The sequence below is a fragment of the Benincasa hispida genome, chromosome 9, assembly GCF_027475165.1.
Source record: "Benincasa hispida cultivar pf3 chromosome 9, pf3_genome.v1.1, whole genome shotgun sequence".
NCBI lineage: Eukaryota > Viridiplantae > Streptophyta > Magnoliopsida > Cucurbitales > Cucurbitaceae > Benincasa > Benincasa hispida.
In genome coordinates, this window is record NC_143486.1 from 19,862,142 (window position 1) to 19,934,230 (window position 72,089).

Genomic DNA, 72,089 nt, shown 5'->3' on the forward strand with positions numbered 1-72,089 from the left:
TTTTGGATTTTCCATCGGCCAAACATCTTTTGATTAGGGCAACTAATGATTCACCATATTAATTTTTAAGGTGTATCCTTGCAATGGATAAAAATTTTCTCCCATTTTAAAATTGTTGTATTTTTACTTAGGAAATAGTCAAAAATAACACTATTAAGTTTTCACTTTTCAAAACAAGCACTCTTTGAAGAACTCGTTAAACTAGATTTTCTCAGTTCATCTCGAGCAAGATCGACCACCAAGATTTAGTGAAAATTTAACTTTTTCTAATTTATCAATTGTTTTAGGCTATCATGGTGAAATGTTAGAAAGTATTAACAACGAAATTCTAATGATTTTTTCAAATATTATATAATCTTTCCAAATCTTATATATTTCAAAATTTCTCCAAATTCGATTATTTCTACCAAATCTTATATCAAATTTTTATATAATTTTTCAAATCTTTACCCTGATTTATGTTTCCATAATTATATGAATTTTCAAATTTTCAGGTAGATTTACCGATTATGATTTTTCATATGGATCTGAAGTGCGCAGTGATTTTTAAATTTTGTAAACGATCAAACTTTGCAAATAAAAAATTAAGATTTGGGAAAATATAAAGATTCTCTTGTTAATCCGCAACAAGATTTCATCAAGAAAACCCAAATATATAGAATCTGAGTGTTAATTTTATCTGAGATATACCAAGATTCTTTATATCTCCCAAATCTTACTTATTATTATTGTTTTTTAGGCGAAGTTTGATCTTTGTGCTGAAAGATTGAAAAATTAAGTAAGATTTGATATAAAATATGGAAAGATTACATTATATTTAGAAAAATTGATAGAATCTCGGTGTTAATTGGTTAGGATTTCACCAAGAAAGCCTAAAACAATAGATAAGTTAAAAAAAATTAAATTTTTATGTAAATCTTAGTGGTCAATCTCGAGCGAGAGTAGACCAAGAAAAACTATTGTAACAAGTTTTTAAAAAAGTGCTAGTTTTGAAAGATGAAAACTTGAGGAGGTTATTTCTAAAAACCCTTTTACTTTTCAAGATTTCAAGTTAGAAGCAATATTTTGGTTAGTTTATATCCAAGTGGTGGTGAACGGTTAGGGACGACGGCGGGACAAGACTGGCAACAAGGAGCGATTAGAGCTTCTTCAACAACGAGGAGCTATTTTTTACAGCGGAGATGAATGGTTAGAAATGATATTTTACCGCGGAGGAGAGATTTTTTTCACGATGTCATGTAGATGAGCTCATCCATCTTCTTATGTCCTAAATCATTTTCAAGTAAACATAACCAACGATGTTTGGTGAATGGACCAAATAGACATTAACCTCAAACTTTAAAGACTAAAAACAGATTTTTCAATTTTGAGTTTAGTTTTCACGTAAGCGTTGTAGGTTTCAAAATGTTATATTTTTACCATTGAGTTTTGAGTTTTATTTTCATTTGGTCCTTAAATTTCAAGGTTACATTATCTTTGATTTTTTTCATTAATGGTATGTTTGGTGTAGAAAGTTTGATTAAGTTGAGTTGGTAAAAATTATCTGTGGGTAATAATTGTGGCATGTAGAATTGAGCTAAATTGGTAATAATTGTATGTGTTTGTGGGGCTGAGTTGAATTAGTTTAGAAAGTTTGTATTTTGTGTGAGAGAGTTGTGTCGAGTTATGAATATCGAGTGTAGTTTTTTGTTACTTAAAAAATATGCATTTATTATGTGTTATTTTTGGCATCATCATCATCATGTTTTTGTTCTTTGTTTTTTGTTTCCATTATCAATTTTTTGCATAACTTTTTACTCTGCGAATGTACTTTTCCAAACTCTTAACACTCATTTGAGATGCGAACTCAATAAATAAATAAATAAAATATTTTACAATGTTCTACATGTAATTCTTGCATTTAATGCAAACAAAATACTATTATTTATACAATCAAACACCTTACAACATTCTTTAACGGTTGTGGAACATATGGATTAAACATGCACAAAAATAGGGTTGCCATTAAGGGCATATTTACGTGTTCACAATAAATAAATACACACTCTCAAAACTTAATAACTCAACTCATGCTCTAAACACTCTCTAAGTAATTCTTTATGAACAAAAAAAATTCATAATTTGAATATATAGATATAATAGATACTATGAGAGTACTAGAAATTTTTTTAACTTACTCTTGAACACAGAAATATATATTCAACCATTAATATTATAAGCCATTACTTGTCTAGACTCAATATCACGAGGATCTATGGCCAAATTTTGTTAAAAAGAAACATAATATTGTATAAATTAAATTAGTTTTGATTTCATATTTTCAAATTAGCCCAGAATCTTTTTAGCTAGCATCTAATTATCATGGAAATAAACAATAAAATTAATCGAAAAATAAACTGCTAATTATATTGTTTTCTTTTTTTTTTTTCAATATTGAAAACTTTAAATCGGAATTGTTGGAATTTTCTTTATTGAAATTGAAACACATTGTCCAAAATTAAAAGGGAAAGGGATATGATAAGTTTTCCTTTTTAATTTAGAAAAAGGATATGATAAGTTAAAATGTTTAAATTTATTTTCCTAATAGGAGGTTGATTCTCTCTACTTATAAAAATAACTCCACGCCTTATTCTAAAATTTGTGTTCATCTGAATTAAAAATTTTGGTGGCTATTCTCTCTCAACCATTATTTTTCTTTGCCGTAATCGCTTTTTTCTTTTTCTTTCTGCCGGCGAACTCGGTGAAGCACTCAGTTGAAGGTATAAACACTTATAACCCATACATTATATTTTCTTATCGCTTTCTTTAATTTCCAGATTTGTTAATCATTTTTTTTCCTTTTGGTTTTGATCATTTTGCAGACATTATTCTATAATAAAAGGAATGGAGAAATTACTTCTTGATTTTGGAGATGTCTAATTGGAATCAAGTGAAGGTTTTAGGTAAAGGTTCTCATGGTACAGTGTTCTTAGCAGTGCCAACTAGTGCACCTCTTGATTTTGTTGCTCTTAAAGTAGTTTTGGTAGAATATGCTTATTCACTCATGATAGAAGAAACTATTTTGCTCAATTTTAATGGATGTCCTGAAATTATTCAATGCGTTGGGGGTGGTATCTATTTTGAAGGGGACTCTCTTGATACTGTTACTTACAGCCTTGCACTGGAGTATGCTGCTAGAGGTAGTTTAACTGACTTGATTAGGCGACGGGAGAAATTGCCAGAGGTTGAGGTCAAAAAGTATCTCAAAATGATTTTAAGAGGTCTTTGTTGTATTCATGAGCGAGGGTATGTACATGGCGATATCAAAGTAGATAATATTCTTGTGTTCCCCGATGATACTGGCAAGGTGAAGTTGAAGATAGCTAACTTTGGGCTTTCCAAGAAATGCGATGAGTTTGAGGAAGTGATGATATCCACCAATGTCAAACCAAGATTTAGAGGAACACCAAAATACATGTCACCAGAATCCATTCTTTTCAGTAAGATCAACACTTCATGTAGCAACCCAAATTTGTGTCAAATGTTAAGCAAGACAAAATTTTATTTAAGAGGGTGGTAAATGTAATACCTTAACCCTAATTTAGAAAGCAAGAAAACAAATAAAAGATATAATCAAGAATGAAAAATATATAAATTTAATAGGAAAATCAGGTGGAAATTTAGAATTGGAAAAAAATAAGAAATTTATTAATTATCAAAAAATAATGAATAAGTGGGTAGAATCAGGGAGGATTAATTAGAAGTTGAACGCTAGCTAATTCGGGAGACAAAGGGTAGTAGATAACTTTTTGGGCACTGCTCATTAGAAGAATTGGAGGTGAATTAATTGCCCATATATGGTTAAAATTTGAAAGAGTTAAAAAGGAGAAGTGGAATCCACGTGTCACAAGTGGTGAAGGCAACCCACACGTGAAAACTAGCGAGATTGGTGGAGAGAAACCTAGAGAGAGCGAGATTTAAGAGAAATATTGGAGAGAAAACTGGGAGAGAGCAAAGTTGGAGAGAAAAGATGGAGAGAAAGAAGGAGAGAGCCACACTGACGAGATTGGAGAGAAATATTGGAGAGAAAACTGGGAGAGAGCAAAGTTGGAGAGAAAAGATTGAGAGAAAGAAGGAGAGAGCCATACTGGTGAGATTGGAGAGAGCGAGATTGGAGAGAAAATTGGAGAGAGTGAGAGTGGAGAGAGCGAGATTCTCAGCGAGAAAATGGGAGAGAGCGAGAGTCACGAGAGTAAAACCAGCGAGAAAGCTGGAGAGAGCGAGAGCCACGAGATCCCCGAGAACCAAACCAGCGAGAAAGGTGGAGAGAGCGAGATTCTGAGAATAGAGAGAGCGAGATTTGGACCGAAGCGTGGATTATGCGTTGAATTTGGCCACGATCTTATAGATTATACATGGAGAATTCTAAAATTGAATACAAATAAAGGTTGATGACGTAAGGGCAAACGTTAGCCAAAATTAGGTGTCTTATTAAGAGAAATTCTTAAATCTAAGTAATTTTAAAGAAGCCATTTGTAGAATGAGTTGTCACACAAATAAGAGCTGGAAACGGCTATAAATAGGAGGCTTTAGGCTGAAAGTTAAACTCATTATAAAACAAAACTCAATAGTAAAAATCGTGTGAAAATGGTGAAGTAATTCTATTAGTTAGAAGGAGGAAACGCGAGGGAAGTGCTGCCCAAATTTCCTTCATGTTTAAGAGGGAAAGCTCTACTGATTAAACCATAGGAAATAATAAGGAATAACTAGGATCGCAGTCAAGGTAAGTAGTTTATCTCACTCTCTCTTTAAGTGTTTCATGGTAGTGTACCTTTAATATGTTGTATAATTATGTTATTGTTATGTTGCATTACATGTTTAAAATACGTTTATCGACAAGAGACCCCATACATTATGTTTGTTCACAATGATGAAATAAGATTACATTTTAAAGGTTATGCTTCTAGGGCTAACAGGGCATGTATGGTTGCACCCCTCTAGACCCAATTCTATGTCAAGTTTATGCTAGGGACTAACAAGGTATGTATGGTTGCACTCCTCTAGTCCAATCTTACGTTTATGCTAATGGTTAATGTTGGATGTGACTCTGGCCCTACTGACTGCATGATCCGCTAATCATTAGATGGGTTAGTTTCCGCTTAAGTCCTCATCTTCCTACCAGGGCGGAGAAATTTACGTTAGAAGCATAACCGACCACCACATGTTATTATATGTTTTCAGGACATGTTGCATGTGATTGTGCATTTGGTCACTACCCTATATGAGAACTACTTACTGGGTATATTATATACTCATCCTATTTTACAGACTTTGTAGGTAAGGACACAGCGTAGGTGGCAGAACTGGACGTCGCTTAAATGGCTAACCATCAAGCTCACTATTATAGGCATATGCATTTTTGTATCACTACGCTAATGTTTTATGGATCCTGGTGTTTTGTAAAATAAACTTTTTTTATATAGTTTTCTACCTAATTAATAAAATCTTAGATATGTTCTTTTGATATTTTTACCAAAACTCATCTCATGAGAGAAAAGCCTAAGTATGCATGTCGTAGCGGTTGGACCATAATATGTAAGGATCCGGTCGTTACACTTCACTTGATAGTTGGTCTTTGAGTTGTGTTTTAATTGAAATGATTTCTGGAAAGCCGGTGTGGAGTGATTGTAAAACTCTGGGATAACTAGCGAAAAAGATTGTGAATCAAATGGATCTACCAGCAGACATTCTAGAAGAATTATCTAGAGAAGGAAGAGATTTTCTTTCAAAATGTATCGATCAAAAGTCTAAACAAAGATGGACGGCTAATATGCTACTCAAACATCCTTATCTTAAAGAAGAATATGAAGTTGATGAGTTGCTCCTGACTCAGAGTTTACCTGATTTATCAGATATAGAATGGTTTGAAGAAAGAGGATTTTTATAGAAGTTATTTTGAGCTAAAGTCTCAAGATAAATAGATAAGTGACTTTGACTTACTTCAAGATCTCTATTGTAGCTAAGAAAAGAAAACCGTAAAGAAAGATGGTGACATAACCTTAGCTCTAACATCATATGATCAATTGTATTATTAGAATTTTTGGATTTAGTTAAGGATTTTGTTTTGTAATTATTAATATGATATTCATTTATTGTTTATTTATGTCAATGAAATTTATGTAATTAACACGCTATTTGACCATGTATACAATTTTATAACAATGATTCTTTATTATGAAATAAATATTTAGATCTCTCATAAATTATTAAATTATATACAATTTTCTTTTTTGTCAATTAGTTCAAATTTGCTGGTTTAATTTATATCTCAATTACATTATACAAAACTTCATCTTAAGATGCAATCAATGACTTAAACCCTATTTGCAATGATCATGTTTGAACTACTTAAAAACGTTTTCGTTGTTATTCTCAACTTCAACTTTAAATTCATTGGATCAAAATTCACATTCAAAACTCTTTTGACATTTGTTTTTGAAATAATTTAAAGAATGAAGAGCGTTATGCTAATATGTTGATTTTTTCCCCTTAATAATATTGACAATAAACCGATATTCTAATTTTAATTAGTTTGAATAACTTCAAGAAATTATTAGAATTATCTTATTGTCCTAAAATTAACACGAAACAGATATAATAAATTAAAATGTTTACATTTATTTTCCTTTTAGGAAATCGGTCTTCTCTCCTTATAAAAAAAGATCACTCCTTTCTCCAATGTTTGTCATCTTTTTAATTTTTTTCCCTTTTTGAAGTTGTGTAACTCACAATGGTAAATTCGGTTCCAATGAAGATGATGTTAGGTCAAGGTTCATGTGGCACAGTGTTATTAGCAAAATCAAACAGAACCTCTTGACTATTTTGCTATTAAAATAACTCATCTTCTTCATTGTTGTGGGAAAATGAGATTTTGAAATATTTCATTAGAGTTCCAGAAATTGTTCAAACTTGATGATTTTATTATTTGTTTCCATATCTTTAAGAACATTATATTTTGTTTTGTTTGATCAATTTTTTAACGTAAGTAATTAACTATGTACTATTCTAACTACTCATGATATTGATATTCCTTAAAAAAATTGCTTTCATAAATCCCAATAGCAAGATTTTACTTCTAAAATGGTTGTTTGTTTTTTTCTTCAAATCGTTACATTATTCTTCTAGCAATGTCAGTAAATTCCTCTTCTCGTCTATTTAACAAAGGAATTTTAGGACGAGAATTTGAATTTATAATAATTTGAAATTAAAGATGTTTGGCCCAAATTTATTAAATTTATTTTTGGAAATTTGGGGGTGAAAGGTTGTTTAAGAGTAATCTAAGTTTATATAGGTTTGTTTTTTCCTCTTTCCTATATCATTTTGGTTTATACAATAAGAGCTATATTTCAATTATTTTCTTTACAGAATTCAATTTATATAATTTGTACCGTCAATCTTTATATTTTAGACATTAAGCTAGACTATTTTATGAATATTTTACCATTTGCATTGGTACCAATTTTGAGTTCATTAATAATATGTTTGGTTAATTAAAGGAAAAAAATATATCATTATTTGACCTTAAGCTTAAGAGGTTGTATTTATATCAATTTAAACCTCAAATTTAGTGGGTTGTATCAATTTTAACCTTTAACTTTAAATTTCATGAACTTAAATAAAAATTTTGACAGGTTGTATCAATTTTAACCCTAATAGAATTTACACCATTGATCAAGTTCCATTAGGACGTGTTTGTTGATTTTATGATGGGAGCACAAATAGATATTTAATGTTCTTCTTTGTTTCACATGATTTTATTTTTTAAAACTCAAGCTATTACCTCTTGGCATAAGTTTTCTTAACACCCTTCTTATTATTGGATTTTTATATCTTAGAGATGAATAGGGAAAATGTAGTTTGATTAGTTAATAAACTAATATCAATTAATCATTATTATTAATTTTAATCAATTATTAAATATAAATATGTTATTTAGACTTAATAAATTTCAATTCATACATTTACCATTGATACAATTTACCAAGTAATTTGAAGTTTATATTGATGGAATTAAAAGTAAAGTTTAAGGTTAAAAATTGGTTCAATATTGATCGAGAAAGCAACATCCTATTTGAGAACATTTAGTTATTAATTAAAGCCTAAGTTATAGTATTTTATCAATATCGTGTAAGTCCTCTTATAATTGTGACAGGAGGGGTATAAGTTCATATAAGACCATGTTTATCAATCCGTAGTAAAAATTGGTATAATCGCAATCAAATTCTATTGATAGATTAATTGTAATGGGCCAGAATCGCAAACGTACATAGATTGTTTTTTATCACATTTACTTAGAATTATGAATCTGTCACATTTACTGTCATCGTTACTGTTACTTTTGACCCCTAACAATAACAGTAACGGTAACAATAAATGTGACTGATTCATAATTCTAAATAAATGTAATCAAAATATGTCACATTTATTCATAATTCTACATAAATGTGACACATTTTGATTACGTTTACTTAGAATATGTATAAATAAATGAAAAAAATAATTAGATAAACATTGAATCTTGTAACAAAAAGAAATAAAAAAAAACTGGTTAGATAAAACTAAATCTGCAAAGAAAAGAGATCTAGATGAGATATTTGAGGTGAGAAAAATCAAGAGAGATTATTTGTTTAAATGGAAAAATATATTAATCAAATTTGGAGATTTATTCGAAGAGAGATATTTGGAGAGAAAAACTAGGAAGGATTATTCGTTTAAATGCAAATATATATATATATATATAATCAGACTCTGCTGAAAACTAATAACTCAATAGTTGATAATTACACTGTATATATAAATGTTAATAACTCCGTCTTCAACATTTATATGTACTACGGATCAAATTGAGGGCAAATAAGGAATTAGAAAAAGCCAAATCACCTGCTCCATAACAAATTTGTTAAAATTCTTATTAAATTCTAGTTTTTTTTATTTTTCCAATTGAAACCTAAAATTCTGCTATATACTCTCATTCCTCTAAAAGAAGGGTTTACTTCCCTTAAAAAAAACTTTTCTGCACAGAAAGACTTAATTGTAGACTCATATTACATTATTATCTTATACATTCCATTTATTTCAAAAATAGTCCATCAGAACTATACATTTTCACTAATGTTGTGGTGTATTCACTATTAGGCTTCATCTACCATTTTTAAAAAACAAGATAAAATTTAAAAAAAAATAATAATAATAACCTAGTGTTTTGTGTATCCACTACAAGAAAACATGTGTATTGTACCTTTTTTCTTTTAGCAACGATTTGGAAAATGCTACAAAGATTTATAAAATTGCAGCGGTTTCTAACAACACATGACAAAATTGTTGCAGTTCATATGTATTACAACAGTTTGCTTACGATATTTTTTAAATTGTTGCGATAGATATTCAATTGGAGCGGTTTGCTATTGAGGTATTTAAAAAAAAAAAGTTACAAATATGTATATTACAATGCTTACATTGCAACATTGTTATTAATTGTTGCAATAAAGTTGATTGCGACAATTAAATTATATTTAAAGCATTGAGAATATCATAGCTTTAGATAAATTCTCGTTTTCTATTTTTTAGCCATGTTTACTATTTTTAAATTTACAAAATTATTTTAATGAGAAAAGAAATTAAAAAAGTTAAAATAAAATACATTGTTTAATATTTATTACTAAAAAAATACCTCCAAATTATTTTTAAACGTCTTTCCCTATTATTTCCCCCAAATTTCCTCTCTCATTTCTTCTTACTACACGCAAATTCTCTCCCTCTTTCTTCTTACTACACCCAAATTCTCTCTCTTGTTTCTTCTTACTTCCCCAAAATTCTCTCTCTCATTTCTTCTTCAAGTGAATCTACTGTCACCAATCTAATTCTCTCCCACACACAGTCACTTCTTCGCTTCTCCATTGGAGGTAAACCCCATACAAAATTCACTCTTTTCATTTTCATTTTCGATTTTTTGTTTTTTGGGTTTTCGTTACGGGTGCATCTAATCAGTTTATGGGTTTCGTTTTCAATTGATTCTTTTAGGGTTTGCATTTGATAGTTGTAGAATAAAACAATTTCATGATTGTTAAATGATCGGGCGAAGGGGCTTAGAGAGATGAAGTATTCAGATTTTAGGTTTGATTTTTAGTATATGGTGTTTGAATTGGAATGAGACAACCCTTCAAAACGAAGGGGGGTTTAGAGACATGTAAAAGGAAGAAACGAGTTGAAGAAAATTCGTGGGAAGAAAAGAGAACAAGAAATGGTATACGAGAACGAGAGACGCTCATCCAAATAGGGTTGACTTTGGAGAATGATTCTAGTGATAATAGTAGATCATTTTCTTCTTCCTTTTATTTCTAATTGAACGATTAGGGCTTACAAATTTAGTATGGACAGTGAACAAAGGTTGACTTTGGAGAATGATTCTAGTGAAGGACGACAACACTTGAATGGAGAAAATAGGAAGAGGAAGAGTATATTGATGTAGGTTGCGGAGTGGGAAAAGCCATACATTGATTTATTATCTAACTTTTGTCTATGGATTAATATTAATGACTTAAATTTGTGTTAATTGAACTTTTTTTTTTTGTTATCGGATTGATGATTGGGTTTCAATTATACTATAATGCTAAAATACAATTTTTCATTGCAATTTATCATTTCTTGGAGATTTATTATGTGTTTGCATATAAGATGTACTTTGTAGCACATTTACTAAAAATAGTAAAACAATTGCAAAGAGGAAGAAGAAGAGAGCATAAATGCCAAAGAAACCCTTATGTTGTCTTTCTAGATTGTTGCGATGAAATGTTTTATGTCGTACTTTTTCAATACAAATATCTCTTAATCTAGACATAATATTTTCTCTAGTTAAATCTAAGTATAAATCTAGTTAGTCTTAGAGTGATTTGGGTGTCAAACTCAGGGACATAAAACTAAATTGTGCAAAGCAGTGTTTTGATTACAAAGTAAGCGATGGAAGTGTGTACATCTAACTATTCTATTTAATCTAAGTGATTGATAGGTAAAATGGATGCGATGAAAATTGCAATGCAATATTAAGCAGTGTGCGATGAAAAAATGGATGGAACACAAATAAATGGATAGGGTTGAAAAAGATTCATCAACATTCCCCTAAGCAATGTATAAGCTAAGCGTTCATGTCAAAAACTCATAAATAATGAACTTCACCTCTCGGTTCTTGATGCCACACTACCCTATCTCTAAGATGCATGCGATGAGTTTTTATCGCGAAAGATTATCTTTATCTCTAAAGTTACTTCTTTCCTTGTCCAACAACAACACAAGCTTCGAGAATTTGTTCAGCAACAAATTTAGCAAGTCCATTACCAACATATTATGATGAGGAATTTCACCTGACATCAGACGTAGAAGCAACATGAGCAATTCCGCTTCACTTTGCAATACATTCAAGAAGTGCTTGCTCAACTAATTACTGGCCCTGCTATCCCGCCGCATCTTCAACAACTGTTACACTTCCCTGAGGAAGAAGTATTTCCTCCTCTGCCTGACGATAACAACAATATGGAAGGAAACTAAATTTGGGGGTGTTTTCTTTGTAGGTTTTGTCAATTTTCATTCAACGTTTTGTATTCTCAATCGCCTTATATATTAATCAAATTAAATGAATTGACAAGTTGATCATTGGCTACGTGTTTCTTCTTTGCATTTATCCCTTGCTTATATTTACTACCTTGATATTTTCCCCTTGCTTTGGTGCATTTTCCCAATAACCTCAACGATGATACTTGTGCTAGCCAATACTTGATTTACTATGATAAGTATTTAGTACTTAGTCTTAGGATGTTGCCTTAAGAAATATTTCTCGAAATTAATATGCGTGTAAGTTTATCTCAAACCTCTTTTACAAAAAATTTTCAAAGCAATTGCATAATTTGGTTCTCAACAATGTCCTTCTAAATTTGGAGGTGAGAGAGGTTTAAGCTAAACATGTACACAAAAAAGAAAAATATAGTAAAAAATAATAATAATAAGAATTTGCGTTGAGATTGAAGCCTGCTCATAGTTGGATGTCCGCATGACACCCGTTGGGGCAAGCCAAAATGAAAATGGGAATCATGATTAATGCAAAAAGTATTTGTCGTAACGCCGCTGCCTATACTAAAAAGAAAAAAAAAACTTGCTAAGGCATGATTTAAGTCTGAGAAGGGTGCCTTGCTCGTAGTTGGATGTTCGCATGACACTCGTGGGGGCAAGCTAAAATGAAGGTGAGATGCTTGAATCAGCGCATAAATAATTCGGAGTAAAGAAAAATCAAGAAGCTTTTTTTTTAACTTGAAAAACGAAAATATTAGATAGCCTTGAAAATAAATAAGGGATTTTTTAAGAATAAGTTTGCCGCATCTAAGGTTTAGAAATATTTTCAGAAGAAGGAAAATAAAGCTAAGGAGAAACACGAATCTAATAAATCTTGAATTAAGAAGCGCTTTGAGAGGTCTGATTGACGCGTCAAAGTAAGTTGAGATATATTAAGATTTTAAGTATATGTTTGAGGATAAGCATTATTTTAAATGCGGGGGTGTTATAACTTGTAGAAGTACAAGTTATTCTACTCTTTTATTGAGAACAATTAAGAAAATCAAAGGAAAATACGTCAACTTGAGAAAGAATCAATGCAAATAAATATATTTTGCGATTGTGAGATTACAAAACTAACAATTCTTGAAAAAGTATGAAATATGTCATTGTTGAACGCAAGATGAGTGAAAAGAAAATCAAAACAAGCGACAGTTGAAAAAGCATCAGTCCAAACACCAACTCTGCAACGCATAGCACCACGCGACGAAACAAAACACGACAAAAAGAAAACGACAAATGCGTGGGCAGTGGAAGTCAAGTCAACAGAGCAAGTTGGTGGCCGATGTGATAGGTTCATTGCACCACTAATGGATCTCTAGCATGTAGCAGGTGGCACAGTAGGGCATGGAATTTAATATGAGGCAGATCATCATTAGAAAAAGGCAATGATCTTTACCTTTTGGTGCCTACAAATAACCTACCCAAGAAGTTGAAAGTAGCTTCATCCATCGAGAGATGGGAAATTCTACCAAAAAATTCGTCCTAATCTTCCATAACCACCATTCCTCCAAGCTTCTCCAGTGAGAATTTTGAGTGAGAGCTCAATAATTGTCCAGGAAGGAAGAGGGAGTTCCTCCAGATCATTTGCAGTCAGTATTAAGCAGTCATCACTAAGAGCCTTAAGGAGTAAGAGGTTGTCACCTACGACTTGATTTCTTCATTTCCCTTTTATTCCTTGCATCAGTTGTTCTTTTATATTTGTATTAAATGTAGTGATTGAAGAAGACTATTCATAATATGAATACAATTCCTTCCATGATTCACACATCTTTGTTCTCTTCCACAAACATGAATAGCTAAATCATCCATGGGTGAGGGAGAGTAGTTAACATTTTTTACTAAGTCGTGCATAAGTAGGTGTGCTTTCTTAGACTTATTTATGGGATTCTACTCACTCAAATACCTAATCTTCTTCTGAACTCTGATGTCCCTAGACTTTTTCCCTCTGCTCTGTCATTCAGCTACAGATTTTATTAGGGAAAACATGTTCCTGACCCGGTTCACACTGATGTTCCTGTAACTAAAAGTGGTCCAATTAGGAAGTTTCTTCTGACTCCATGTGGGAAAAAGGTGATGCATGTGCTAGTGTTTGAATCAAAAGATCTTGGTGTTTTGGCTCAGAATTTATTGCGATGGATGATATGTTGAATTTACTGTGTAGTGCTTTGGATGGTACTGATCATGGTGGAACTCTAGTGCACAGGATGACAATGTGGATGCTTGATGTTGTCCCTATTAATCAAATTTCCTCCAGTCGTCTTTTTTAACTGTGGCAAAAAAGGGGAGTAGCTAAATAAAAAAAAACAAAAGGAAGAAAAAGAAGATTTTGTTGTATATCTTTAAGAATAACTGTGGTTTGTCTTTCACAATGTTATGATTTGTTAATGACATTGTCATCTTGCTTGTATGTTTATGCTGGTTAATTATGTTATTTTTTTTGTCAATGCTTAAAAAAAATCTGCCAAAGGGGGAGTTTGTTAGATTTTGTATGGTTGACAATATTTGTTTAAGCATCACAGATGTTATGAGATGTGTCTCCGCATTGTTGGTTTCAGGAAGAGGAATGTCTACGACAATGCTGATTCTGCAAGATACATTCCTTATTGGTGGTTTGTTTTCGTTGCTCTTATTTAAAGGGTTCTCTATCTTTTCCAAATGGGTTAACCGTATTATTCTTTTGGTGAAAAGCTTGATATGTGTATTCGACTGACAATATAGTGTATTGACGAATCTATGTTTTCGTGTTCTAAAGACATTCTCTATTTTTCTCACATCGATGGTAAGAAGATCTGTTGAGAAGGGATTCTCATGCCAAGATTTTTTGAGAAATAATTCTTAAGCTTAGGGAGAGCCTAAGTCATTTGAGCAAATGGGACTTTGCTTTTAGAGTGAGAGATACAACATAAGTGAGAAGAAGTCTCACGTCTTAAGGGGAACTAAAACCTGTTAGAGAAGCAGTCTCGATCTTAGGGGAGCCTAAAATTTGTTTCACTAATTATTCAACTTAGGGGAAACCTAAGACACCGTAAGAAGGAATCTCACACATAGGGGAAGCCTTGGTTATTAGTTGAGTGATAAAATTGTGCGTTAGTCACTGTAATCATACATCTATTAGAAATAAGTACTACATTGTAATTGCTTATCATTGATATTAGTAAAATTATCTTTCTCAGGCACTCTGTCCCCTAGATGTAGGTGATTTACATCGAATTTGATTACCAATCACTAGTGTTATATTTTCATTTTTCTACATTTCTTTATAATTGTCTTATGATTTGCTATAACATAAGTCGTGACATTGTTAACTTGCAGTAGATACCCTTTTATACAAACTCTTTGTGGTCAGATCTTATACAAACTCTTTGTATAAGACGCCCCCGCTCGCATGTCCCCACACGAATGATCAGGATCAGACCATCTATGGCAAGTCATAACATTTGTAACCATTCCACAAAGTGGGCCGCATCTGTAGAGTTACTAGGATAAGGTTTCCCTCTTATATCCATATACTACAGACCATTTTGTTTATCACTTAAAACATGATCCACTTGTATGTCACCATATACATGCTTAAGTTATATAATGACAACCAGAGATTTTAGTTTATTGTGGTAAAGCAAATAAAATATCCAATGTGCAAAGTCAAGTAGTGAAACAAATATCATATATTACACATCACAAGCGTTCGTACAAACTGTTTACAAACTACAGAACACGAGACTTTAGGGCATCATCCCCAATAGGCACAACCTAACAAGAAAACTTATTTCTTGATGGGTAATGACCATCAAGAGAAAGCAATACTTGACGGGCATGGACCATCAACGAATCTAACCGTGAAAACAAATATTAAATTTATGTGGGATTTAGATCTTTGGTGCACGGATGTGGTCTTTCTTGATGATTAAGAAAACATCATTCATTGATGGGCAATGACTATCAAAGAAAAGCTCAATTATTTAAATTAAACAACGTTGTTTTGGCTCTCTTAATAATACCTAAAACCCCCAAATCTGATCATTATTCTACACGAAGAAACACTCGACGTGAAGATCGATGGAAACCTCCAAATATTGCCGTGAAGATCGACGTTTAAACTCCTAAAATACCTGATGGAGTGCAAGCGTACACATCAAATTATAATATAGTAAAACGGCCAAGAGACCGAGTATCATCCTCTGGGAAATTGGTTTGACTCTTTTAGCTATTCAAAGTTCCATCTAATTTTATTTAGGGGATCGAACTGTGATGAGAAACTAATTAATCTAATCCTAAAAAGCAAGAAAAGATAACATCGGGGTGAAACTAGACAAAGACACGTTCTAGGGTATGATTTTGTTAAATGAATTAACCAAATAAATTATTTTTATCTTAGATTGATTTCATAAAAATTATAGACCTAGGAGTCTATGTCCAGGTATCCTCTTTCGAGTTCAACCCTTTCTAATAACTAACCATTGTCTCGAATCTCTTCTGTCGCTTGATTATTTACAACATTAAGTTTCTCCATAAACAATCTCTATTAATCTCCTATCACTCTCGTGCATACTTGACTAATAGTTTGACATGCTAAATCTAACCCAACGCCCTCTCTCTCAAGCAAAACATTAAGTAAAGAACATTCAAACAATGGCCAATTGTTCAAAAGCATTAAGAACAAACATGTTAAAATAATTATGCAGAAATTCAATCTAAGAAATAACCAATTTAGTTTAAGCAATCCATAAAACTAGATCAAAACCCTAGAAACACAAATCAGTCATTCATGGTTACAATAAAAATATAGACCATTCATAAGGTTTCCAAACACAAAGGAATAGAAAATAAAAGAGGGAAGAAATTGCAAGCTGTGTTCTTGACTCTCGTCCTCGAATCCGGAATCGCAACCTAATGAACTCCGGCTGACCCGCAGTAATCTCCTTTTCTTTTCCTCAACTCGGACTAATGTAAGTGAAAGCGGGGGAATGTGCCTGTGTTCACCGCCCGACTCCCAGATGTTGCCTCTGTCCAGAATTATACTCCCCAAGGAGGCCTCGCTGTAATATCGAATTATGCTCTCAAAATCAGCCCTAAAATGCCTCCTCATTCAAGTTCAGTGCATCTCTGCTTTTATAAACAATAGTCGCAGCATTGCAACGCTGGCGCTAAAATCAGCGTAGCGCACATTAACCAATTTTGCAGCATTGCAACGCTGCTCTGTTTCTACATGTGCTCAGGTCTCCAGTGTTGTTACGCTACCCTGCCTCTAATTTTCACCTTTTCTTCACATTTTCACCCTTGATCATTGCCCTAGGTCAAAGTTTTGACTTTTTGGGGTATTTTGGCCATTAATCCTAAAAAATTGCTTGCTCCAGTCCAATTGCTCGTTTTTCTACAATCAAACATAAAAAGCATCAAAGATCTCATATTAAGCATAGAACCAACTAAATTCTAAGCCCAAAGAATGCACTTTTGGAGTGTGTATCAATACCCTACATTGTTTTGGCTCCCTTACCAATACCTAAACCCCCAAATCGATTGCGCGAAACCGTATCCCATCGACTACTTTTGTGAAGATCGATGTCCAAATATTTCCGCCTTAAAGATTGGAGCCCAGATCTTGTTATCGTGAAGAACAACGCCCAAATCTTATCGTGGCTATCAACGACGCATGAAACTGGCCTACTATTGATCGATTGCTGCCGTGACGATTGACTCTTGCCCAAAATCACGATTTTTGCCTAATACCAGTGATGCTTGATTGCCGCCGTGACTTGCTGTGATGCTTGATTTGATCTAATCTGTAAGTTGCTAAACCAATTTCGATATGTGGCGTATGGTTCTATTTTTCGAATTTTTTTGTTGTGTTTGTTGTTTGATTTTTAGTTTATGATATTACTTTGCAAGAGATTAAATTAGATTTCTTTTTCTTTTTTTTTTTTTGAAATACACAATGGATATTTGTTTCAAATTTATAATGAATATGCTAATAGAGTCTTGCTTTCTTTAACAAAATAATGAACAAATTGATAACACATGAATTTAATTTAAAATTTAGTGAAAGTACAAGAACCAATTAAAATGTAACAAAATTCAAAATACAAGGACTAAAATGATATTTTGTCGGATAAAATATAGATTTCTAAAGAAGTCAGATTGAGGTACACAATATCCTCAAGTACTTGATATGATGTTGGTAAAATATTATATGATGGGCTTTAAATTAAAGAAGTTGCAAGAATCGATGTCCAATGCTCCAAAAAGTACCTATTGACCCCTCATATCCTATTGTATATTTCTAAAAAAAAATGCCTCCAAAAACTTCCTTGTATTAGTATAAGGTGGGTTGTCACATAGGTTTGCTTATCTATGGATCAACTATCCTCCAATTATGGTAGTCACTCTTGAATGAACTCGTTTTACAAGAGATCCTTGAGTAGAAGCGGATCGTCCAAATTTTATTTTTATTGAAAACTAAATTTACAGTAAACATACAAGATATGCATTCATAAATAAATTACAACATGCTTTTTACAAAGAAAAAGAGTTCAAGAGATATCACCTTTGAAGAACCTTTCTTCGTGTAATTCCCTTGAACAGTCACGAGCCTCGAACTCAGCAACTTCTTGAAGACCTTCTTCAAGAACTTCACGAAAAAAAACGGAGACACTACCACAGTGAGCCTTTGGTATTCTCAGGGTGAGAACTTAGGAGTAGTGAACTCTTACTATTTTGGTTAGGAGGGATTATTTGAGTTTGGAGGAAGAAGAAGATTGAGAGAACACAGAACGTTTCTGTGAAATTCTATTGTATAGCAATCTGTTCTATCGTGTAGGTGCTATGTTGTGTAGTAAGAAGAAGAAAACTTATTTTTCTTTTAATCATTTTTGCCACAAAACCTAATAACCACCCATTAAGGTGGTGGATAGAAAATAGAAATTTATTATTCAAAATAATAAAATAATATAAATAAATATTATAACTAACTTATCATATTATATTTATATTAAACCATATGTTATATCAAATATAACACATAACCTATAGTTTTAATATTGTATCACATACAATATAAACTATAGTTTCTTTTCTCTATTTTATGGCATTTAATATAAATAATATTTATATTAAATTTAACAACTACGAACACATTCATAGAAAATATATTTGAATCTCATTCAAATATTTATTTCTTCTAATTAAACTATAATATATCAAATACATTATAACAAGTATATCATATATAATTGAAACAATTTAATTATATCATATATAATTAAATTCACTCTTATTAATTTGAACAATTCAAATTAACCCAAAAACTAATTCTCAACTAAATCCTTTTGAGTTACCAAGGGGACTTTATGGACCTGTAACTTGAAGCTCCAACGGTATATGAATAATTAATTAAATCCTTTAATTACATTATCCACCATCTGTTAACTGTCGGGCACTCTACTAAAGACCGACAATTGCATTCTTCGCACTACAGATATATTTCTGTATCCATTGGATATAACCAATCAACAGTACGATGATCCTTCACAAATTGCTCGTAAGTATAGTTAGGCCAAATTACCATTTTGCCTCTGTAGTTACATCTAACTTAAGTACCATTGATCCTTCTAACGAACAATAGATCATAGTCCCACTATGTGAAGCCCGAATTTCCATTTTCCCTACTTAAGCAGGTGTTAAAAGGAATTAACTAAGTGAAAGTCAAATCCTATGTTGAAATGAAGGAAATTTCTAAGTGTTGAATAGATTTTCCTTGAGTAGTTTTGAGTTAAGCATTAATTGATGAAATTTTGGCTAAGTGTAAGGTCAAAAAAGGACCCATGCGTGAAGGGTTAGGAGACATTAACGCATAAGTTGAGAAGACAACCATGCGTTTGTAAGCTTGGACGCATGATTGGCCAAAATATTGGCAAGAGGCATTGCCAAAAGTTGTCATGCATTGGAAGCTAAGGAGAAAATGACAAAGTGTTGGACTATGCGTTGATATAGTGCCATGCGTTGGCCATAAAGTTTTGAGAGGTTACTTGGGCATGGAGAGAGAGATTGAAGTAGGGCTAAAAATAACGCATGCGGCAGCCACTGCCTTTGGAGATTAGATCAATGCATGGGGTGTGACGGCTACGATGGATGCGTTGGACACGATGGTATGCGTCCATGCAGCCGAAGGAGATGCGTTGGTAGGTTGCGGTGGTGCGAGGGCATGCGGTGATGCGAGGGCATGCGATGACGCGGTGCAAAGCATGCGTCGATGGATGGCATGCGGCGATAGAGGCATGCAGTGATGCGAGGGCATGCGATGACGCGGTGCAAAGCATGCGTCGATGGATGGCATGCGGCGATAGAGGCATGCGGCGATGAAGGTGGACACGATGGATGCGTTGGACGCAAAAGTATGCGGCCAATGGTTTGCGGCCGAAGGGATGAGTTGATGACATGCACGCGCTACTATGCGTTGATGTCATGCGACCGTACTATGCGTTAATGACATGCGCGCGGTGCTATGCGTTGATGTCATGCAACGGAGCTATGCGTTGATGACATGCGGCGGTGCTATGCGTTGATGTCATGTGATAGTGCTATGCGTTGGTGGTCTGCGGTAGCCTTGCTATGCGAGAGTGTGCGACCGAGGGCGTGCGGTGATGTGGCCTACGGTATGCGGCTGATGGTATACGTGTATGCGACCAAAGGGATGCGTTGATAGTATGCGATGGCATGCGGTGATGAATGCGATGGATACGACGGATGCGATGGCCTTGATAAGGTATAAGCTATGCGATGTAACAAGCTAAGATGGACGTATAGTGATTTTTCCCTTGCGTTTTTAAGGCTTGCGGTAACAAGGAAAATGAGATGGGTTGCGTTGGTTATAAGAGATGTGATGGTGTTGAGTTGAGAACCAAGTTGACCCAAGGGTTGCTATGTGAAACCCAAAGCCCATTTTCCCTTTATAGCAGAAAATAAAAGGAATTAACTAAGAGTTAAATTTTAGGACAGGAGTAGGAAGATCCCTAAGTGATGCAAAGAATTTAAGTACTTTGGAAATAAACCATAACTAGTGAAGATGTGGCTAAGTATAACCATGCTGTGAAAATAACTAACTATTGGACTAGGCATTGTCATGCGTTGGCCATAAAATTATGAGAGATTACCTGGGCAAAAGGAGAGGTTGAAGTAGGGCCAAGAATAATGCATACGACAGTCGCTGCTCTTGGAGGTTAAATCAACGCATAGGGTTCGACGACTGCATTGGATGCGTTGGACATGAGGATATGCGTCCATACGACTGAAGGCATGCAGCTGAAAGAGATGTGTTGGAAGGTTGCGGTGGCACGAGGGTAGGCAGTGCAAAGGGCATGCGGTGACGCCAGGGTATGTGATGACGCGGTGCGAGGCATGCGCTGGAGGGTGGCATGCGCGTTGGACGCGATGGATGCGTTGGACTATGTGGCCGATGGTTTACGATAAAAGGTATGCGTTGATACCATGCGACCGTCCTATGTGTTAATGCCATGCAACCGTCCTATGCGTTGATGCCATGCGGCCGTGCTATGCATTGGAAGTAGACGATGGCATGCACGATGGATACGTTGGACGCGGCGACTTTGATAAGGCAAAGGCCATGCGATGGGAAGAGCTAGGATGGACGCATAGTGGTTTTCTCTTGTGATTGTTAAGGCTTGCGGTGACAAAGTAACTGAGTTGGGTTGCGTTGTAGAAGATGCAATGGTGTTGAGTTGAAAACCAAGTGGAGCCAAGGGTTGCTATGCGTTAATGATAAACCATGCGTTGGTGATACACTATGCGTTGATGGCATACTATGCATTGATAGTATACTATGCATTGATATCTGAGGCTAGCAGTATGCGTTGAAAAGGGGTGTTGGTCGTCATCCTAGTTGAACACATATTGAGTTGGATGGACGCATATGAAGGATGAGCACATATAGAGAATGAACGCATATGGAGGACGTCATCATACATGTAGCTTGCTAGGAAGGAGTCTTAGGCCTTAAGGAAATGAGGTGGGTGCACGAGTAGACATGCAAAGTTAAGCCTCACGCGTTGGCTATGAGGGAAAAAGACACTTAAGATTGCGTTGATCAAAATTTGTGTTGATGGTGTAAGGTGAAGGCACCTCAAGCAGGAGGTGGAGAAGGCTGGAAGTTAGCAGATGCTAAGGAAAACACTTGGATGTGGCCAAGGGAGGAGGTGTCGGACAAAGAAGAGTGTTGAGCGCCTATAAAAAGGGGAGAATGCCTCACTTCGACCTACACGTCAATTAAGTACTTAAAGATCACAAAGAGAGGGAAAATAAGATAAGGGAAAGCAGGTTTCGGTCGGAGGTGGAAGCAAATGCGCAAAGGGAGCAGAACTATACGGACAGACGCATAGGCTAACTTCAAACAAGAAGTTCTTCCAAACTACTCGTGCAAATCAAGTGATTCCTGAACCAAAAGCTTCTAAATTAATTGTAGTTTTAGTGTGAGGCTTGTCTCAAGAAATTCTAATTTTAAAGATGTCAAAATCAAGGAAAACCAAGAGATGCTCACCAGTGAGGAGACAGTTAGGCCAGGAGAAATAAACGTGCGACTTGGAACTTTCGCCAAAGAATTTGAAGGCAAAACTTTAAGGTATTATAGTTAAGACATTTTCACACATTTTTGAAGGAGGAAATATCTTGAGATAAGGCCTAAAAGCATTAGTAATCTAAGCTTAAACATGAAATAGGATCCAACGGTGGAACAAGGGAAACCAGGTGAACTGTGAAGAAAGTTGTCAACAACTCATGTGAGTGGTTTCTTCCTTTGTTCTTTTGAGCATATTGTGAATTAATATGTTGTAGGTTATACTATGAGATATGTATGACGTTGGGATAGTCAGGGGGTCTAAGGACCTTGAACCTGAGCCCAGAATGAATCCTTACAGGATGGTCAGGGGACCGAGGAGTCTAGTGCCTGAGCCAGTGGGACGAAAAACCTTGAAATGGGATGGTCAAAGGGCCAACGGGCCTAACCTTTGAGCCCATAAAAGGGAGAACTATGTGCACATAGGTTGATATTGTAGTTATGATATGTTAACCATCTACCATGTGTGTAGGTGGGTTTGTGAAAGCTTCATGATATGGTGGAGGTTCGCTTGGGAACCTCAGGATTTCATTTATGGAAGATTTGTATTTGTGTTACCACTTACTGAGCTTTGTAAAAGCTCATGATTTGTTTCTGTGTTTATCTTACAGGTAGTTGACGAGTCCAGGTTGCAGTGTTGGTAAAGATCTGCCACAAGTTTAGAAATAGTACGAAATGAGATTGGTTGTCGGGATAAGGTTTCCATGTAAAAGTAACTTGAATTTGTAAACTAGTTTCTAATAAAAGCTTGTAATATTTTCCACTGCAGACATACTAAAAGAAACTAGCAGATTAGCCAAAGTATTATCAGTTAATATCATGCCTCACCTCGGGCTCAAGAGCACGGGCTCGGGGCAGGGTGTGATAACTTGGTATTAAAGCATAAGATTTTGGGAAAAAGGGGTAACTAGAGAAGAGTATAGTAATACTATAGTAAGTCTAAATATGTGATTTATTATAGGAATCATGCCAAGTCTAAATATGTGATTTATTATAGGAATCATGCCACATGGTAGACCGTGCAAGCAACCGGTGAGGACTCTAGATGCTAACTCGAAGATAATAGGAGAAGATCAGGGCGGATCGAGTCATCCACAGGCGGAGGCTGGAGATGATGACCAAATGATGGGAAAATTTGCTTGGCGTCTGGCCGAAAACTTAGGAGGGGTGACAATAGACCCCGAAAAACGATTTAGTATTGAATGGTTGAAGGCCTTAGGAGCCTCGAACTTTGAAGGAACCACGAACCCAGCCGATGCGGAAGCCTGGTTTGTGATGATAGAAAAATGTTTCAGGGTAATGCGATGCCCTGAAGATAGAAAAGTAGCCCTAGCCACTTTCCTACTCCAGAAAATAGCTGAGGATTGGTGGCGCGTATTTGAAGATAGAAGAAGGGGAAAGGAAGAAGTCACCTGGGAGGAATTTGGAAAAGCCTTCCATGAACAATTCTATCCTCAAACGTTTCGCGATGCAAAACGAAATTAATTTCTAAAGCTCGTACAAGGCTCACTATCGGTAGCCGAGTATGAACAAAAATACACTGAACTTAGCAAATACGCCACCAGTATAATACTAGATGAAATTGAAAGAAGTAGAAGATTGAGGAGGGACTACGAGGTGAAATACGAACGCACGTAACTGCCAGCACTGATAGGCAGGACTTTCCAAAATTGTAGAGACAGCGTTACGTGTGGAAGCTAGCCTAGGATCGCTAGCAATAACAGAACCTGTGGGGGAGCGAGGAAAGAGCCAGAAATACTCCTTGGGGGTCCTGGATAAAAAGATAAATAAAACCAACTCTGGAAAACATAAGGCAACAAAAGAGCTTACTCTAGAAGAAGCATACAAACCCAACGAATCTGTAGCCAGCACCCGAAGGCCGTGGTGTTCAAATTGTAAAAGATATCACTTTGGGCGCTGCTATGAAGGGGAAAATGTATGCTATAACTACGGAGAAGTTGGTCACTACAAACAGAACTGCCCTCAGTTAGGAAAGGAGGTCATAGGCAAGGAAAAAGCCCCCGAAGAGTAAATAGATATGTACTATTTTCTATTATAGATGTTGTATAGAAATTTCTCTTTGTAAATATGTTGTTATGATTAATAAATATATGTTAACAAAGTGTGTTGTATGATGAAATGTTTGTTAACTAGATGGGATCAAGTCAAGAAAAGAACCCGTTGTGCAATAAATATGGGAAATATCACCCTGGGGAATGCCTGAAAGGAACGAATAAATGCTGTATCTGTAGATGTGCAGGGCATAAAGGGAAGCAATACCCAGAGTTTCAACGTTTCCTCAGTCACCGAGACCCAACTTTTGATGTGACTAAAGACTACCCCTGTCGTAGGCGCCATAAGAGTGATTGGAAAGATCAGGAAGGGAGGGAAGGTTTGTGCTTAAAATGTGAACAACCCGGTCACAAGTACAAATACTGCCAACCAATGATCCTGCCAGTAGCTCAGGAGGAAACCAACCTTGGAAGGACTACTGGTTTTGAAGGAAATAGTACTCGGAAAGGGAACCAATGTAAACTTTGATTAAACTTGTGTAATGTAATAAGGTTGAAAAGGATGCGATAAATAAATAAAAGATGTTTATATTATTGCCTTAAATTTCGAGGACGAAATTTTCTTAAGGGGGAAGTAAATGTGAAACCTAGAGCCCATTTTCCCTTTATAGTAGAAAATAAAAGGAATTAACTAAGAGTTAAATTCTAGGACAAGAGTAGGAAGATCCCTAAGTGATGCAAATAATTTAAGTACTTTGGAAATAAACCATAACTAGTGAAAATGTGGCTAAGTATAACCATGCTGTGAAAATAACTAACTATTGGACTAGGCATTGCCATGCGTTGACCATAAAATTTTGAGAGATTACTTGGGCAAAGGGCTTAAGTAGGGCCAAGAATAACGCATGTGGCAGCCATTACTCTTGGAGGTTAGATCAATGCATAGGGTTCGACGGCTGCGTTGGATGTGTTGGACACGAGGATATGCGTCCATACGGCTGAAGGCATGCAGCTGAAAGAGATGCGTTGGAAGGTTACGATGGCGCGAGGGCAGGCGGTGCAAAGGGCATGCAGTGACGTAAGGGTATGCAATGATGCGGTGAGAGGCATGTGCTGGAGGATGGCATGCGGCGATAGAGGCGGATGCGATGGTCGCGTTGGGCGCAATGGATGTGTTGGACTATGCGGCCGATGGTTTACGGTAAAAGGTATGCATTGATACCATGCGACCGTCCTATGCGTTGATGCCATGCGTCATGATATGCGTTGGAAGTAGACGATGGCATGCATGATGGATACATTGACAGCGACGACTTTGTTAAGGCATAGGCCATGCGATGGGAAGAGCTAGGATGGACGCATAGTGGTTTGCTCTTGCGATTGTTAAGGCTTGCGGTGACAAAGTAACTGAGTTGGGTTGCGTTGTAGAAGATGCGATGGTGTTGAGTTGAAAACAAAGTGGAGTCAAGGGTTGCTATGCGTTGGTGATACACTATTCGTTGATGGCATACTATGCATTGATATCCAAGGCTAGCAGTATGCGTTGAAAAGGGGTGTTGGTCATCATTCTAGTTGAACGCATATTGAGTTGGATGGACGCATATGAAGGATGAGCGTATATGGATAATGAACGCATATGGAGGACGTCATCAGACATGTGGCTTGTTAGGAAGAAGTCTTAGGCCTTAAGGAAATGAGGTGGGTGCACGAGTAGACATGCAAAGTTAAGCCTCACACATTGGCTATGGGGGAGAAAGACACTTAAGGTTGCGTTGATCAAAAGTTGTGTTGATGGTGTGAGGTGAAGACACCTTAAGCAGGAGGTGGAAAAGTCTGGAAGTTGGCAGATGCTAAGGAAAACACTTGGATGTGGCCAAGAGAGGAGGTGTCGAACAAAAAAGAGTGTTGAGTGCCTATAAAAAAGGGAGAATGCCTCACTTTGACCTACACATCAATTAAGTACTTAAAGATCACAAAGAGAGGGAAAAATAAGAGAAGGGAAAGCAGGTTTCGGTCGGAGGTGCAAGCAAAGGCGCAAAGGGAGCAGAACTGTACGGACAGATGCATAGGCTAACTTCAAACAAGAAGTTCTTCCAAACTACTCGTGCAAATCAGGTGATTCTTGAACAAAAAGCTTCTAAATTAAGTGTAGTTCAGTGTGAGGGTTGACTCAATGAAATTCTAATTTTAAGGCTGTCAAAATCAAGTAAAACCAAGAGATGCTCACCAGTGAGAAGACAGTCGGGCCAGGAGAAATAAACGTGTGACTCAAAACTTTCGCCAAAGAATTTGAAGGCGAAACTTTAAGGTATTATATTTAAGAAATTACCACACATTTTTTAAGAAGGAAATATCTTGAGATAAGGCCCGAAAGTGTTAGTAATCTAAGCTTAAACATGAAATAGGATCCAATGGTGGAACAAAGGAAACCAGGTGAATTGCGAAGAAAGTTGTCAACAACTCACTGTGAGTGGTTTCTTCCTTTGTTCTTTTGAGCATATTGTGAATTAATATGCTGTAGGTTATGCTATGAGATATGTATGACATTGGGATAGTCAGGGGGTCTAAGGACCTAGAACCTGAGGACAGAATGAATCCTTACAGGATGGTCAAGGGACCGAGGAGTCTAGTGCCTGAGCCAGTGGGACGAAAAACCTTGAAATGGGATGGTCAGAGAGCCGATGGGCCTAACCTCTGAGCCCATAAAAGGGAGAACTATGTACACATAGGTTGATATTGTAGTTATGATATGTTAACCATCTACCGTGTGTGTAGGTGAGTTTGTGAAAGCTTCATGATATGGTGGAGGTTCGCTTGGGAACCTCATGATTTTATTTGTGGAAGATTTGTATTTGTGTTACCACTCACTGAGCTTTGTAAAAGCTCATGGTTTGTCTTTGTGTTTTTCTTGTAGGTAGCTGACGAGTCCAGGTTGCGGTGTTGGTAAAGGTCTGCAACAAGTTTAGAAATAGTACGAAATGAAATTGGTTGTCGGGATAAGGTTTCCATGTAAATGTAACTTGAATTTGTAAACTAGTTTCTAATAAAAACATGTAATATTTTCTGCTACAGACATAGTGAAAGAAACTAGCAGATTAGCCAAAGTATTATCAGTTAATATCATGCCTCACCTTGGTCTTAGGAGCGTGGGCTCAGGGCGGGGTGTGACATGCTATGCGTTGGTGATATGCTATGTGTTGGTGATATGCTATGCATTGGATATCCGAGGCTAGTAGTATGCGTTGAAAGGGGTGTTGGTCATCATCTTAGTTGAATGCATATTGAGTTTGATGGACGCATATGAAGGACATCATCCGGACATATGGCTTGTTGGGAAGAAATCTTAAGCCTTAAGCAAATGAGGTGGATGCATAAGAAGACATGCAAAGTTGAGGGCTATGCGTTGGTAAAAGGGGAGCAAGACACCTTGGGTTGCACTGATGCAAGATTGCGTTGATAGTGTAAAGAAGAGACATTTGGACATGCGGCCAAGTAGAAGGTGTCGGCCTTAGAGCAATTTTGGATGCCTATAAATAGGGCCAAAGACTTCAGATGGGAACTCAAATTCTCTTCAAAGGACATAAAGAAGAATGTATTAGGAGGAGACTATGCGTTGGTAGCAAGACCATGCGTTGGTCAACAGGTTCCAAGAGGGGAGATGTTGTCGGATAGAAAGGACAGGAAGTAGCATCAAATTGGGACGAGGAGTTCTCCCAGAATACTCATGCGTTTAGAGTGATTCCAAATCCATACGAAAGCTATGAGAGTCTAGTTTTCATGGTGGGGCTGCCGGAGAAGAAGCTCCAAGGAATCAAGCTGGAAAAAGAGAACAAGACAGAGGAGTCGAGCTGTCGGGTAAGCTAGGCCAGTCTTGATGTTTTGAAGATTCCGGCAAAACCACCAGGACTTATGAGCTAATATTTTGAGGTAATATGCTTGAGATATTTTAGAGCATATTTGTAGAAGGAAGTATCTCGAGATAAAGCATATAAATATGAGTAATCTAAGCTTTTATTTGAATTTGGAATTTAGGGTTCAAGAGGAGCCCGAGAGGAAATCAAGGAACTTCTAGAGAGAAAGGTTCCTAAACGACCAAGGTGAGTGGTAATTTCCTTTAAGTCTTAAAGCATATCTTTTAGAGTAAATTGTATATGCTTATGTTATGAATGAGTATCTAGCATGAGAATGAGATTATGTGATCGGGATGGTTAGGGGGTCAATAGACCTAGTGCCTGAGCCTGTAAGCAAAACCTCACGGGATGGTCAGGAGACCAAGAGGTCTAGTTCCTAAGCCTGTGGGAGGATCCTCGTATGGGATGGTCAGAGGGCCGACGGGCCTAGCTTCTGAGCCCATGAGCGAGGAGCTATGTGCACATAGGAGACAAAGGAAACGTAAAGAGTAAGCGTTGTATTTAGTAACAGTTATCTATCTATCGTGTGTAGGTAGACAACATACTCATTCTAAGTAGTTATCAGTTTAGTTATCTACTATGCGCGTAGATAGAGTTGAGACCAGACTCATTTGAAGTGGAGGTTTGAATGTAACCTCGTATCTATGATATGCTTGTTATTTATGAGTTGAAATAGATTCTAGAAGTTACTTACCACTCACTGAGCTTTGTGAAGCTCATTCTGTTATTTCATGTTTTTCTTCCCAGGTAGCAAAAGGTGAGAAGTTCCAGGGTGCTGCTAAGGTCAAGGTCTGCCACATGCCACAGTTACACTTCCGGAGGATTTTACAATTGTTGTTGTAAACTTTGTAGTTAAGTCTTGGAGTTGTATAAGTATTACATTGTTGTAATATAAAATGGGTCTACTTAATCGGTTGTTGTTATCTCCTTGACTTAACCAGTTGATTGTTGAATTTGTTCATTGGTATCAAAGTTATTTCTGTAAGAGTTATTAGGCAGTAAGTGTCAACAAAAGGGTTGATAACTGCTACAGTCACATCTTTTCCTAGGCTCACTAGTCTGGGGCAGGGTGTGACACACTATGACTAAACCCCTCTCGGGCTAAGAGAGGGTGTGGCGTCACATTGTTCAAGACCCAGAATCAGCCCTTAAGGGAGCAATTTATCTACTTATCCTTGCTTCGGGGAAGGAGTGAATTCCATCTTGTGTAGTTGTATTCCCAACTACCCAATCAGACGAATCCTCAAAATGGTAGGCTTATTGAGTCGGCGATCTGGCCACTCTCACCCATACAAATCAAAGGATCACCCTCGTAGGCAGGAATTCACAACTCACTCAGAATTCAGGTCATATTTCCTATGGTCATCCTGGTGAAATGTAAGTCTCTATTATGAATGGTGTTATATAATGAGACTAAACATTTCGTGGTCCGGTCTTATACAAACTCTTTTGTATAGAATATCGCCGCTCGCGTGTCTAATACATGAATGATCAGGATCATATCATTTGTAGCACTTTACAACAATTGTAACACCTACAAAGTAGACCATACTCGTAGTGTCCCCAGGATAAGGTACCTAACCTTATCCATATACTACAGACAATTTAGGTTATCACTTAAACATGATCCACCTGTATGTCTCCACATACATGTTTAAGTTACAACGATAACCTTGGATGTTAGTTTGTTTGTTTGTGGTTAATGCAACTAAAATATCACATATTGTATAGACAGAGTGAATAAAATATCATATATTATTAATCACATAAAGAGTTTGTTCATACAAAGTTTACAAACTATAGGATCCTATGAGATAATATATAATAAAATATTATATATTATTAATAACATTTAGGCATCAACCCCAACAATTTTTATGCTTTGCTTTTTTAGGATGACTTATATAGATTGATTAATTTAGTTATGGAATGACTATCTTGCAGTTATGGTAGTCACTTATATGTAAGCATAATTAGTTCAAATCTATATTGAATAGATATAACCCTAGGATCATTCATGCTAAATTTTCAAGAATAACATATTAGATTCCACTGCAAAATTGACAGCAATTATAAGGCGACTATTGTCTTTCTCAACCAAAACTCTGAATACCTTAAGTAGAATCTCTCTCTAGATGAGATTAAAAAGAGACCAAGTGCTTATTGTTTTTGTATATTGGGAACCATAGCCCTAAGGTCTCTTTATATACTAGTTCAATTAGGGTTCCCATTAAACTCTAATTAACTAGGAATGTGCTTCTACCCATTAAGTTCATACTCAATTAGGAATTTATCGCTTTTAATTAATTAGATCACATAATATGGTCCAATTTAGTAAATAACCTAATGGGATAAATTATTAATCTACATACATAGCCCATACTTTAAATATACGTATTATGATTTAAATATCTCTAACATTATATACTTTATTTTTTTTAATAACTTATATAGGTTGATTCATTTAGTTATGGAATGACTATCCTAAAGTTATGGTAGTCACTTAGATGATTTTTTTTCTTATAAAACATTAGTTCTACGTGCTATGTAATATATTTTGATCTCGTTAAATCTACCATTAAAATTTAATCATATATGCTTTTATATGTCTAGGGATGGGGTAATTGTATTATGTTGATAACTTTAGGAGTGGAATGATTATTCTATAGTTATGGTAGTCACTTATATATTCAGAGGTAGGTTAAGTATATTATATTGTTAACTTTAGAAGTGGCATGACTATCCTCATTTAAAGTTAAGGTGAAGACTATGGTCAATACGTAAGTATTTAATAGTTATTTCACATTATGTATATTACGTAAACATTCTGATATCTAGCGTGTTTGTTTTTTTAGGGCCATAAGGTTGTTTTATGCTCTGACAAATTCGAGACCTTGACCTCTTACTTGGGTCTCTATTAAGGTAAACATTTCAATTTTGATTAAATGATAATACACGTTTTATTAAAATATTTGTTTTTTATAACGTGAGTCAAAATATATATGTACATATAGTGTGCTTATCAACCAGGTAGTTTAAAGTGTGGGTACTATATTATGAGGTTCAAGTGTGACATGGAAATCACAGGAGCAAAATAATTAAAGACGCGGTATGCATTTTCTTAGACTATCTTCTTTAACTATAATATTTACACTTAGTATAATTTTTTAATAAATTAATTTGATGGATTTTTGTTATATGATACCTCAATAATTTAGTACATATGGAAGATGATATGAAATATGATGTCAATTTTGGGTTAGGTATTATATGATCAGATTTTTAATTACTGATTGTTTGTAGAAACGTTGTTTTACTGGTTGATTAATGAAAATTATTTGGTTGATTTACTGGATAGTAAGTTTATTAAATATGTTACTTGTTTCAATGAAATGGTCTAATGATATCAATTTAGATATGTGTTATTGAAAATTTGGCGTTATGTATAGTTGGTGGATTGCAAGATATTTGTGTAGTTGTTAGTGTTGAAGGAGTTGTGTAGTTATTGATTTGGTTTTGTAACTGTTGGTATTAGGAAGAATGATACTCTTTGTAATTTGTCTGGTTCAATATGTAAAGTTGTTGTTTTGTAGGAGTTGTTTGAATTTGTTGGTTTGTAGTTGTGGTACAAACTATATGTAAGTGATTTGATGTATTTTCTTATTTGTGTATAAAGTAAAGGTTAGGAACAATGAGCGTAAATGTAAATTTAAGATTAAAAGCTTGTTTGGGATCGATTACAAGTTGCATATGAGGAGTCCCAATGACCTTGATTTTTTTTTTTCAAATTGGTATATTTGACAGGCAAAAAATGTCAATAAAAGTATATAGTTGACACTTAAAAACTGTCAATAAAAATGTTTTCTTGACAATAAAAAAAAAGTCAATAAAAATGGTTTTCTTGACGTTCTTAAAAAATAGTTGATACACAAAAAATGTCAATATTACCTTACTTTGACGTTGGAAACATATCAACAAAAAATGTTTTCTTGACTTTTTTCTATATAATTGATGGGCAAAAAACGTCACAATACCTTTTCTCGATGGTTCATCATAGAAAGTGTTTTTGATGACTTTTTTTTTTAAAACATTTTTTGTCCATCAACAAATGTCAAATTATAGTAGTGCATAGAAGTTTGAATGGTAAAATGAATATGTATTAAAAAATAATTGCAAATAAAATTAGAAAGGTACAAATTCTCTTCAATTTCTTTTTTAGCTCTACGATATGTATTTATCTATGGTTAAATTAGAAAAAATATATACTTATGATCTATGAAGTATATTGCATATATATGAGGGGCTGTTTGGGACACTGAGATGATATAGGATGTGGAGAATTCTGATGTCGGGAGAGTTCTGATATCTGGAGAGTTCTGATTGAGTATGAACGATCGAGTATGTTCAAGCACTAAAATGATATACGATACATGGAAGGAAAATGACGGTGAGATACGAAACACGTTCCGAAAATGAGCCCACAAACAATTAAAATGAGTGAGATAGGATAATGGGTCTCCAAACACTGAGATTATATAGGATGTGGGAATATACCGTCTCATGTTGGGCCCCAAACACTGAGATGATTATTTGAAATGTTGCTTAAAATTTAATTGAAATAAATTAAATTTATCGTGGACAAAATAATATTTTTAAAATCTAAACTTTTTGGATTAAAGTTTTTTAATAAACTTTTCACAGTTTTATAATTCATCATTTCTTAAGCCATGTTTTTTTAGGGTATTCATGGGTTGGATTGAGTTGGGTTGAAGAACTTTTTAGACCTAATCCAATTGTTCAAACCCAAATAACCTTTATTAGAAAATGAACTCAACTCAATCCAACCATCAAACATTTAGGTTGGATTAGTTCGGGTTACTCTAGTCATTTATTGAAATTTTTATTATAAAAAAAAGTTTAATACGTAAAAATATGATTTAATTATTTTCATATATTGGTTTAAGAATAAAACTCAATTTCAATTTATTTAATGAAAATTTTATTTCCAAAGTATTAAAAAAAATTATTTTTTAGAAATTGTTGAAGAATTACTTATCTAAAAATAATAAAATTAAATAAAACTAAAATAAATATATGTATGTAGAATTATATCATAAGTAAAAAAGCTATACATTTTAAAGTTAATATATAATATGTTCAAGTTAATTCGGTCTGGTTTGAATTATTTTAGGTGAATCAATCTAATCTATAAACTTTTTATTTATTTGAACCCAATCAAATCCAAATGAATTGATAACCCAATCAAAACTACATAGATTGGATTAGATTGATCCGTTTTTTCGAGTCATTAAGTTTTTTGAACACTCCTGCTATTTTATTTTTTCAAGTTTTTCTCGCATCTAAGATGAAAGACGGTCAATTAGCCTTGAGATCTGACATAAATATTTAACTTTCATCAAGTATCACAGACACTTAAAATATACATTTAAATAGAGGAAATTTTTACATATAGAAAAAATATAAAATTATTTATAGAAATAATAAAAAAAATACTGATAGATTTTTATCGATTTTTATTACCGATAGTGTTTAAAATTTTACAATTTTATATAAATAATTTTCCATATTTTTCTATTTTTGAAATGAGCATATATAATATCATGTCTACTAAACCTATCCAAATAGGCGTAGAGATGATTTTCCTAGATTGCAATTATTTTAGAAAGACAGAGAAAATAAGGAGAAAAGAAAAAGAAAAGGGAAAAAAAGAAAAAAAACTTAGGCTTCATCTTCTTTCTTCCCTTCCCTCACCCTTGCTACCGCCGACCACCCCTCCCCCTGTACTGTTCAACTGTGCGACGCACCTCCTTCTCCTTAGCACAAGCGGTGGCGCGAGGTCGGCCAGCATCACGAAGCTCGCCCTTACCCTCTCGACGGCGCTACCTGCTTCTCCTTAGCACAAGCGGTCCCGCATCCAATCCCGGCCCGCAAGTGTCATCTTCCTCCTGCGAGCTCCGGCGTTGGCCTGCACATCGATTGGCCTCAAACCGGTTTACCAACCAGCGAAGGTTGCAGCCATTTTTGGTAAGGTTCAGTAGGTTCTAACGTGCTTTAAAACCTTTCAAACTCGATTAAAATATCTTAAATGAGTCTTTAACCTGTGGAAGCTTTTAATTTGTAGTCTTGGACTGTTTCGAAGTTATCATTTAATGTTTGTAGTCGACTTTTGGATAAGAATATCCCTTTGAAAACTCTCTCAGTTTCGATTAAGTTTGTTGAAAAGACTTCTAACCTCTAATCTTGTCTTTATTTTTAGGCTTCTAGGAAATTGTAGTTTGTTCAAGGAATTGGATTTTTGAATTGAGAACAAGTAGTTTCTATATTATATTTTGATAAATTATGTTTTGATTATTGATACTTGACAATGTTTGAAAGGATGTTTTATTTGAATTGAAAATTGTTATAATTGTTTCTTATGTTTTAAATTGTTTTTGCTAAACGAAGAGTATGTGGATTGTTTTGAATGATTTTTAAATTTTTTTTATTAATACAATAGGCTATCTAGATATGCTGCTTTATATTTTTTGGGATCATATGCTTATTATGTAGTTACTAAGTTTGGCATTGACGGTATTCTCATCTGATTGAAACTTATTTGTTGAAAGACACATCATTGTAGTTTGGCATTCCTTTGGAATGAATTTCCCTCTCATGTGTGCATTACACTCAAATTACCTCACACTTAAGTTGTCACACCCCTCCTCAAATTGCACTCTTAATCTAAGAAGTGATTTGAAGACAGCAATTGTCAACATCTTATGACAACTACTGCCCAACATACTCTGTAAACCAATTCCTTGAGCATCGGTTAACCTGATATACAGTTCATAACTTATACTCAAAATATGCATAACTTCCACACCAACTTATTCACTCAGGTGTTGCTATGTAGAGAAATTCATATTTATTTACATAACAGACATATCGATATTAAACGTTTATATTTACAACCCTTAACTCAAAATTCTACCCTGAACCCCATGACATGTATAGACAAACTCAGGGTTTAATAGACCCGGTGAACCACCTAAGGTTCCACTTCATGAAGAATCCTGAATAGTGACTGACTGACAGATCTAACCACCTAACCACCTAACCACCCATGTGTTGAAAATCATTCATGAAAACTGTTATTAAAAGCATTTATTAAAACTTGTCACTCACTGCCTTAAGCTTCTTATCCAAGGGGTCTATAAGTCTCTCCTACTTGTGCCTATCTTGTAATAAGAAGAGGTCCCTAGGTTAGTATCATTAGATCCTTTTTGAGCTTAACATAACACTCAACTTTTCATTATCACATACATAAATCTTATTGCATCATGACTGAGTTTCTCGCATTCACTTATCATTGAGCCATGTTGGCTAAAGACGGACTACCCTCTCTATTGGATGCTCAATGGTCATGAAGACACAATCCTGTGCCTATTCGTCAATCAAGCTCTGCATGCCGTACTTCACGCCTATGAGTGTTGTTGCATACCTTGGTAAGCCAGTTGCCAGTTGTCAGCTACTTGCTTACTCTTTGTATGTAGCTGCTAGCTTATTCATCCATAGCATGATTTCAAATTTCAATCTTTTAAATCTCATAACTCTATTTCCAACCATCAATTGACTAAATTCCTTTTCATGAATTTGCTCAAAACTTCTTAGTTGTTTACCTTAGAATTTGAACGTCAAATCCTCTTTGATTCAGTTGAAAGTCCTCAAGTCTCTTCAAACTTGCTCGACAATGCCTTAGCACCTTCAGAGCTTCACAGGCACTCATACTTCTTCTTAGGTGTAAGCAAAATTTGGCAAAACTGATTTCTTCCTTGCTAGCCTTATTTATACTTGAGCTTGCATGTGAGCTAATCTCAACTAAACGCCACCTGACATGCTAATCCTTAACTTAGCATCTCTAAGGTTTCCACTTAGTCTACTAATCGGTGTTTAAGCTGAATGCTTAGTTTAATTTTTATCGCATAGAGCTTGCGATCACTTAGACCCTATACGCATACTCCTAGCCGTAATCGCATCGCCTCGTCTTAGGTGTTTTAACACACCTCTTCATATCAACTGAGTGACCCATCATCGTATCTGTCCATGGCAGTCTTGCTTGCCAACTTCTAAACTTCACGGCCGCTGATTCTCTTGCGCCTATCCTAGCATTTTGCCTTAGCATCCCCTTTGGAGTGCTTGTCTAGGCAACTTAGCTATTTGCATGTCACCTATACTAGCCTTCTCCACCTTAGGTGAAGTTGGTCGCATACTTCTCTCACCAGCCTCAACTAAACATCAAACTCGATAGCACTCCAACTTAGCTATTTGCATGCCGCCTATACTAGCCTTCTCCACCTTAGGTGAAGTTGGTTGCATACTTCTCTCACTAGCTTCGATTAAATATCAAACTCGAAAGCTAACTTAACTTCCTTCATGACCTTCCACATACTTCATGGGCTATACTTTGGCATAGCTTCCCTTCCTTAAATACTTAGATACATAGCATTTTGGAAGGGTTGGTTGCATACGTTGACATGACTTTGTCACATGGACCTTCAGTTTTCCTTATAAGTGTGAACTCTTCTTCAATTCACCTGAGAGTTCAACACTTCATACTTAGAATATTTTCTACCTTCAAAATGCCCGAGGGCCACCTTTTAACACTTAGAAATTTTCTTCTCCCTTAACATCGCATACATGCTCTTACACTTCATATTATTACAAATATTACAATTATAATTAGTTGTTTTGAATGTTCAGGTCAATTTCTAGTCAACATTTCATTTATGATTTGATTTAATGAATGATTGGTTTTACTGACGGGTAACACATGCCTTTCTATACCAAACAATGTTTCTTCCCACTCTGATATTTGAAAGTATTGGTTGATTTAAAGTATTAATCGATTGAAAGTTCTTTTTCTTTTTTTTTGGTTTAAAAAAATTTAAAGTCTTGAGAGCCTTGTTTATTGAAAGTGTTGGTAGTTTTTCCCCCTGAAAGTCTCCGGAAGTTTTGTTTATTTAAAGTATTGAATGACTGGCAGTTTAAATTTGGAAATTGTAGTTCGAAAGTTTTGGTTGAATAAACATTTTGTTCAATTGATATGTTTGATTTTGAAGCGCTGTTTTTAACTAAGTTTTTATTGTTTGAAAGTTTGACCATTTCTTTAAAAAGTTTTCCTATGATTTATATTTTGTTCTGGAAAAAAAAAAAAAGAATTCTAAAAGTTGATGTGGGATTTTCTTATCGAGTATTTTTGTACTATTTTTTCTTTTCCAAAATGTTTTTAGATGAAGGATCAAGTGACTGTTATGAAAGGAGTGAAGTTCTGCATGTTGGGATAAGACATTGGAAGATGTTCTTAAGGAGTTGATAGTTTTTCTTAGGATTTTTTTCATGGTAAGAAATGAATTTCGCTTAATTGTGTAAGTTCTTATAGTTATTATGCTTTCGCATCATAATACGGGCTTGGCGTGCATCTGATTCGGTCAACAATAAGGTACAAAGTGGATTTTTTAAATGGGCTTGTTATAATAGTTGTATTTGAAAATACGGTCTGTTACATGTTTTTTCTTTTCGTGGCTTTTGAGTTCTAAGGTTTGAAGGTGGGTCTTTTGTGTGTATGACCCCAGAGGAAAAAGTTTTGGGGGGAGACAGGGAGCCCTTTTTTGGCTCTGTAGTGAGAGTTGGTGTTTAGCAGTGAATTCTGGTGTTACTAGATTCCTGTCTGAGAAGTTGGGTGGTAGTAGAGTTATGAGGTTGATGAGAAATTTTCACAGAATTATTGGCAATGCAACCTCTTAGATCCTCCTTTGGTAAATGATAGTTTTACTTGATCTGGTGGCAGAGAGAGGGTGGTGTACCGTAGATGAGATAGAATTCTTTTCACAAAGGGGTGGGTAGAGAGTTTTTTTGGAGATAAGATAGTTCTGGCTAGAATTACTTCGAATCTATGGCCTATCATCTTGAATTTTGGGATATTGACGTAGGTTCTGTGCCCTTTTAGATTTGAAAACATGTGGTTGTCTCATCCTTCCTTCAAATCCTCTTTTGCTTTTTGGTGAAGTATTAGGGTTGAAGAAAAGTGCGAAGGTTTTCACTTTTTGAGGAAGCTTAGGTCTCTCAAAGAAGCCATAAGAATTGAATTTCTCCTGTTTTGGCTATATTAGGATGAAGAAAGCTGAAATTGTGGAAAGAGTCAAGGTGCTAGACAGTTTGGAGGAGGAAGGGGCTTTATCATCTGTCCAGAAGGAAGAAAGGGTTGCTCTTAAGGTAGATCTAGAGAGTAGAGAGCGTGATTCAAAGGAATGATAAAAGTTGGTGGAAGGGGATGCTAACATGCCTTTCTATTAAACTTTGCTGGAGGCAGAAGGAAGTAGAGCGCTTAATTGATTTCTTGGTTAAGGACGATAGGAAAGTTGTAGAGCAGGAGAGAGATTGAGGAGGACATCATCTTTTTTTTCTTGTGCCTCTACGCTCCTCCCACACCTTTAAGTTTTAAATGAGTTTAGAGAGAAAACTGCAAGATAATTTAGGACATGTTTGATATCTTGAGTTTTAGGTATATTAGATTGATTGACTATTTACTTCCAATGTGAATTGAATTGTTGTTGTTTTTTTGGTAAGATACTCTTTTCATTGATTTTATTAATTTAGAGAAACTTAATTTCATATTTTAAAACCTTGCAAATTTTCTAAAAGGCACCCGCACCTCAATTGAAGTTGATAATAAGGGGGATTGATACAAAGGAGTTAGATGTAGAACAATGATAAGTAAGGTGATATTTAGCTTAGTCATGCAAATCCCCTCTGATTTATTCTTGTTTCTTCTTGTTTCCTCTTCTTTTTCGTGATAAGGAACGTAGTAGTATTACTTAGAGAGAACAAAACAACCTAGGGTCTGGGGAAGAGGAATCTCTCACCAAAGAATCTAAGGGAGGGCGAGGAATATTCAATTGTCATGTCAATGGTTATGAAAGACTCCAGTTACCAAAGATTTTTTTGTGACAAACACCCTCAAGAGGAGGTGAGCTGTACATTTCTACAAAAACAACATTTTTGACATCAATGAGAAAGAACATTGATAAGTCAATTATCCACCTGAGATACCAATGTCGGTTGAAAAGCCTAAGCCACCCTCAAACAACAAACAAGGCAGTGGAGGTAAAGATGATCAATTGACTCCCCATTTGTGAGACATAAACAACAAACTGAAGGAGAGAGGGCCAGGGCCCTTCATTACCTTTTGAAATAGGTCATGAGTGTTCAAAACCTCCTATTAAGCCATTCTTTGGATTCTGAACCTCCAAATTAAAAGGTGATAAGAGAAAACTTTAACTTTGGTTGTTTTCGAGAGTTTCATAAAAGCTGACTTCAAAAAGAAACTCCCCCAACCTCAAGAGACCACACAGAGAAATTCTAGTTCATCTTGAGTTATCTTACAACCACTAGAGAATATTTTATACACTAGCTCTCTTTATGACAGTTGTTATTTTCATTTTCAGTATCTACTACTTTTTATGAGGTTGGTATGCTAATATGACTTTTGGCCATGACGTTTCTTTTATGAAACCTTATTTTCATCATTTGAAGTTTGGTCATTTTTGTGCAGTGCAGTAAATGGAAGACCTTGTCATTGATCAGCTAGATTGTGGAAAAGGTTCATGGAGGTAGAAATATTTATGTCAATTTTTAATTAGTTGTTACTAATTTTTTTATGGGAAGGAAAACTAATTATATCCTTTTTAGCATTACTTGAATATGGGTTCTTCCTAAATCCTATTTATAGTTAACTTAAAGGCCTTTATTTTCATTGCATTTGGCAGTTTGGACGGTGGTGGCAGCAATCAAGTAATGTTGTATGGAAGTAAAAAGAGTGATAAGAAGAGAAAAAATATGAATAAGGTAATGTGACAATGTTGCCATTTTCATATGTTTTATTAAAATGTTGAGATCAAACCTTTTCATGTGTACAGGGATGTAAAGGAATTCAGCTAAATAAAAAACCAAAGTTGAGCAAGTCACAGAAAAGAAAGATGATGAAGTTGGAGGTAGGAGCATATGCAGGTTGAGCTTTACTTTTTCTTCTCTTTTTACTTCACTGAATTATTTTGGTTTTATCTGGTCAGGAGGAGAAGGAAAAATCACTTCTATTGTCGAAAAGCTTGGAGACATTAGAGTATTCCATCACTAATTTCTTTGATAGCATTTTTTTAATTTTTTAATGGGTAAACATTGTAAAATTTCTCACTATTATAATCACTCCTAATGCAGGAAATATAAGATTTCGGATGATGCAGTTCTTCTTTTGCGATCTTCTGTTAATATTGGTAAGGTTGGTAACATCGAATCATTAACTAATTAGATAACTTATTCAATTCCCTTCAGATTCTATTTTGCTAAGTTAGTTGGTGTGGATAATGGATGTAGAATGAAACAAGATTGGAAAAACGTAGCAGAGATATACAGTTTTCTAAAGTAGGAATAGAGGTTCCAAGGAATGACCAGCCTTTGGATAAAACTTTCCTTGATATATCTCAACATGAAAGTCATCTCGGATCTCTTGATATTTCTCCACGGCATCAACTTTCTGCCAAGGCTGATGAGGATCCCCCTTTCATAGCAGAAAGAGAAGCGTCGGATTCCTTTCAAGATCTGGACAAGGATACCATAATCCCAAATCATGGAAAATCCCTTTCTTCCTTGCCAGATAAAGTTGAAAATATTTGTGCATTTTTACAAGATGGAAGAGATCTATCTTATACCATGTGCACGGATAGTGATTTAAAAGGACCTGAGATAATGGTATGTTATGTGAAACCTCACTTGTTCAATTATATGTATTGGATTGTTATTGCCTTATTGTCTAGGAGCTGATTGTGGGTCTAAATGGTTTGAAGGATAAAGAGGACGAAATACCAAGGGTAGAGATTTGTACAACATCTGATCCACTTCCAGAAATGAGGCTTTTCTCTAGACCAATTGTGGTGCCAGTATTGAGGCCACGTGAGGTTGAAGACAAACGAAAAGATCTCCCAATAGTCATGATGGAACAAGAGATAATGGAAGCTATCAATGAGAACCCCATTGTTATAATATGTGGAGAGACTGGTTGTGGGAAAACTACTCAAGTTCCTCAGGTTTTTTCATATTTCTCATTCATGGTTGATTTTTTACTGGCTCTTCCTGTAGGGACGTTTTAATTCATCATCTTTTCTTGCAAGCTTACATTTTCACAATTTTTCCTTTCATTACAATCTCAGTTTTTATATGAAGCTGGCTTTGGTTCATTACAATCTAGTCATCAGAGAGGTGCCATTGGGGTGACTCAACCTCGACGTGTTGCTGTTCTTGCCACTGCTAAGCGTGTTGCATACGAGCTTGGTGTTCATCTAGGCAAAGAGGTTGGCTTTCAAGTAAGATATGACAAGAAAATTGGAGATAGTAGCTCAATCAAGTTCATGACTGATGGAATTTTACTTCGCGAAGTTCAGGTATTCCTTTTGATATATGATTTTTTCCCCTATTGTATTTGTAGGTTAAATAACATCTCATGCAATAATCTTTTTTGTTTCTTCATTTTGACTTCTCTGTTCAATATGATTGAGTCCGGTGTTGTCATGCTTACAATTAAATTTGTTTTTGTCGATTTATTGACTTATTAGTTATTAGTTATGATCCACTACAGGCTTCTCTTTCTGCCACATTTTTGTAGCATAGTGGACTGTTTAGTTTTGCATTTGGATATTATATGAGACAATACCATTGGTTCCAATTGTGAGTTGATTTCCTCTGCAATCAACATTATGTTTTAGAAGTAGAATTAATTTCTCGTCTTTGCTTAAGTGGCCTGTCATACGTTGTTTCCACTTCTTTGATTTATTTTGTGAATTAGCTATAATTTTTTCCAATGATTTATCTATGCAACGGCTATTGAAGGCAAGTTATATTTTATGCTGCAGCATGATTTTTTATTGAAGCGTTACTCTGTTCTAATTCTCGACGAGGCACATGAGAGGAGTATGAACACTGACATATTAATTGGAATGCTGTCACGTGTTGTTAAGCTTCGTCAGGTAAAACCTAACCTTTATTATTTGTTAGTACATGCCAATCTTCTTTTCATTATTTTCTTTTATTATTATTGTTGTTTTTTGCCCAACTTCATCTGATCTAACTTATCTTATTTGCTCGATTCAGGATTTGCATATGAAGCAACGACAAATGATGCTTTCAGGAGGAAAAATTAGTCCTGAGAATATGATTTTTCCATTGAAGTTGGTGCTTATGAGTGCTACCTTGCGAGTGGAAGATTTCATATCTGGGGGAAGGTTGTTTCATGTTTCACCTCCCATTATAGAAGTTCCCACCAGACAATATCCCGTAACTGTACATTTCTCAAAGAGAACAGATATAGCTGATTATATCGGTCAAGCATATAAAAAGGTTCTGGCAATTCACAAAAAGCTTCCACCTGGAGGTATACTTGTCTTTGTTACTGGACAGAGAGAAGTCGAAAATTTGTGCAAGAAGCTACGGGAAGCCTCAAAGAAGATGATCAAGAAAACATCTGAAAGAAATGGTGGAAATAACAATGGCATTGTTGAGACGAATTCCAGTCAAAATTTGGATATGAAGGAGATTAATGAAGCATTTGAAGATCATGAATTTTCAAATGAACAAACAGATCGATTTAGCTCTTTTGATAAGGATGAGTTTGATATAAATGATGATGTGTCTGATGCTCCATACAATTCAGAAACAGATAGCGAGTTGGAATTTAATGAAGATGCAATGTCAGATGAGGATGGCAACCTTACTGATGCTATAATAGAAGATGCAAGTATGGCTTCTCTCAAGGCTGCATTTGATGCCTTAGATAGAAAAAACGCTTTGGACTTGGATAAAAAACAGGTTGATCACACTACAGAAGAGGAAGCATCAAGCAAACAATCTGTTAGTGCAAGGTTAAAGGAAAATGTTGAACCTGGTTTTTTTGTTGGTGCATTACATGTTCTTCCTCTCTATGCCATGCTACCTGCAGCAGCTCAACTGCATGTGTTTGAAGAAGTCAAGGAAGGAGAGCGACTTGTTGTTGTTGCTACTAATGTTGCTGAAACTTCATTGACTATCCCAGGCATAAAATATGTGGTGGATACTGGTAGAGAAAAGGTTAAAACTTATAACTCCTCAAATGGGATTGAAAATTATGAAGTACAATGGATTAGTAAGGCTTCAGCTGCTCAACGGGCTGGAAGAGCCGGAAGGACAGGGCCTGGGCATTGTTATCGTCTCTATTCTTCTGCAGTTTTTAGTAATACATTCCCTGATTTTTCTCTCGCTGAAATAGCTAAAATACCAGTTGATGGTGTTGTCCTTCTTATGAAATCAATGGGTATCAGTAAGGTATGTGTAATGTGTTCTGAATTACTATATTTTTATCTTCACTAGATACTGAATATCTTATTTGATTAACTACATGAGTTGGTTGATCCTCCTAAGATGCTTGATTCTTTTAGGTGGTCAATTTTCCATTTCCTACTCCTCCTGAGACATCAGCGGTACTTGAGGCTGAGAGTTGCTTGAAGGTCCTTGAAGCTCTTGATAATGGTGGAAGATTGACACCCTTGGGGAAGGCAATGGCTCGCTATCCCTTGAGTCCACGCCACTCTAGGATGCTGCTTACAGTTATTCAGATTATGAGAAACTTGAAAAATTATGACCGAGCAAATCTTGTTTTTGCATATTCTGTTGCAGTAGCTGCAGCTTTGAGCATGTCCAGTCCCTTTGTAATGATGTTTGAAGGAAGTCAAATGAAGGATGATTTAGAGAAAAACGACAGGTCTTTTGAACTTGGTGACACAAAAGCTGAAGAAAAAGCGGAGAAGTCATTGAAAAAGAAGCTAAAAGAAGCTGGCAAACTCTCTCGTGAAAAGTTTTCAGATCCCAGTAGTGATGCTTTGACAATAGCTTATGCTTTGCAATGTTTTGAACTTTCTGAAAGTCATGTGGCATTCTGCAACAACTACACATTACATCTAAAAACTATGCATGAAATGTCCAAGTTGAGAAAGCAACTATTACAACTTGTTTTCAGTCATAGTCGTTCTTCTATTGCTGAGTCAGATTTTTCATGGACTAATGGGACTTTGGAGGATATAGAAGACATGTGGAGGATCCCATCCAATAAACATCCTCTTTCATTGAAGGAGAAGGAGATAATTGGCCAAGCAATCTGTGCAGGTTGGCCAGATAGGGTTGCCAAACGTATTAGAGAGATTTCTAAGTCAGTTGAAGGTGACAGAAAAGAACGTGCTGGAAAGTATCAAGCTTGCATGGTAAAAGAAAATGTGTTCATCCATCGAGGGTCTTCTGTTTCTCGTTCAGCCCCAAAATTTTTGGTGTACAATGAATTATTACGTACAAAACGACCATACATGCATGGATTGACTAGTGTAGAACCAGATTGGCTTGTGAAATATGCTAGTTCCTTGTGTGCTTTCTCAGCACCTTTAACAGATCCTAAACCCTATTACGACCCTCAAAACGACACAGTATTTTCATGGGTTACTCCTACGTTTGGCCCTCATCTTTGGGAGCTTCCTTTACATAGTGTCCCAATTAAAGATAATGCTCAGGGAGTTGCAGTCTTTGCATGTGCTTTGCTTAAAGGGAAGGTGTTACCATGCTTAACATCTGTGCGCGAGTTCATGGCAGCTCGTCCCAGTAGTATCTTAAGGCCAGAGGCATTAGGCCAAAAAAGAGTGGGCAATCTTCTATCTAGAATGATATCCATGAAGATAAACAGTCGTGCCACATTGAGAGTGGTCTGGAATGATAATCCTTACGAACTCCATTCTGAAATCTTGGATTGGTTTCAAAAGAGTTATCATAGTCACTTTGAAAACCTTTGGTCACAAATGCTTTGTGAAGTACAATTGCCTCAAAAACGTCTCGTCAAGAGGTTGGAAAGGGCCATGGAAAAGAAAAAAAAAAGAATTGATGACTGACTGACCTGTTGATAAAATGTTGAGGGAACTTGAATCTTGGTATTTATTTTTGTAGGGGATATGCGGATGAAGAAAGATAAATTAGATATTCAATTTATACAAAAATTTGGATCCAGGTTTGCCTTTTAGTTGAGGTGAGTTGTTCACTTGTTTGTATCTTATTTTTATTTAACCATAGTTGTTGACCCTCGTACAACAGGGTTCTCAAGTTTTGATTTACAAATATTCATTAATATTACTTGTACCTCTCTCATATATAAGTTGAGAGGTTAAATTTAGAATTCTTTCTGTTTGTAACTTTATATCACGCTTCATTCTTTCTTAAGAAAATTGTCTCTCGTTACCCATGGTCATTTCTTTCACTGTTGATGGGCACTACAAAACTCAACAACACTTTCAAAACTCCACGAGTTTGTTCTTATCTTCAATGTTATTTTTACTGATGATTTTCTGCATTCTTTTACTAATATTTTCTATTGTTGTTAAGTAAAGCCAATTGGAGATGGTATTATTGCAGAAACGTTGATAAGGTTACAATTCTTCAAAAGTTGGTGGTAAGGTATATTTCTTTTTGTAGAAAAGATTATACTGCTTCGAATATTCTTATACTTTGTGTTGTCTTTATATACAGCAGAGAGATATCGATGATAAAAGTAAATGGCATATGCGTAGTATTGATTGGGAGAACTTGTTATTTATCCTATCAGCTTGTTGGCTAAAGATTAATTCAAATTGATTCTATTCTAAGATCATTGCTGTAGTACTCTTCAACATTCAGTGTCAAAGGTCTTAGGATCAAATGAAGAAGATAGATTTGGTTAGTCCATTCAAGGAAACATCTCGTATGGCTGTTAAGGAGATCAAAACACGAGTTCGTTGGCACCGTTCTCTCTTCATTTTCCTTCTTTTTTAGGATGGGTTCATCATCACAAGACCTATATTTTACCTTATTTATTTTTAGTTGTATAGGAGATGGAGCCTCCAACAAACATTCAGTTCAACATTTATTTATTTATTTTTTTCCGCCTCAAAAGGTAGATGTTTAGTATTTTAAATTCTGAATAATGTGTTACTTATGTTGTTTCAATATTTTATCGAGCACCATTTTTATCGTAAGTACTATAGTTTTCGCTCGACGATGAAGATGATTGATTTCTAGGCGACGTTAATTATCCCTTAAACCGACTCTTAATTTGGATCTTTGAGAATTGTTTTTCATATTACATCATTTGCAATACAAGACTGGTTCTCTTTCTAATATCCATTTATTTCAACTATTATATTTTCCTAACTTGACATGATAGAGAGAGAAGGAAAGACGCAGTGTTGCCAGGGCAACATCTCAATGCTACCTCACCCCCTTTCCAAAATGGAAGACATGTGTGCTATATGCTAAGGCAACATTGCGACATTGTGTCAATATCTTCAAAAATTAGAGTTGACAAGTATGAACTATTCTTTGAGAGTTTTTAGCTTATCTCAAGTAGTCGTTGTTGTGGTGCTTAAAAGTAAATATAGCTATTCTTGTGGCTTTTTGAGAGAGATTTATAGTATAAGAGAGGGATCTATTATAATCTTTATATCATACTATAGGATTTGTTATATGCTACCTCACCTGCTTTCCTAAAGAGAAGACGTGTGTGCTATATGCTAAGGTAGCATTGTGACAGTGTGTCAATATCTTCAACAATTAGAGTTGATGAGTATGAACCATTCTTCGAGAGTATTTGGCTTATATTAGGTAGTTGTGGTGCTTAAAAGTCAGTGTAGCTATTTTTGGGGCTTTCTAAGAGAGATTTGTAGCATGAAAGAGATCTATTGTAATCTTTACATCATACTAGAGAACTTGTTATTGGAAAAGATTAGACGTAGTCTCAAGTCAAATTTGGCTTCTCTTTCTTTGATCTTTTACTTTGTTATTACAATCTAACTACAATCTGCTTCAACTATTAAAGTAAAATTATCTAATAGGTCATATTGGCTTGCTCTAGTTTATTTTAATTCCAAATAAGATAGATTGTTGCCACGTGGTTTGTTGACAGAGAGAGCTTTAAGCTTTTGCTTTCGGCCAATTTTAAGTATTTTCTTTACTTTGCTCATACGTAGTTTAGGGATCAATTGTCAACATCAAGAGGAGAAATCAGTGATGGTGACTACGATCCAACTCCATTCTTTGCTTTGCTTTGAATCTCCATCGTAATTTTGTTTTGTTTATCCTAAAAGAGAGCTTTACTATGAACCAATATCTGTGACTGTGGCTGATAATAATGCAGCCTTTTCCTATGCCACTTTTGCCTGGTGCTCATTGCTAAACTTTTTTTTTCTCATCAACTTTTATCATAAACTTTTAGTATCAAAGTGAGTATAAATAAACTTTTAGTATCAAAGTGAGTATAAATAAACTTTTAGTATCAAAGTGAGTATAATTGAGTGAAAATCGACATGCTCTCCCTATCTTGAAGTTAGAAGTTCGATCTCTATCCTCATAATTGTTGTATTAAAGAAAAAAAACTTTTAGTTACATTAATATACATCTAATTTTTTAAAGTGTTTTGCAAAAATGAAGTTTTTTACTTTCTAATAGTCCTTTATTTGATATATATATAAACAAATAACCATGCTCAATAGACCTTTAAGTAGGTTGGATCTTTTAGTACAATAATTATGAGATGGGAGATCAATCTTATGACATCAAGGAAAAGAGTGTATGTCAATTATTACTTAGTTAAACTCATTTTTACAAGCAAGTTGGATTTAATATTGATTTAAAGATCTATTTGTTTTAGTTTATATGAAGGTTTTGTTTTGATAAAGACCAATTGGTTGTGAACATATACAAGCCTATATGGAGACGTTTGTCAATACATAAATTGATCATTAACTTAGGTTTCGTACGATAATCATTTAGTTTTTTTTTTTTTTTTTTTTGATAAATCAGTCTATTATCTCTCAATTTTTTCACAAAGTTTTACATTTTTCTTCAACAAATGAAATGAATTCTAGCCAAATTTCTAAAGCAAAAACAAAGTTTTAAAAACTAAAAATAAAAAATCAAATAATTATGAAACCATAGTCCTAATCACTAATTAACAATGTTATTGATCTAACCCGTTAATCTAGGAATCTGTTACTAGTAGTTTGATTTGCTAAAAGCGATCGACATTAATTACAATGGCCATGAAGAACTTTATCCAATCATCAAAATGGTTGGTTGACAATGAAGACTGAAATATGTTTCAAAATAACCCCACAAATGTCTTCATTCATTCAATAACAAATATACACTGTTTAATTGTCCTGACCCATATGTCTTAGGTTCATTGCTTTCTAAGATCATAATCTAAGATTTGATGGGGTTCACTCATTTATTATATATCAAAAGTTCATGTAGTGCTATAACTTTCTAACAGTTTAAAAATAAATACATGGATAATCTAAATAAAAAATCACCAGAACTCAAAATCTATTCACGTTTTGTGGAACAAAAATTCTTAGATTGGCTTTTTATTTTTATTTTTTAAGGTTAAATTACAATTACTTTAGTCCTTGAGATATGTATCTATTTATTCTATGAACATTCGAGAGTATCTAAAAGATTCATAAACTTTCAAAATGTCTAATATATCCTCAAACGTTCAATCAAATATCTACTAGACACTCAATAGATTCAAAAAAATTTAAAATTAGTTAAGCTATTAAATATAAATTTGAATTTTATGTCAAAACTTTCAATTTTATGTCCAGTAGGATTCGTTAATTTTAAAAAATGTAGAATAAATCACATATTCTATACAAACTTGAAAACTAATTAATTGATTGGAGGAAAGAAATTCAATACAATTTAAAATTTATGAACTTGTTAGACACAAATTTGAAAGTTTAAAGACCTATTAGATATTTGTAAGAATCTAGAGACCAAAAGACACAAACTTCAATGTTGACATATCTGTCGATATATTCATAAATCGAAGGGTTCGGCATTGATATTAAAAATCCATTGATATCTCCAATATCTTTCTTATTATAAATGTTCATAAAACATTAAAAAATGGCAACTATTTTGTCCAATATGAATAGGGATATTATTAGCAATATTCATAACTTAGTTTGGGAGTAAAAATAACTTAATTATTAATTTAAATAAATTTTATAAATTTTGTATTTTATAGAAATATTTGTTCCGATATAATATCGATATCGATATTTTAATCTGATTATAATATACTTGGAAAGTTTTCAATTAAAAATGTTATTTTCTTTTATCAAAGGATATCTAAAGACTTTAATTGACTACTAATACTAAAATTATGATCAATCAAAGATGTGGATTTGATAGGAAATGAGATGGTCCACCATGTCTGCTCATCTTTTCAAGTTCAATGTATAAAAACCAACTTTTGTGTTTGGAGGAGAAAGAAGAAGAATGAATGGATAGATGATTGCATTGTGAAACTTTATTCAAAACATCAAATCACAAAACCTATTAAATAAACTCTTATATGCTCATTTTGATATGTTAATGCTATTTTATTCCTTTGTGTTTGAATATATTGAGAGTGAAGTCTATAAGCTTTTGGTGACATAACATAATTACCATTATTAAAATTGCAAATCACATTTAAATAAAAGTTGGTCATTTTGCTTTATTTAAAGAATTTAAGATCTTTGCACCATGACATAATATATATTTTCTCCTGTTTTTAACCATCCTATAAAGGATTAAATAGTAATTCTATGTGGCTAAGAAAGGGTCATATTTTAATTTTTAATTACATCAATGAAAATAAAACATAGGGTAGGAATCAATCTCTCCACTCCACTTCTCATCCATAAACTTTTAGAAAAAGATTATTCTTTTCAATTTCATTTCTTTTATCACAATTTCAGTACCACACTGTGTTTCTAATACATAACTTTCTTGGAGTGTTGTCATAATTTTGTATGTAAGAGTTTTGGTTGTAATAGAATTTTCTGTAAATATTTTGTTAGAAGAGATTAAACCAATCGCCCTTATACTTATAAGTATTGAAAAAAAATCTAAATGTATAAAATAAAATAAACATTTTGAAACTACAATGAAAGTAGGAAAAAAAAATTATGAGACTATACCAACTACGCAGAGAGAATTTAACCAATGCGTCTATATTCCATGTATTTTGTAGCAACAAGCTTCTAAATTCTCAGTCTTGGAACTAATAAATTCATAAAGCTTCAATCTAATATCTTATATGTTTCTTAAATATTTGTATTAAAAATTAAACGTTATATCATGTACCATATATGAATAATATACTAGCAATTTGGTATATATTGGTCACTTGATTGATATATCGAAAACCCTAAATTTCAGAATTATATATATATTATTTGGTTAGTTTTCTTTCTTTCTTTTTTCTTTTCTTTTCTTTTCTCTTCTTCTTCTTCTTCTTCTTCTTCTTCTTCTTTTTTTTTTTTTTTTTTGCTAGATCTGTAACGTTCAAATAGTGTGGCCCCATTTGTAATATTCATGATTGTTTTTGCTAATCTTGTAAGTGCCCCTTAAATAAATTTATTTATATATTTGAATACAAACAGGCCAAACAAAGAAACAAAAAAACAAAAACAAAAACACACGACAAGGTCGAAGGGCCAGAAAGAAAACCAACATCATTGGAGGCTAGAGATGCCAAATTGGTAGGGAAGTTATGGAGCCTTCATAAACTTGGACCCAAAAAATCATCTTGTGCCAACAAATGTGCCGCTTAATTATGTTATCTCGGAGTAAATTGAAAAGACACCAAATGGAATAAAGGGGGAAGACCGTTAACTTCATCCATCTGGCTAACCACCTCTAGGAGGGGATCTATAATTGAAGGAAATTTTTAGAAAAAAATCATTTGAGTGGAAGCAAAGATCGTCCCAAATTTTATTTTTTATTGAATATAAAGTTTTTCAGTAAAACAACAAGAAGATATGCATTTACTTAAAAATAAAGCATGCTTTAAAACAAATATGTAGGATTTTAGAAATCCTTACCTTTTAAGAACCTTTTCTTCAAGAACTCCCTCGTACATGCCACGAACATAACTCTTTCTCCACGCGGATCTTCTTCTTCAAGAACGGACACCACCACTCGAGAATCCTTTGTATTCTTTTGGGATAAAGGATTTTGCGAAAGTTGTGGGCTTTGCTTGAATCCTTGGAAGAGGGAAGAAGGTGGAGAGGAAGAGAGAGAATTTTTCTACAAAGAACTTTTCTCTTGGAGAGAACTCTTCTCTCAGAGCCAATTCAAGAATAGAATTCTACATAATTGATAATGGGTAGAAATGCACGTTATTACAGTGCTAAGTTCTTAAACAATGTTGGCTAGCGTTGATAAAATATGTTAGATTGCGTCCAAAAAACATTAAGTTTATAACATTGTGATCGCATGCGTCCATCGCATAGAAACAGTTAATTTTTGTATTTTTATGTAGAATATGCGTTGACGCAAGGAGAAAAGAGCGATCACAAGAAATTAACGGTCGAGCGTAGCATCACCGCAAGGCTTTGCGGTGAATGGTGTTCGCAAACATATGCTCAAGAAGGATTGCTGCATAGAGTCGTCGCAACTTGGTAGGCGCATCTAGTGAAAGGCATAATTAATCACGATGGGACAGAAAGCTGATGACGGTCGAATCCGAATTAAGTTGACAAGCCGTTAACGATAACAACTACATCCAGCTTTTCGGTGACAAATATTCGGCGCATCAGTCAGAGAATTAAAGCCATCCCATCCGTGCAATCATAAGAGAGAAGCCGACTTTCACCCCGAAGCTCTATAAATACCGAAGGCATCCTTTAGAAAAGGGGTTAACCAGTTCACAAAGTTCACCAGTTTTAGCCTTGTCCATAGTTTTCCTTTTTGTTTTAAGGCGGAGCAAGAGAAGAGCCGAGACGTCGGAAGATCGTTCAGGGCAACTCGAGAGAGAACCTAGAGGCGTAAAAGCAGAGAGCGGGCTAACTCTCGCGAGAGCAAAAATATCTTTTGAACACGAGTAGAAAGATAGTGTAAAAACCCTGGGAAGCAAGCGATTGCTACCAGGCTCTTTATTCTTTTCTTGTATTGTTATTTTATACTTCGACTTTATATTTATACAATGGAAGTTCATATTCTACATCTGTTCACTCTCTTAGCACACATGAGTAGTTAAACTAATCGAATGGGTTGAGAAGAACTAAGCTAACATGACCTAGGATCTTCATCGCATGTGATTATCTTGTTTTATGTTATGCCCAACACCCCTTTAGAGCTACTCGAGAGAGAGTCTAAAGAAAGAACCTAAAGACTCGAGAGAGCTAGGTTAGAATCTAGGCTCGAGAGAGTGAGATTAGATCGGTGATAGCTTGTAGAAATACAAGTTATTTATGCTGTTTTATTTAGATTATGCGGCAAAAAGAAGGAAAAGTTTTGTCGAAATTTAAGAATTGGCTGAGAAATACGAAAATTATAAAGTATCGCAAACACACCCACTAACCCCATTGCGATGGCGAAATGGAATGTCCAAGTCTTTGTTTTTCAGGAAATAGGTCACCGCATGCGTTAATTGCTCAAGGAAAAAATGTACAACGCATCTACTCCGCATACGCCAATCGATCAAGAATGAAGAAAGATCAACGCAATGGCGGCGCATGCGACGATTGATCATGGATTCTAGCGATCAATGCATATCCACCGCATGCAGTAATCAAAACAACTACATCGCATGCGGCGATCGATCGAAGAAGTGAAGAGCAATGCATTCGCGGGCGATTATGACAAGTGTACAGCTTTCGGTTGCACGATTCTGACAGATTGATCGTGGAGCAGAGCGGACATTTTCACTATGCCATAGCAGGAATGATTAAAATTACACAGTGGGACCACCAATACAAAAGAGCCAAGGTCTTGTCTATAAATAGCCTCCTCGAATTCATTGCAAAGGACGCTGGTTTGAAGAGACTTTACAGAGAAAATTTGGGAGAACGATGAGACAAGGCTGAAAGGTGAGTCTCTGAGCAAGAAATTCTTCCCATTCTCGAAGCAGAAGCTCTATACAAGAGGTCACTTCTACCGAGAAAGCAGCCTGAGAGGGAAGCTTTCCCTTCCATCTCATCCACACACCGGCAAGCACAACATCTCCGATCGGGATCTGTGTCAAGACATTGACACTCTTTTCATATTTGTTTCTATTCTTTCATTTCATCTACTGTGTTCATCTTCTTTAATCTTTCATTCAAAAATCATGTATCAAACGCTGATCTTTAGATTTAAATGTGATTTTCGTCATCATTATCATTTCTCTATTCCTTTCCATACATTTATAATCCATTTTCTCCATCATGTGTTCTTAACCCCTTGGGTAAAGAGGAAGAATTAAGCGAGTGAGTTAATTTGTGTTAAGGTAATCGACTAAGTTTAGCTAAAGCATGCTCGACGACATCTTCACCTATGAGAGCAGAAGTGAAGATGTTATTCCGCCTATCGAGAGAAGGTTGGAAGAATGCGTTAACTAAAGCAAGAAGTATTTCCAGAGATGGAAACCACCTTGCATTCATCACGTTCATCTCTGTTTCACCATAGACGTATGGGAACGCGACCGATCACTGAAAGGTGTAAGCCAAGGGAAAGCGGAACCTTAGTTGCGTCCTTAACGAGATTGACGAACTTGCGATGTCTTTTCCCTCTACTTATTCTCTTTCTGATTCATTCACAAGACTTGCCATCACATTCATTAGATTCTTTTGTACAACTTCACAGCCAGTTCTCACCTTGTATCATAGTAGTTTAGACATTTATTTTATCAACGTAATTTACTTTAATGCAATTTATTTTCATCGCAATTTACATTTCTGCATAAACCAAATTCTTTATTCTTTATGATAACCGGTTACCACATTAGTATCGCATCTAAACCACAACAATCCCCGTGTTCGACCTCAGGTCATTCTGAGAAACTTGCGTTGGAATTATACTTGGTTCCAGTATAAGGAAACTTGTGACACGCACTACATCATCGCATACTACGAAGCATATTATCATCAACGCATACACTTAGAACGTAGTATCGCAAAATATCTTTATCGCAAAGCACTTGAGCGCATAGAGCACCATCACATTCATTCATAAGCAGTGCAATAGATAAAGATAAATACAAATTTATTATTACAAGTTTATGGCAATATGAACTTGAATCATTCATCATCAGTAGTGTATAAGCGATACATAGCATAAAATAACATTTCATTTTTTTAAGTCAACAATCGGCATAAGCAAGAGATAGAGACTTAGAGATAAGCTCTGTTTGTCAACCTGCATCACATGCACCCTAGAAATAGATATGATATTATGTGGTCGCATTATTTGTGTGTGTATCATTTTGTCATCACATAAATAAGAATAGAGGCTTATGTGTAGGTCCTATAGACTTATCGCATATATCGCATGCGTTCTAGCATTAGAAGCTGTAGCATTCGCACTGAGAGATGGTTTACTATTGTATGTGTGTTGTATGATCGCATAGCACGAACACATCTTAGGAAGTGTTAGGCAAAACCCTTCTCAACCCGTTCACCGCATACTCATCGCATCTTCTGTTTTATTAACTCTTTTTGAAACTCCACCGCATTTGTTTATTTTCATTACCGCAAACATCAATCACAACAACTTATTCATTTATTTGGTTATCGCAAAGCTTTCTGAAAAATTATCATCGCATACCATTTCCCAAGTCCCTGAGTTCGACCTTGGACTTATCAGAAAACTCAGTGGGGTTTACACTTGGATTCCACTGAGAAAACTTGAGTGCTCAACGCAACTCCATCATCGCATTTCATCCATAAATCCACATCATAAAATAACGCATCAATAACCAACTTGAATCCCATGATAATAATTGAGAGAATGAGGGGAGGGAGTTGTAACTCTTTCCCTTTAATTAATTTCAATTAAATTAATATTAATAATATATATATATATATATATATAAAATAAATACTTTATTACATATATACACTATGTGTTATATCAAATATAACATATAGCCTATAGTTTTATATTGCATCAAATATAACATAAACTATAAATTTTATTTTCTCTTAACAATACATGGCATTTAATATCAATCACATTAAATCCACTTATATGAATCTCATCCATATAAATGATATTTGGATCATATCCAAATTTTTAATTCCTCTCAATATAAATCATATTTATATTTAAATTTAATTACATGAATCTCATTCATATAATTAGTATTTGAATCATATTCAAATTCCTCTCATATTACCTTAAATTATAATGTATCAAATACATTATATTAATTATATCACATATATAATCAATTTAATTAATTATATTATATCTAATTAATTCCTCAATTAATTTGAACATTTCAAATTAATCCTCAATTAAATCCCTGTTGAGCTACAGAGGGGACCTTATGAACCCGTAGATTGAAGCTTCAACAATACTCGGATAATTAATTAAACTCTTTAATTAAATTACTCAACATCCGTTAACTACCGGTCATTCCACTAAGATCGACAGTTGCACTCTCTACACTACAGATAAATTTTTGTGTCCATTGGATATAACCAATTAACAGTGTTATAACCTTTACAAATTGCTCGTAAGTACAACTGGGCCAAGATACCGTTTTGCCCCTATAGTTACATCTAACTCCTTAAGTACTACTGATTCCTCTAATGAACAATAGATCATAGTCCAACTATGACTAGACCCCTCTCGGGCTAGGAGAGGGTATGGCGCCACATTGTTCAAGCCTCGAAATCAACCCTTAAGGGAGCAATTTATCTACTTGTCCCTGCATCGGGAAGGAGTGAATTTCGTCTTGTGTAGTTGTGTTTCCAGCTCCACAGTCAGACGAATCCTCAGTAGGCTTGTCGAGTTGGCAATTTGGCCACTCTCACCCATACAAATCAAAGGACTGCCTTCATGAGTAGGAGTGCACAACTCACTCAGGATTCAAGTCATATCACCTATGGTCATCCTAGTGAAATGAAGTCTCTATTATTAATGGCGTTATATAAATAGACTAATCATTTCATGGTTTGGTCATAAACAAACTCTTTATATAGGATACCCCCGCTCGCATGTTTCCACATGAATGATCAGGATCAGATCATTTGTAGCATTTTACAATACTTGTAACAAAAATAGGATAAGGTACTACAGATGTATCCATCTACTACAGACCATTTAGGTTATTATTTAAACAAGATCCACTTGTATGTCTCTACATAATTGTTTAAATTACATGAAATAACCTCGAATATTAGTTTATTGGATTTAGTATATACTTATAAAATAACACTTATTTTATTAACAATAATATGTTTATACAAAGTTTACAAACTACGAGATTATAAAGAGATTTAGGACACCAATCCCAACAATAATATCCTTAAGAATCTGAATTATGGTCAACGAGCCTGAGAGGATATGGATATGAGTAAAACCTATTCTGTTTGCCAAACGGAGACTTCCAAAAATAATTGTGGCATTCGCGCCTAAAACACTTGAAAGGAACTTCATGGAACTCATTTAAAGAAGCCAGTATGCAACCAAATGAAGAGCTAACAATCCTCCCAAACCCAATTCTCATGGAATCAGGAGAACAAGTAATATCCACATGAATGATATTGGACCCTCTATCTAGACTAGCTATCTTAGTGACCAACCTATCAGAAGGTTTCTTATTCTTAGATTTTAGACTCTAACACACTACTAGCATAATCCACGATCCATTCACAAGGAACTCAACCGATGGAGGACAAATGGAGTGGATGACTTTATTCTTGTCGTTCCATATAGCCTAGGAAGTAATACAAGCTACCACCAACTTCTCATCATTAAGATTCTTGGCCAACTCCCTCTAAATATCAAGGCTCTACATGTTTTTGGTAAGGCTCGTCCACCTTTCCCCAGAAACGGAAGACCAAATTTGTTTTGCTCTAGAACACCGAAAAAGAGCATGACTTACAGATTCTTCTTTTCTTCTGCACACAAGACACCATATGCACACCTCCATTCCACGCCCATTTAGTGAAATCATAGAAGGAAGACACTTATGACTTCCACACAAATATTGCTACTTTGGATGGAACGTGACGTTTCCAAAGATGACTCCACCAATTAGACAAGGGATTTGAACAAGCGCCTCTTACTATAGAATCAATTTTTGGGTTAATTTGAAGTGTTCAAATTAACAAGAGGGAATTTGATTATATATGATATAATTAAATTGATTCAATTATATGGGATATAATTGATTTGATGTATTAGATACATTACTTGGAGGAATTAATATAAATATGATTTATATTAAATGCCATATAGGAGAAAAAGAACTATGGTTTATATATTGCATGAGATGTGATATTAAAACTATAGGTTATAAATATAATATTTATTTATATTTAAATCAATTATGAGATAATTGGTTTCGGTTTTTTTTCCTCCTAGTAACCAACTTAGTGGGAAGTTATAATTAGTTATGGTAACTATGGATAAAATGATAATCGTTTTCATTTTTTCATAATCGAACGCGCATAAAGAAAAAGCTATACGATAGCCTAGAGAGAGTAAACGATCGAGTAAACAGTATACTATACGATAGCTGCTCGCTGCTACAAGATCAAGTACCCAAGTCTACACGATAGACTTCTATCTTCTCCCATTTACTCGATCGTTTAATTCCTCCTTCCCTTTACCAAATCGATACAGAACCTATAGCTCTTGGATTCTCACACCGAGAATACCAAGGTAGCTTTGTGGTAATGTCTACTTATTGTTCGAGGGTCGAGGGTCGAGTTTCACTCGTTGTTGTTTGAGGATATTCCAGAGGCATTGCATTCGTGCTGTTACGCGCCTTGCTGGTGTTGCTCGAGGGCATACTGGAAGAAAAGTTCTTCAAAGGCATGATTCACTCGATCCCTTTGTTTTTAGTCCTTGAAGCATGGTGTAATTTGCTTGGTGCATAACTGTTCTGTGTTAGATTATAAATGTTGATATTCTTTCACAATGGGATTTGGAACGATCTGCTTCCGCTCATTGGTTCTCTTTGTTACGAGTTCCTTCAATTGGTATCATAACTAGGTTGTTCTGATATTCCAAATTCCATTGATGTATTGAATTACATTTGCAGTCTTTATGAGTTTTATGTTGTCTGCAATGCATTTAAGCATTAGATGTAGTTATGGATGTGAATTGATGGATGTTTCGGGATGATTGCCTCTTTTTTAAAGCTTTCTTTATAGTTCAAAGTTAATTTGTAAGGGCCCCTGCGTTTTTTGGCATAATTAATTCGCTATCGAGTTTGTATTCAAAGTGTTTGAGTCTGTAAGAGTCGTTCGTGATGAAGCTTCAAAGACACATAGAGATGTCATTCTCATCGAGGAAGAAGACCAAGGGTTGGTCGCATCGTGTAGCCCAGGCTAAACAATCGTTTAGATTTGCCTACACGATCATGTAAAAAAGTTATACTCGATCGTGTAGTATTTGCTAAACGATCGCATAACTGATGCTACACGATCGAGTAAAGAGTTTGCTTGATCGTGTTGTGTTGGCTACTCGATCGCGTAGACATTGAGGTAAAGGATCGTTGAGTATATGATACTCAATGCATGGTATGCGTACACTAAATGATTGAGTAGGCCAGCATGCTCATCACATAGTCACTTGCTACTCGATCACTCGGTATGTGATACTTGACGCTTGCTCTACGATTGTTTAGATGATCATGCTTCATCACACAGTTGTCGTCTACTTGATCGTTTAGGCATGCGTTATACAATGTGCGTTGCATGATCGCGTGGCCTTCATGCTTTATCGCATAGTCAAAGACACTCGATCCATGCTATATGATCGTTTATACTCATTTAGCATTACTTGACGATCACAAGGAACTGCTATACGATCAAGGTTCGAGGCTTCGCCCGGACGGTTCACGACCAAGTTTGCCTATTTGAACCAGTTGGCTCGCTGGGTTTTGTAATAGACAACTTTCCTTTTTCGTTTTTTTAGGCTAATTATCCCGGTTCATTAATTTTTTATGAATGTACATGTGATGTATGTTTAATTATATGTCATAAAGTATGCCATATAGTTTTAAAACCTACCATAGGTTATGCATTCATTTATGCATCATCTTTATATTATAAGAGTTATAATATAGTAGCTTGCTTGATTAAATTACATTAAATCATGTTCATGCATCATATAATATAAAAGTTATAATATATGCATGCATTAAGCATATCCATGCATCATCTTTATATTATAAGTGTTATAGTATAAGGGTGTATGAAAACATTTATGCTTGGTTCATTACATTTTATATAAGAGTTATATATAGTAATGAACGAAGATTGCATGAAGCATAACACTTAGGTTAATTTATAACAGTTATAAATGAAGGAAATCGGAACCGAGATTTCCATGAGTAGCGGAACAAGACTATTCCAAATTATAATTATGAATGAACATATATTTAAAGTCGACTTCAAACAAGCGGTTATACAATTAAAATGCAGAAATTACAGCATGAACAACACAAATGAATAAAGAGATTAAACTCTATGCACAATGGCAGAAGCGTCTCCATGCTCCGTTGTGCGACTCTGATCGAACAACAGCAACCTCGAACGCCCGATCTACACGACCGCAACACCCAACAAACATAGCACGAACACTTCACGCTCGTCCTCAATGATCTCCCCCGCAATAGCGAACGACCTCCACAGCACCACAAATGGCCTCCAGAAAACCTCGACAGTGTCAAGTTGAGTGTGACATCACCAACAAGGCTACCTTGGTATTCTCGGTGTGAGAATCCAGAGGGTGGGCTTTGTTCGGACTTGGTGTAAGGCCGACGAAGGAGGAAACACCGATCGCCTACACGATTGGGCAAGTGGGAGATGGCGGAGATCTATCGTATAGGTCGATGCGCAATCGTTTAGATAAAGCTAAGCGATCGTCTAGCAAAAGCTATGCGATTATTTAGCTCATCGTTTAGCTCGGTCTGTCACCTACAGACTCTACACGATCGTTTACCTTGGGCCAACGATCATCTAGCAAAACTATACGATCGTTTAGTAAATACCGCATGATCGTTTAGCTCGCCACCGCATGATCGTTTAGCTCGCCAACCGTCATTTAGTAAATCTGTATTTGCTTGACGACTTCGTGAGTTTCTTTTGCGCGGAGAGAAAACTCAAAAAAAAAAATCAATCTTTTGTAAAAAAACTTCTTTTTGAAAATAGGAAACCACTTTCCTTTTATACTCATGGTTACCATGATTCAATAACTACCTACTACTTTGGTTATTAAAAGAAAAAGAATTAATTATCCAATAGTTAATATTATTATAAACATAAATGATAACCAACTTATCATACTATATTTATAACCTATAGTTTTATATTTCATCTCATGAAACATATAAACTATAGTTCTTTTTTTATTCCATGGTACTTAATGTAAATCTCATTTACATCAATCCTCCACTAGATGTATCTTATATATCATATATAATCAAAATACCTCTTGTCAATTTGAACATTTCAAATTAACACCAAGAACTGATCCTCAACTGAATTCATTGAGCTACCAAGGGGACCTCATGGACCTGTAGCTTGAAGCTCCAATGGTATGTGAATAACTTACTAAACTCTTTAGTCACGAGATTCACCATTAATTAACTGCCAGGCACTCCATTAAAGATCGAAAGCTAAACTCTCCTTACTACAGATATATTATGTGTCCATCCTAACCAATCAGCAGTGCGACAACTCTTCATAGATCACTCGTAAGTACAGTTAGGCCAATAACCGTTATGCCCCTGTAGTTACATCTGTCTCCTTAAGTACCACTGATCCCTCTAATGAACATAAGTCATAGTCCTACTATGACTGAGTCTTCTCTTCCAAAGAGAAGCTGTGGCCACTATGTTCAAGTAAAAGAATCAGCCCTTAAGGGAGCAATCTCTCTACTTATCCCTGCTTCGGGAAAGGAGTGAATTCCATCTTGTGGATTGAGTTCCCAGCTCCCAAATCAGACAAGTCCCCAAAAAGGTAGGCATGTTGAGTTGGAACTCTGGCCACTTTCACCCATACTAATCAAAGGACCGCCCTTAAAGGTAGCAGTTCCCAAAACACTCAGGATTGAGGTCATGTTACCTATGGTTGTTTAGGTGAGATGCAAGTCTCTAACACCAACGCCATTATATACAGAGTCTAGTCATCTTGTGGTCCAGGTCTTATACAAACTCTTTGTATAGGACACTCTTGATCGCACGTCTCCACATGAATGGTCAGAATCTACCATCTATAGTAGTTTACAACACTTGCAAACCTCTACAAAGCGGGTCGTATCCGTAGTGTCACCAGGATCAGGTATCCCACCTTAATCCTTATACTACAGACCTATTTAGTTTATCACTTTAGGCATGATCCACTTGTATATCATATATACATGTTTAAGTTCACATAAAATAACCAAGAAGCTTTGTTCATTGGATATAAGTAAATGCCAGAATTAAATAACACTTATTTTATTCATTGAACAATGTGTATCTTTACAAAACAACGAGACTCTAGGAGAATTAGGACACCAATCCCAACATGAAGAACATCCTCAAGTATCTTCGGAGAACAAGGGACTACATACTTGTGTATGGTTCTAAGGATTTGATCCTTACGGGATACACAAACTCTAATTTTCAAACTGATAAGGATTCTCGGAAATTCACTTTAGGATCAGTGTTCACTCTTAACGGAGGGGTTGTAGTGTGGCGAAGCACTAAGCAGGGTGCATCGCTGACTCCATTATGGAGGTCGAGTATGTAGCAGCTTGTGAAGCTGCTAAGGAGGTCGTTTGGCTCAGGAAGTTCATGACTGATCTGGAAGTTGTTCTAGACATGTCTAGGCCCATCACCCTTTATTGTGATAATAGTGGTGTTGTGCCAAATTCCAAAGAGCCTCGGAGTCACAAGCGCGACAAGCATATTGAGCGGAAATACCATCTCATCAGAGAGATTATGCATCGAAGGGATGTGATTGTCACGAAGATAGATTTGGAGCACAACATTGCTAATCCCTTTACGAAGGCTCTCACGACTACAGTGTTTATGGGTCACCTACAGAGCATGGGTCTGCGAGACCGACCGTGGCTGGACTAGGGCAAGTGGGAGTATTGTTGTACTAGGCCTTTGTGCCCTAGTTTATTGTTTTGTACTTGTAATTATCTTATCACCCCACGAGCTTTAGGACAAGTGGGAGATTATTGGGGTTAATGCCCTAAATCTCGTACGGTTCTGTAGTTTGTAAACACCTATATGAACAAACTCTTTATGATGTAATAGTATGAGATATTTTATTCACTATAGTCTATGAAATATGAGATATTTTGATTGCATTAACCACAAACAAATAAACTAAGATCTCTGGTTATCGTTGTAACTTAAGAATGTATGTGGAGACATACAAGTGGATCGTGCTTTAAGTGATAACCTAAATGGTCTGTAGTATATGGATAAAGGAGGGAAACCTTATCTTGATGATTCTATGAGTGTGGCTCGCTTTGTAGATGTTACAATTGTTGTAAAGTGCTACAAATGGTTTGATCCTGAACATTCATGTATTAGACAAGTGAGCGGGGATGCTTGGTGACGTAAATTTGGTAACGCAATTATGCGATGCATGTCTTAGGTTATGCATTGGTTCTCATGCGTCGGTGGTCATGTGTTGGAATGGAAAATATGTGTTGATCTCAAATGCAATGACCATGCATTCCTGTCACAAGTTTTCTTGTGCTCTCGCCAAGTATAATGAGAACGCAAGTTTCTCGGGTGATTCGAGGTCGAACTCAGGGACTTGTAGCTAAAGGGTATGCGATAATGTGTTTACGGCAAATAAATAAAAGAACGATGAGGGTTATGGGCTAAACACTACTCCTACTCCTAATTAACAGATTAAGCGGTGGAAGTATGAATGAGAGGTAGAGACCCGAAAACTGTTGACGCGTAGTAAAATTCATGGAAAAATAGATAAAAGGGTGAGGATGTCTTCATCACAACCCTAAGCTTGACCGCAAGGGTAACCCCAGCCAACTCAAACTTATGCAATCATGTTATACACACCTAACGAAGACGCACGCGATGTGTAATAACAAATGGAACTTATTCCTAAGTCTCCATTCTTACTTATGCGATCTTAATCTAGCTCTCTCAAGCCTAGATTCTAACCTAGCTCTCTCAAGTCTTAGGTTCTTTCTTTAGACTCTCTCTCGAGTAGCTCTAAAGGGGTGATGGTCGCATGCATAAGACAAGGTAATCACATAAACATAGGCGACGTAAGATTATTCCTATCTCTAGTGAACACTAGCTTACATTGCTTAATGCTATCAACTACTTACCCTCTCGAGCAGTTTGTTGCTGCGATTCTACTCATAAACAAGCATTGTGTTCGCTTATAGATAAGCGTTTCTACAACTTTTCACTAAACAAATAAGTTTTTCTCACAACACTCACGCAACGCACACCTCCCGGTAGTTTACTACATGCTTCATATTCCTATGCCGCATGATTAAGTAGGCGATACTTTAACAATCTAACTTAGTGATGCAATGAAAGTAAAGAATGCTAGTAAATAAAGATGGAGATGGAATCGAAGGAAAATGTAGAAATGCATTGATAAAAAAATGTATTAATTCCTTAAACCAAAATGTAATACAATACAAGGAAAGAAGAGAAGTGGAGGGCCAGCTGGAAGCAATGTCTTGCTTCCAGCAGATGTGTGTCAAGGCTGTCGATGGTGCCATGGATGGGCGGTGGAGTAGACTCTCTTGAGCTCTAACTCCGGTGAAGGCTCCGGTCGTCACTCAGAATGATTGAGAGGATGAAGAACTCTCAAGCTATCTTCTCATGCTTTGGTCTGGATCACAAGGATCCACCAGAAGGTAGAAACTTGGATGATTTGAAATTCTGCTCAATGGCCTCTATTTATAGAGCTTGATCGCCGACAACGTTAATGGACCTGCTTTGAATCTGATACTCGCAGCGCAATGGTCCTTTTCTGAATCTCTGCTGCTAACAGTGTGGTAAGTGAAATGTCAACATCATCTTTTAATACTCCCGAGGTATGCATTCATGCTTGCATTCCACCAACCTTGCGTTCATCCCTCTATTATGGTTATTATTCCGTAGCCACAATCTCTCTGCGATGACCACATTCGTTTGACGACCGCAACTTCTATGTGATGGACGCATGCAGTTGATGGTCGCAACATCCTTGCGTCGAACGTAAGCGTTCGCCTCTGCGATGGAGAGATTCCTGGCATGCGGTCGTCTTTGTGATAGCCCAACTTCCGCATATGCGATCGCTTCCTATGTTAGCTACAAAGATAGACAATTGAACGCATAATAACACATAAAAGTGGGTTAGCCGAGATTCTTAGTGTCGATCGACGCAAACTCGTTTTCTCATAAATTCCTAACATAGTCATCGCATATTCTACTTAACAACCATCATAATTCTAAATAAAAGGCCTATAATGACGTGCATTTCTGCTCGTCATCACACCCCCAAACTTAGAATCATGCTTGTCCTCAAGCATGCTTTATACTCAAGAAATTCATAACTCACCCTCTGGCTTTCCTTTGTGATGACCAGCCTCTCAGAATATAATTTACTCATACCTCTAACCATGGAAGCAACGCTCGCCTCCACTTCAGCTACTTCTTCAAAGAGATCTTTTCTAAGCTTAAATCTGGCAAGCCTCTACTAAAAAACTTTTTACTCATTCCTCGCAACTTTGCGTTTAGCTTTTAAGAATGCATTCTTTCAAAACAATTCAAAGCCTTGCAATTGGTTATTGGAATGTGGCGTTGAGCCTGGTTACGTTCTTCGTTTTGGCTTGTCCCACGTATGTCATGCGGATAGCCAACTTCGATTGCGTGCCATATTCAACTCAACTCTTGTCTTGGTTTAACTTTGCGCCAGACAGAGGAGTTGCGCTTATGCGTCGATCCTAGCGACTTACTTTCGTTTTGACTTGCCCCCATGTGTGTCATGCAGACATCCAACTACGGGTGAGTGCCTTCTACCACTTAACTCTTATCAATATAGGTGTTCTCATTGCATTGACAGTGGAGTTGTTATTCCTAAAACTTCTTTTTTTTTTCATAGCATCGCAATGTAGTGAACGCATTTTTCCGGGACCGCTGTGACCCCCAAACTTAGAGGTTGGCAGCGCTTTCGCCACAAAGCTAAACTCAAACTCAACAGGAATGCAGTAACAAATGTTTGAACAGAGGTTTGCACATAATAAAACTTAGACTGTTAAAATTTGAAAAAGCTATTAAAAGTAAGGTAAGCCTTACGATGTTTAGTTAGCAGATGTAGTAAAATTATACGTACCATCATAGATGCATCGCAAAGGAAAGCAATAGGACAAAGATAATTTCAAAAGGATAATGCATAAAAGATAACAAGAAAAGAACCTTGAGTGGAATAACACTTGTGACGATGCTTTGGAATTTATGCGGTCGAAGCTATGCGTTGAAGGATGGAGGGAATTCTTCCGTTGTAACTGTGCACCGAGGAGAATTATTGTCGCACCTACAAGGAGCAAACGCACCACATCCAAGAAAGCAGCCGCATATCCAAAATAACAATAAAAATAAACTAAACTAAGAAAGAAAGGTAAAGATAGAGTAGAAGACATCCCTGGAAAAATTGGAATGAGGTCACCGTAAGGAGTCTCCCATGCAAGAGATGAGTCTCAACTACTCATGTCAAGGAGCTCGCTCTGACCATTAGAACTTTCGACAATTGTTGGGCGCATGTTGGCAACCATGTGCTTAGAACTACCTTCAGCTCATGCGACTGATTGCCCTTCTATCTTGGGGTCAATAGTGGCCTTCGGCGCATCACCTATACTTCAATATTGGTTGCAGCTTGGTCACACAAGCTACAATAATCCCAAGGTAAAAAGGTTGCCTGCGAAAACACAAAACTCAACAAACAATTAGCTGCCAAGTCCCCGATAATGACGCCAAAAACTTGATGACGTAAATTTGGTAATGCAATTATGCGATGCATGTCTTAGGTTATGCGTTGGTTCTCATGCGTCGGTGGTCATGCGTTGGAATGGAAAATATGCGTTGATCTCATATACAATGACTATGCGTTCCTGTCACAAGTTTTCTTGCGTTTTTGCCAAGTATAACGAGAACGCAAGTTTCTCGGGTGATCCGAGGTCGAACTCAGAGACTTGTAGCTAAAGGGTATGCAATAATGTGTTTGCGGTGAATAAATAAAAGAATGATGAGGATTATGGGCTAAGCACTACTCCTACTCCTAACTAACAGATTAAGCAATGGAAGTATGAATGAGAGGTAGAGACACGACAATTGTTGACGCGTAGTAAAATGCATGGAAAAATAGATAAAATGGTGAGGATTTCTTCATCGCAACCCTAAGTTGACCGCAAGGGTAACCCCAACCAATGCAAACTTATGCAATCATGCTATACACACCTGACGAAGACGCATGCGATGTGTAATAGCATACGAAACTTATTCCTAAGTCTCCATTCTTGCTTATGCGATCTTAATCTAGCTCTCTCAAGCCTAGATTCTAACCTACTCTCAAGTCTTAGGTTCTTTCTTTAGACTCTCTCTCGAGTAGCTCTAAAGGGGTGATGGTCGCATGCATAAGACAAGGTAATCACATAAACATAGGCGACGTAAGATTATTCCTATCTCTAGTGAACACTAGCTTACATTGCTTAATGCTATCAACTACTTACCCCCTCGAGCAGTTTGTTGCTGCGATTCTACTCATAAACAAGCATTGTGTTCGCTTATAGATAAGCGTTGCTACAGCTTTGCACTACACAAATAAGTTTTTCTCACAACACTCATGCAACGCACACCTCCTGGTAGTTTACTACATGCTTCATATTCCTATGCTGCATGATTAAGTATGTGATACTCTAACAGTCTAACTTAGTGATGCAATGAAGATGGAGATAGAATCGAAGGAAAATGTAGAAATGCATTGATCACAAAATGTATTAATTTCTTAAAGCAAAATGTAATACAATACAAGGAAAGAAGAGAAGTGGAGGCCTAGCTGGAAGCAATGTCTTACTTCCAGCAGATGTGTGTCAAGATTGCTGGTGGTGCCATGGATGAGCGGTGGAGTAGAATCTCTCGAGCTCTAACTCCGGCGAAGGCTCCGGTCATCACTCGAAATGATCCAAAGGTAGAAACTTGTATGATTTGAAATTCTGCTCAGCTTGATCGCCGACAGCATTAATGGACCTGCTCTGAATCTGATACTCGCGACACGGTGGTTCTTTTCTGAATCTCTACTACTAACGGCATGGTAGGTGAAATGTCAACATCATCTTTTGATACTCTCGAGGTATGCGTTCATGCTTGCATTCCAACCTTGGTTCATCCCTCTATTACAGTTATTATTCCTTAGCCGCAATCTCTCTGCGATGACCGCATTCGCTTGACAACTGCAACTTCTATGCGATGGGTGCATGCGGTTGATGGCCGTAACATCATTCGTCGAACGTATGCATTTTTCTTTACGATGGAGAGATTCCTGGCATGCGGTCGTCTTTGCGATAGCCCAACTTCCGCGTATGCGACCTCTTCCTGTGTTAGCTACAAAGATAGACAATTGAATGCATAATATTGCATAAAAGTGGGTTAGCCGAGATTCTTAGTGTCGATCGATGCAAACTCGTTTTCTCATGAATTCGTAACATAATCAACACATTTTCTACTTAACAACCCTCATAATTCTAAATAAAAGGCCTATAATGACGTGCATTTTTGCCCGTCATCAATGCTTCTTACAAAGGCTCTATACAAAGGAGTTTGTATAAGACTAGACCATGAAATGTTTAGTCTTGTTATATAATGCCGTTCATTATAGAGACTTTCATTTCACTAGGATGACCATAGGTAACATGACGTTAATCCTGAGTGAGTTGTGAACTTCTACCTATGAGGGCGATCCTTTGATTTGTATGAGTGCGAGTGGCCAGATCGTCGACTCAAACCTACCACTTTAGGGATTCGTCTGATTGGGGAGCTGAGAACTCAGCTACACAAGATGGAATTCACTCCCTCCCCGAAGCAGAGGTATGTAGATAAGTTGCTCTCTTAAGGGCTGATTTCGAGGCTTGAACAATGTGGCGCCACACCTTCTGATGGCCTGAGAAGAGTTTACTCATAGTAGGACTATGATGTATTGTTTATTAGAGGAATCAATGGTACTTAAGGAGTTAGATGTAACTACAGGGGCAAAATGGTAAATTAGCCCAACTGTACTTACGAGCGGTTTGTGAAGGGTCATCGTACTATTGATTTGTTATACCCAATGGACATAGAAATATATCTGTAGTACGAAGAGTGCAGCTGTCGGTCTTTAGTGGAGTGCCTGACAGTTAATGGATGGTGGATATCGTGATTAAAGAGTTTAGTCAATTATTCATATACCATTGAAGTTTCAAGCTACAGGTCCATAAAATCCCCTTGGTAGCTCAATGGATTCATGTTGAGAATAAGTTTTTGGGTTAATTTGAAGTGTTCAAATTAAGAAGAGGAAATTTGATTATATACGATATAATTAAATGCATTCAATTATATGGCATTAGAGATATCCACGGGGTGGGGCGAGACTAGGGATGCCATTCCCCATTCCCGTCCTTGCTCCCCATTTCATTTTCCATCCCCGTGAAATTTCCCACGGGGAATTTTTTCCCGTTACCTTTTTTTTTGTAAAATCCCAATTAATTTAAATCACTAATGTGAGCAAATTTTAATTAAATAATTAAATTTATCACTAAATTGTTTATTATGGTTAGTTTTATATGACAATTTGAATTTAAAGATAAATTACTCAAATTTGGCCTAAAAAAGCTAATTAATTTTTTAGTAGAAAGAAATAAATATAAATCAAAATATTGATATATATAATCTAAATTTAAGCATTTAATTTAAACATATTCATTATCTTTCCCAATAAATAATCAAATTTGAAATTTAAATGTAAAATTCATATAGTAATAATAATAACATAACATCAGATAACTATACTAAATAAATATGTAAAAGCTAATCGGGTTGAGGGCGGGGAACGGGGTAAGGTCGGGAGCGGAGGCGGGGGCGGGGACGAAGAATGCATTCCTCATCTCCGTCCCCGTTTAGCTCACAGGGAATTTTTTCCCTAACTCCCTCCTCCATTCTCTGCCTAATTGGGGAATCCCCGCCCCATTCGGGGTGGGGCCCCACGGGGCCCATCCCCGTGAGAAAATTGGACATCTCTATATGGCATATAATTGATTTGATATATTAGATACATTATTTGGAGGAATTAATATAAATATGATTTATATTAAATGACATATATGAGAAAAAGAATAATGGTTTATATATTGCATGAAATATGATATAAAAACTATAGGTTATAAATATAATATTTATTTATAATTAAATCAATTATGAGATAATTGGTTTCGGTTTTTTTCCCTCCTAGTAACCAACTTAGTGGGAAGTTGTAATCAGTTATGGTAACTGATGGATAAAAAGAAAATCGTTTTCATTTTTTTCATAATCGAACGCGCATAAAGAAAAAGCTATACGATAGCCTAGAGAGAGTGAACGATCGAGTAAAGAGTATACTATACGATAGTTGCTTGCTGCTACATGATTGAGTACCCAAGTCTACACGATAGACTCCTGTCTTCTCCCACATACTTGATCGTTTACACGATCGTTTAATTCCTTCTTCCCTCTACCAAATCCATATAGAGCATATAACTCTTGGATTCTCACACCGAGAATACCAAGGTAGCCTCGTGGTAATGTCTACTTGCTTTTTTAGGGTCGAGGGTCGAGTTTCACTCATTTCTATTTGAGGATATTCCAAAGGTGTTGTGTTCGTGCTGTTGGGCGCCTTGCTGGCGTTGATCGAGGGAATGCTCGAAGAAAAGTTCTTCAAAGGTATGATTCACTCGATCCCTTTGTTTTTAATCCTTGAAGCATGGTATAATTTACTTGGTGCATAACTGTTTTGTGTTAGATTGTAAATGTTGATGTTCTTTCACAATGGGATTTGGAACGATCTGCTTCCGCTCATTGGTTCTCTTTGTTAAGAGTTCCTTCAATTGATATCAGAGCCAGTCTGTTATGATATTCCAAATTCCATTGATGTATTGAATTACATTTGCAGTCTTGGTGGGTTTTAGTTGTCTGCAATGCATTTAACCGTTAGATGTAGTTGTGGATGTGAATTGATGGATGTTTCAGGATGATTGCCTCTGTTTTAAAGCATTCTTTACATTTCAAAGTTAATTTGTAAGGGCCCCTGCGTTTTTGGGCATAATTAATTTGCTATCGAATCTGTATTCAAAGTGTTTGAGTCTATAAGAGTCATTCATGATGAAGCTTTAAAGATGCATGGAGATGCCGTTCTCATCGTGGAAGAAGACCAAGGGTTGGTCGCATCTGTAGCCCAGTCTAAACGATTGTTTAGATTTGCCTATGCGATCGCATAGAAAAGTTCTACTCGATCATGTAGTATTTGCTAAACGATCGCATGGTTGATGCTACGTGATCAAGTAAAGAGTTTGCTTGATCGTGTTGCGTTGGCTACTCGATCGTGTAGACGCTAAGGTAAACGATCGTCGAGTATATGATACTCAACGCATGGTATGCGCGCACTAAACAATTGAGTAGGCCAACATGCTTATCACATAGGTACTGGCTACTCGATCACTCGGTATGCGATACTTGACGCTTGCTCCACGATCGTTTAAACAATCATGCTTCATTACATAGTTGTCGTCTACTCGATCGTTTAAGCATGCGTTATACGAGGTGCGTTGTATGATCGTATGGCTTTCATGCTCCATCGTATAGTCAAAGGCACTCGATCCATGCTATACGATCGTTTATAGTCATTCAACGTAACTTGACGATCACAAGGAACTGCTATATGATTAAGGTTTGAGGCTTCGCCTGGGCGGTTCAAGACCCGGTTTGTCTATTTGAACCGATTGCCTCACTGAATTTTGTAATAGATAGCTTTCCTTTTTTGTTTTTTTAGGCTAATTATCCTGGTCCATTAATTTTTTTTATGAATGTACATGTGATGTATGTTTTATTATATGTCATAAAGTATGCCATATAGTTTTAAAACCCACCATAGTTTATGCATTCATTCATGCATCATCTTTATATTATAAGAGTTATAATACAGTAGCTTGCATGATTAAATTACATTAAAGCATGCACATGCATCATATAATATAAGAGTTATAATATATGCATGCATCATCTTTATATTATAAGTGTTATAGTATAAGGGTGTATGAAAGCATGTATGCAAGAGTTATATATAGTAATGAATGAACATTGCATGAAGCATGACACTTAGGTTAATTTATAATAGTTATAAATACCTAGTCTAGCTTAGCAATGTTGTTGGTTTGAGATGTTTCTTTTTATAAGTGTTATAATAGAAATTAGAACTAAAATCAATAAGAAAGACATGTATGCAAACTTAGGTTTAATTATGTTTTAATCATGAGGTGATTAGTTCTCCTTTCTACCCTCTGGCATCCACTTCTAGCTTCCAATCGCCCCACTCCCAAATCTTTCACTAGTCACTCGATCTCTCACTAGTCACTAGTCTAGTTTACCACTTTGGTTTCCCACTCAGATCACTCCATCATTTCTGCCTCCAGTTTCCTCCACTCCTAGATCTTTCACTAGTCACTTGATCTTTTAGTAGTCCAGTTTCCCATTCAGATCTCTCCTTTGTCTCTGCCTCCGTTAGCCCCACTCCC

General features: G+C 35.7%; 2 protein-coding genes and 1 long non-coding RNA gene across 4 annotated transcripts; all 3 read left to right on the forward strand.

Annotated features, from left to right (window-relative positions):
• The first annotated feature begins 2,911 nt into the window (after positions 1-2,911).
• On the forward strand, positions 2,912-5,926 carry LOC120084605 (mitogen-activated protein kinase kinase kinase 20-like). The gene is made up of 2 exons (XM_090317017.1): positions 2,912-3,479; positions 5,688-5,926. Exons 1-2 carry the CDS (start codon positions 2,912-2,914, stop codon positions 5,924-5,926), a joined length of 807 nt encoding a protein of 268 aa, XP_090173143.1.
• A 3,821-nt stretch (positions 5,927-9,747) lies between these two features.
• LOC120086728 (uncharacterized) lies at positions 9,748-11,692 on the forward strand. The gene is made up of 2 exons (XR_005484301.2): positions 9,748-9,941; positions 10,417-11,692. It is a non-coding gene; the product is annotated as an uncharacterized LOC120086728 (long non-coding RNA).
• A 22,136-nt stretch (positions 11,693-33,828) lies between these two features.
• On the forward strand, positions 33,829-45,546 carry FAS4 (RNA helicase family protein). 2 transcript variants are annotated; one of them, XM_039041522.2, is made up of 12 exons: positions 33,829-34,229; positions 39,796-39,853; positions 40,010-40,088; positions 40,160-40,234; positions 40,313-40,362; positions 40,458-40,518; positions 40,614-40,988; positions 41,084-41,323; positions 41,447-41,677; positions 42,146-42,259; positions 42,384-43,589; positions 43,703-45,546. In XM_039041522.2, the coding sequence occupies exons 2-12, from the start codon at positions 39,804-39,806 to the stop codon at positions 45,191-45,193; spliced, it is 3,972 nt and encodes a 1,323-aa protein (XP_038897450.1). In that variant the 5' UTR covers positions 33,829-34,229; positions 39,796-39,803; the 3' UTR covers positions 45,194-45,546. The 2 variants fall into 2 exon arrangements, with proteins under 2 accessions (XP_038897450.1, XP_038897453.1); XM_039041525.2 differs by having other exon boundaries at positions 33,843-34,229; positions 40,458-40,513.
• Positions 45,547-72,089: the final 26,543 nt, after the last annotated feature.

Coding starts and splice junctions, on each gene's coding strand:
- LOC120084605 (XM_090317017.1), top strand. CDS start 2,912: ATGTCTAATTGGAATCAAGTGAAGGTTTTAGGTAAAGGTTCTCATGGT. Junction 3,480..5,687: donor ACCAGAATCCATTCTTTTCA/GTAAGATCAACA, acceptor TGGGATAACTAG/CGAAAAAGATTGTGAATCAA.
- FAS4 (XM_039041522.2), top strand. CDS start 39,804: ATGGAAGACCTTGTCATTGATCAGCTAGATTGTGGAAAAGGTTCATGG. Junction 39,854..40,009: donor TGTGGAAAAGGTTCATGGAG/GTAGAAATATTT, acceptor TGCATTTGGCAG/TTTGGACGGTGGTGGCAGCA. Junction 43,590..43,702: donor AATCAATGGGTATCAGTAAG/GTATGTGTAATG, acceptor TGATTCTTTTAG/GTGGTCAATTTTCCATTTCC.